Source organism: Scaptodrosophila lebanonensis, unplaced genomic scaffold, assembly GCF_003285725.1.
Source record: "Scaptodrosophila lebanonensis strain 11010-0011.00,11010-0021.00 unplaced genomic scaffold, SlebRS2 tig00000113-arrow-arrow-pilon, whole genome shotgun sequence".
Lineage (NCBI taxonomy): Eukaryota > Metazoa > Arthropoda > Insecta > Diptera > Drosophilidae > Scaptodrosophila > Scaptodrosophila lebanonensis.
The window spans coordinates 131,459-194,793 of record NW_022060575.1 but is presented as its reverse complement, the minus strand read 5'-3'; the positions used below and the strand labels follow the sequence as shown (position 1 = coordinate 194,793).

General features: G+C 37.4%; 5 protein-coding genes across 7 annotated transcripts; 4 read left to right on the top strand and 1 right to left on the bottom strand.

The window, feature by feature from the left end:
• Positions 1-3,052: 3,052 nt before the first annotated feature.
• On the top strand, positions 3,053-6,370 carry LOC115628406. Its single transcript, XM_030524495.1, has 3 exons — positions 3,053-3,082; positions 3,398-3,827; positions 5,832-6,370. The coding sequence occupies exons 1-3, from the start codon at positions 3,053-3,055 to the stop codon at positions 6,368-6,370; spliced, it is 999 nt and encodes a 332-aa protein (XP_030380355.1).
• A 7,759-nt stretch (positions 6,371-14,129) lies between these two features.
• LOC115628405 lies at positions 14,130-31,484 on the top strand. Its single transcript, XM_030524494.1, has 6 exons — positions 14,130-14,340; positions 27,316-27,447; positions 28,007-28,157; positions 28,227-28,987; positions 30,117-30,322; positions 31,272-31,484. Exons 1-6 carry the CDS (start codon positions 14,130-14,132, stop codon positions 31,482-31,484), a joined length of 1,674 nt encoding a protein of 557 aa, XP_030380354.1.
• Positions 31,485-37,614: 6,130 nt separating this feature from the next.
• Positions 37,615-38,567, top strand: LOC115628367. Of its 2 annotated transcripts, XR_003995792.1 has the most exons (4): positions 37,615-37,695; positions 37,788-38,140; positions 38,212-38,352; positions 38,416-38,567. XR_003995792.1 is itself a non-coding variant. In XM_030524443.1 (3 exons), the coding sequence occupies exons 1-3, from the start codon at positions 37,636-37,638 to the stop codon at positions 38,231-38,233; spliced, it is 435 nt and encodes a 144-aa protein (XP_030380303.1). In that variant the 5' UTR covers positions 37,615-37,635; the 3' UTR covers positions 38,234-38,567. The 2 variants fall into 2 exon arrangements, 1 of the variants encoding a protein (XP_030380303.1); XM_030524443.1 differs by having other exon boundaries at positions 38,212-38,567.
• A 4,339-nt stretch (positions 38,568-42,906) lies between these two features.
• On the top strand, positions 42,907-46,716 carry LOC115628404 (titin). Its single transcript, XM_030524492.1, has 5 exons — positions 42,907-42,975; positions 44,145-44,465; positions 44,524-44,688; positions 44,734-45,006; positions 45,043-46,716. Exons 1-5 carry the CDS (start codon positions 42,907-42,909, stop codon positions 46,714-46,716), a joined length of 2,502 nt encoding a protein of 833 aa, XP_030380352.1.
• Positions 46,717-48,895: 2,179 nt separating this feature from the next.
• On the bottom strand, positions 48,896-53,955 carry LOC115628344. 2 transcript variants are annotated; one of them, XM_030524409.1, is made up of 3 exons: positions 53,910-53,955; positions 50,131-50,314; positions 48,896-49,718 (listed from the first exon to the last, which is right to left on the bottom strand). In XM_030524409.1, the coding sequence occupies exons 2-3, from the start codon at positions 50,239-50,241 to the stop codon at positions 49,188-49,190; spliced, it is 642 nt and encodes a 213-aa protein (XP_030380269.1). In that variant the 5' UTR covers positions 50,242-50,314; positions 53,910-53,955; the 3' UTR covers positions 48,896-49,187. The 2 variants fall into 2 exon arrangements, with proteins under 2 accessions (XP_030380269.1, XP_030380270.1); XM_030524410.1 differs by lacking the exon at positions 53,910-53,955 and adding an exon at positions 50,397-50,550.
• Between the last annotated feature and the right edge of the window lie 9,380 nt (positions 53,956-63,335).

The following is a 63,335-nucleotide window of genomic DNA, read 5'->3' as shown; positions in this document are numbered from 1 at the left end:
CACTCACCTACAAAGATTAAAAAGAAAGACTGGGAAATTTATGGATCTGTAAATGGGGTGAGATTAAGGTTGGGCTTGGAAATATTAAACACTGGGTAATAAATTGCATTCGATCGATGCTTGCGACTTTTAGCCTCGATATTGCAGTAGGTAGATTATTATATTATAAAATTCGAAATTAGGGCGTCTCATGGCAGGGATACCAGGAGCTATAAAAAAGTGTACTCCGACTTCTTAATCATCAATAACTCTTCACAGTTGTTCTACTCGTCCTATTTGTTGTTTTCTTTGTTATATTATTTAAAATTTTAAAAACATATTGCGACTTTTTCTTCAGCGTTTTAGAAAAGTAAACATAACAGGAATTTATTTATATGTCCCTATATACGATTCTTCAATCCATTCATACATTTTTTGGGTGCGTATTAATTTTATTTTGTTTTATTAACACCTTAAAAAATATTCGAGCTTGACTTTTATTTGGAATGATTGTTCTTTTCTATTTTTTTTTACTTATTTTCATTCTGAATTGAAACTATACTTTTATTGACATCAGATTTAGAGGAATAAATGTTACATGTTACATTATTTAAAATTAAAACTGTTGGGATAATCAAGTAGTACGTTGAATGAGTTTCCGTAGTTTGCATGAGTCACATCAATTGGAATTTTATGATAATTGATAACCAATTACCAGCAAAAACTTAAATAGTTGTTTTTATTTTTATAAAGCAAAACAAATTAATTGTAATTGGAAAAATTCGTAATAGAGCACTTCATTTTAGAAAAACATAATGCTTTGTGGAATCATACATAGTGATATAAATGAGCAATGTTATTAAATGCCAACATTTTGTGCCCCAAAAAAAAAAAAACCCGAAACCCAACCCTAAAGGCAGTCGCATACGCAAACTGCCATAATTTAGCTAATTTGGCATAAACAGTCACAGTGATTAACACCAATTTGTTGAAAAGTTTCGGGCGAAATTTCAGCCTTGAGCCAACAAAAAGTGCAAATATTTAAACAAAACATATACATGCGTTGAAATTTCTCCACGTCTTCTGCTCAGAAGCTGACACGTCACAGACGGCTCTTGAAAGTGAAACAGCCGGTTTGATGTTTTAAATTGTTGGCCACAAATTAGTGTGCTTTAGTGCGTATTACGAAATAGCTGGTTGATCGTGGGCCAATCATCAAAGGTACAAATTAAATTATGCCAGAGATATTTATTTGAATTGAGCGTAAAACAGAAAAGTCAAATATCAAGCTCTGACAAACAGATGAGCTGCATGTCTAATGCGAAGTGAAACTAAGCGGGAAAAACTGAGTTCAGTCCATCAATCCGATCCAATCCGATCCGATCCGAACTATCTGTCCATAGCTCAATATTTAATTATGCAAATTGTTGTCAGAAAAGACGCCTATGCTGGTGCATTATTTAAATTTAACAGGCCTTTTTCTTTAATGTTTTACGACAATATTTATATATATAAATAAAAAACATGTTAACAGATAGTTTTCTATTCGCGTTGTTGCATCATCGTGAAAGACTTTCATTCATTGTTTCTATCGCAGAATGCAGTTGCTTCACAAATCGGAAGTTTTTAACAAAAGCAATGTAAAATGTCTAATTAATTTTGTTATTTAGTTGGCATTCAATCAAGGCCAACCGAACGATTTCCATTTACAGTTAAAGCCAAAATATAAACACTAGCCGCATAGCCGCAAATGTGACCCACAAAGTGCTTTGTGGCATGCGAAAAGCGCCAAAGAAAAGCAAAAACAAAGCTCAGTCAACAACAATACGGGGTATACAAGATTGTAGAAGAATGCGCTTCTCTTTATTAGATAATGCAAAACACCAACAAATTATGTCAAGTTGTTGCTTACATGCAAATATTCTGGCAACATTATTGGGTCAGTGTCCACCGTCTTTTGTTCAATAATTAAGATTTGCTGACCCCATGGCATTGTATCGTCAATTTATGAAATGGAACCAACCGTTAGGCCAAGCGTGAAGCTCTAGAAAATTGGCTAGACTTTGATTTGTTATTTATTTGTTCTCCTTGGCCAAGAAACTATCACTTGACCAATTGGATTGGTGCCTAAGTTTTTGGCTCGCCAAGTGAAATTTTCTCTTTGAATTTTGGGTCAGCAGTTAGCAATTAAAATAAAGTAAGTTCGAGTTCAGAATTCCATTTGTAAATTAAAATGAAAAGCGCACTTAAGATTACTTTCAATTTTTTGCATATTCTTGGGAATATTTTCCAGCTAAATTTATAAGCTACGCTTTGTTACCAAAAAAAATATCCAGGGCCAATTAAAAAAAAGTAATTTTCACTATTTTGCTTAGAATTCCATTTGTAAATGAAGATGACTTAAAATGACTTTCAATTTTTTGCATATTCTTGGAAATGTTTCTCAGCTAATTGTAAAATTATAAAATACGCTTTGTTACTAAAAAGTAGCATTTCACACAGCTGATGGAAATGAGGGGAGTGAGCAAATATATTCAGGCCAATGGAAAGAAATTTATTTTGAAGCAACTATTTTGTTTAGAATTTCATTTGTGAACTTAAATGGAAAGCGTGCTTCAGAAGGCTTTTAATTTTTTCTATATTCCTGGGAATATTTTTCAGATAAAAGATAACTGTTAGCTAATAAGCTACGCTTTGTTACCCAAAAGTGGCATCCCACACAGTCGGATAAAGATTGAACAAATATATATCTAATGCCTTATACAATATCCGTCTTAAAACAATAAACATTGGCAGATATATGTGCGTATTTTGTGTTTGTTTTATGTTTGGCAATTATTTACATAACTAAAACATTTAAATTTGCATCTAAATTGCCACAGACACATACAATTTTGCGAGTTCGCATCAAGTCAGAGTCTGCGGAAGTCAACGTTAAAAGCCGACAATGGCCAGTTAAGGTCTTGGTATGTATTTTGTGACAACCCGCTGTTGGGTTGCCCCTGTCTGAGTGGGATTGCATAAAAAAATAACAATAACAAAATATGAGTGATGTTATTTCATAAGCCACAAAATGGGAAATGCTTCCAAAAAGATGAGTAAAGTAAAGGCCATAAAATGTTTGATGGGTTTGCTGTAATGGCATGGCCTTCCGCATTACATTTTATGGATTCTTAAATACTTTACATCGTGCACTTAACGCACACATTCCAGCAAGTTCGTTGCCTAAGTCTTTTGTTCAGTTGACGCAATTTCCGTACTCCGAGTGATGAAATGCGTTTTAAGCGCATTGTCATGACTTTCAGGCCCACAAACACACACACACACACACACACACACACACACACACACACACACACACAGATAGACAAGCGCATACTCTATTACAATTTCTCCAACGGTTTTGCTGTACTTTCAGTTTCTCACAAAAAGATCAAGTGCGCCGCGCACTCTGCTCGTGTTGTTATTGGCGCTGTGCTGCCTGAGCAGCGCATTTGGCGCTAAGATAACCAAAAAGACCGAGAAGCAAACACAGAATAATAGCGAAGACAAAGCTCAGGTCGCTGCTGCCGTAGAAGAAGCAGAAGCTGAACAAGCTGCTGATGAAGATGATAATGATGGCGATGATGACGACGACGATGACGATGAGGAAGCAGACAAAGAGGCGGCAGCGGCAACGGCGACCACGACAACAACGAGTGCAACTGGTGACAAGAACGCCGTCCAACCGGCCGATCCCACAGATCTGAGCGTTTGGGGTATGGTTCGCACACTATGGAGCTGGCTGCGCAGCGACTTAAGTGAAAGCCTGTTTGGCGATGACGATGACAAGCCAACATCTGCAGTGGGTGAGTAATGGCAGCAGCAACTGCCTCCTATTTCGCAGCCAAAACCAAAAGGCGCTGCAATTAGTGCAGCTGTAGCATTATTTAGTTGCACCACAAAGTGATGTTGATTGAATTTTGGAAATCGCATCGATTCGTCGGCAATTGGCACCTCAAAAAGCTGATTGGGGGATTATTACGTGCACAGCGGCGCTTCTAATCAAAATTGAATTTCCAATGCGGCGGCGCTTGACTCACTTTCGTTTTCAATGAAACCTGGCGCGCTTCGTAGATTTAAAGAAAAAGAGTTATGCATGAAACAACAACAATAAAATAACAAGCCACAAAAACGCTTAAAGGTGTTAACACAAAACACAAAAATCTTTTTGTAGACACTCCACTGCGTGCTGACCTAAGGCGTACACTCAGAAAACGGTCTCCTAATTGTTGAATATGCATTTATTTAACATTAAAAATAAGATTGAAACATTAAGACATATATAAAGTTAAATAAAAAAACCTTAAAAACTGGGACCCTTATCGTAAAAAGTAAAATTAAATGAAAACTAGACAAACACAAATGGGGAAAATGTCCATTTTATATAAATAATAATGTTGCCACGATGAAATAATTGAATATTTTCAAAAATTCATTCGCTTAATTTGATAAAGAAGAGCCATAACCAGAGGAAAACTTTCAATATTTTCTTTCTTCAATAATATTCGCTTTAATGTGCACATTAATTTGTAACAAAAATTCTTTTATGGTTGTTTTATGTTTTACTTAAAGGCGTCAGGCTTTGGTTGCCTCGTGGGGCTTCAGTTGTTTAGCTATTATTATATTTATTTGCTTATCTAACAAAATGTCTATCCTTTAGGGATAGCGGCTTTAATATTTAGTGTAGAATAATCGAAAGATACTTGGGGAGTACGAGAGAAAGGTAGTTTCGCATGAACATCTATCTGTATGAGCTTTACTATGGCATGCAAATTGTTCGACTAATTAACATCAAGCGTTTTCGTTGGTTTTGCAAAGTTGTGCAGCGATGAAAAAAGAAATTAAAGAACACAGCACAAACTGAACTTCATTGAAATATGAATATTATTAGTTACAAATTGTAATTCTTGGTTCGTTCTGCAGTTAGTAACAAGAGGAAATGTTACAGTCGGGTGAGCCCCACAATGAAATATCTCTCATCCAAATAAGTTCTTCCACTGAAACAGAAGCAAATCGAAGAAGAAATAGAAGCATGTTGCTGTTACAGCGTGGGGCCATTGTTTTAACCAAACATTGGTTTCAGAATAAATATTCAGGCGATAATAATAATAATACTATATTATAATTTTTCAGTAGGGGAAGAAAATAAATATCGATCGATGGTGACTGCAATTCAATTTTTTGGCATGCCGGCGACGGTTGGGTTCCGAAATAAGGCGGCCTTGTAATCCGACCTAAGAACAAACAAAAAATTAGTTATAAAAAGTGACACACAACTTGTAGATGGCAATTTTTTCTGAGTGCACGTATTTATGTTTACTTGTTGATAGATGTGTGAGCACAGAGTGTTCGATGTCGCAGTTACTGCTCGTTTACTCTTGTATTTCTCCTTTCCAACACCTCGTTGTAATTTCACTTTCCGCATTTTTTCTAGGCCGCCTGGCCAAGTGCGCAAAATTATTAAGACATACGCACTACTCATACACACATACATACATAGATATGTATATGGGCCTGAGAAAATAACATTGCTGAATTTTCGTTTTTGTCTGTGGTCTCTTGGCTTTTATGGATTTCGCATAGCTAAGCGTTCAGCTCTGTTTATTGATGAAATTTTAGTAATAAGCAGATAAATAAAAATAATCATGGGTTGGTTTTTTTTGGGATCGACGTTTTTGATGGTTTTCAGACAATTAAATTCATTTGCGATAAATATCACTGACCACAACAAAAGACTTTAAACTTAAACTTGCCTAGTAATTGAGAGTGGATTTCTAATTTAATTCTTTGCTTTCCAATTTCTCACGCAGAGGGTCGCACATTTGGCAAAATTCGACGTCTGCAAATGGCGCTCATCCCAATTATCTTCAAGTTTGGCGTACTATCCGCCATGGTGGCCTTTTTAGTAGCCATAGGTATGAAGTCGCTGTTCCTGCTCAAGGTGCTCGTCGTCATGAATGCCGTTGCCATATTGGGGAAGTTCCTAACTTTGAAGACCACACTCTTCGGCCAGTATGAACACTCGGCGCCTACCTTCAGCTATCCGGGCTGGAATCCCCATGCCAAAGAATCGTGGGCCCCAACGGGTCCAGCGCAGCAGTCACCACATACGCCCAGCAAGGAAATACATCTGCACATCCATGGAAACACCAACGGACAGATTGCAGCCAACCAGGGCTACACCTATGACACACAGGGCTGGCAGAGTCGCTCCGATCCCTATGGAGCCTACATGCCTACCGGCAACACAGGCACCCAATATTTGGATGCTCAAAGCGAGCTTCCCAACAACACCGACCCGATGTCGCTGCTGCCCACAAAATATCCGGCGCGGCAGTTGATACGCTAGAAAGCTGGCGCAGTAACAACGACCACCTAGTACACTTTTAGTCAGCGTCCACTCAATGGCGCAGCTTTATTTAAACTAATTAATTAATTAAATTAATTTAACTTAAATTATTCTCCCTTCAATACCTTGTAAATAGATGTAATTTCAAAGATCTATACTGAGCTGGCAATTTAGTGTTTATTCTTTTCACCTAAACACAAAATATATATGGTGAAATCAATTATAAAATACTTTTATGTACTAAACATTCCATAAATTTATTTTGATAATTTGAAGTTCAAATAGGAACAGGCTTCGTCATAACTTTATTCATTCTACTTAGGTTTCATTTAATTTAAACTTTTTTCCTAATTCTTACAACATCTTTAAAGTCTTAAGTACAGTCTACTATTAATTTAAATCTGAATACTATTTATTATTATTTATTAAATTAAAAAAAAGAGAAAAAAATGACTTTTATTGCCGCGCTTTTTTGCTCTATTCGTTTGATTCGTTCGGTAATGAAACAATTAGCAACTCCCCCGAAGTCAAGTCGCCTGACAATCTTGATTGATGTCTGGGCTGCCGTTTCATGCGAAGAAAGTCGGCTTGGGTCTGTGATTAATTGGCCACTTGACATGTGCCTCTGGAAACGGCTTAGACTGCGGCATCGACTCCGGTACTGGGCGTTCACGTTTTGCTGTCTAATCATCGACATAATCGCCAACAATGGCCACAGACAGCATTGAATTGGAAGTCAAAGTCATGACATTAGATGTTAGTTTTGTTGTTTTCGTTGCTGTTGGTGCTGTTGCTGCTGCTGCTGCTTCGGTAGCATTTCGGATGGTGGTAAGAGCAATAAGGAAGCAATGAATGTGGCCACAAAATCATTTCCAATTTGGGCAATCATCGCCAACGTGCTCGTCAATAGTGGCGATAGGTTAAGTAGTCGCTTTTGTGAGGGTAACATTCATTAGCGGTACTAATGCGGGTGTGGTGCTCCGATTTCAAGCTGCAACTCCCTAATAGGAGTTTTCAATTTCATGCAAACATTTGTGGATTACGCGGGTAGTGTAGCCGAGAAGGAGATTGAGTTGAAAAGCGATCGCTAAGTGGATTAAGAGATCACGTTGTGGAGCAAATATGAGTTTGTTGAAGTTTAGTTTTGAGGTTGATTGATGGCCGTTTTGCTTTAATTTAATCGTCTGTTGTTGTTGCTTACTAAAGTTTGTCTTAATAATGGCGATGTGTTCGATACGGTCATATGTTGACATAAGCAGAAGTTGATCAATGATATGAGAACTAATAATCGATTAAATAATAAACAAATACAAAACTTTTTTTTAGATGTGATGCCTATGTCAATTGAGTAGCAATAGATATGTCGAGAAATCTATTTATGAAATGAAATGTTTAATTTAATTACATTTATTCTATTTATTATTCACTTTAGATTAAATTCCACTGGCAATATACGTGTATATGGCAACTGATTAGCTGATAAAAAGGCAAAAGTTACTGCTGCTATGGTTTTAGCCTTATTCATTATATACAAATAATAACATATAAACAAGCCCACTAATCGAAATACAAATCAATATTAATATGAGGTACTAAGATTTTAATACAAACCCGTTTCATACAACAAATTTGTGAATCCTTAAACCGTCAAGAAATGTGGAAATTCAAATGCATAGACTTTATTTAGGGTGCATTCATATTACTTTTTAGATAGATATAAATATAGTGAAAAGAATCACTGTGCATATAAATGATTCTATTACCTCAAAAGCTAAAGCTGTAGCCTAGTTTGTGGATAAATAAATGAAATTTCGTTTCAACATTCGCATATTTTCAAGCCTCTGTATGACATTTAAGAAACAAGTTTCCATTATATTTCAACATATTCCTGGGTAGGTGCACTTAATTGAAATAAGACTTCAATTCCTTTACTCCGCGTTTTTTATATTCTAAAGTTGTGCCTCTTGTCTAAGCCATCCAATGTTGTTTATGTACTGGTATTTTAGCACAAAGCTCGATAAACTAGCAAGAGCTCAAATATTTACTAGTTAAGTACCATGTATATTGTATATATTGTGTATTGTATATATTGTATATTGCTTTTACTTTCGTTTTATTTCAAGGTACTAATGAAAATTTTCTGAATGCCGACACGCACAATCCTATTGATAAACATATTCATAATTGCCGCTGCGTTGTGGTATTGGAGAGCAATGAAATATCTCCACTTACCGTGAAAAGAAAGAATTTGAAGCCACCGGCCTATTTTGTGCGTGTCACGCCCGTATAATTGGGCAAAAACAAGATTGCTGCTTATTTGCGTCAGAAAATAGATTTCAGACACGCGGCTTTCAAGTTGCGTCAAATACTATACGGGTGAGGAAAATCGATGCGGCATTATTAAGATGCCAATGCAATTACATGGTACCCAAATTTGATGCATTAAAATGATTAAAGTTGTTAATTAAGCCGGTACTTGGCAAGAGAATTTGTTGACTCAGCCTTCTTTCCATTATATTTATATTAAATGAACCACCGTAACCAAATTAGTATTTTAAGAAATATAAATCAATAGCTTGCCTATGAAAACGATTTAAAAAGTAAATTACAATTTTTTTTATATTTTTTAAAAATATGTTTCTAGTTATGGGAACATATTTATTCCAATTATATATAAGTTTAAAAAGAAAGCAAAAAATCGAAGGTTTTTTCGAAGCCGGCAAAAGCGAAATCGGCAGAGCTTTTAATTTTTGTTTTGAAAAAACTGATAACACTAAACAACGTTGGCAAAATTCAATGCCATGGAATAAAAATTAAAAGCATATTTGTAATATTTTTATAGTTTTAATATTTATTACTTTTAACCATATAACTGTTCAAATAGTTTTATTCGCTGTGTTTCCTACGATATTCGTTAATACTTGCACATGTTGCCATCTGTTTCGAAAAGCTTGATTTGAATCACGCATGAAGTATGTACGTGAAGACGTACAATGGCGCCCAAACAGTTCGGCTGCCTGCCTAAAAGTATGCACTAAAATTTTTTTTCGAAAGCCACCAATAAGTTTGTGTCTTAAGTCTTTTAATTAAAGTTAGTCATTATAATTGTCGCAAAGTAAAGAATGTGAGGGAACGTTTGGCTTCTGTTCTGTACATATCTGATTATATAATGTGTGCCTTCTCCCACCCATCACAATTTGTAATTAAAATTTTGAAAAGCCATTTCAAATGCATTGTTAGTGTGTGAAAAATAAAACTGTGAAAACGAGAAGCGATTGGCACTAAAAAGACTCGGCTGACAGCTGTAACAAATTAATAACAAATGGCACATATGTATCTAGTTTCGAGAAATATGTATCTTTTAACGCAACTTTAGTGGTAAGTGGCAGCCATGAAATGAGTTGGGCGCAGGCGCCTAGTTGAGTTGCCGACACACAAAGGCAGGTGGAAGCTGGACGTGCCATGTTTAAAGCTCGATTTATGCGCGCACAGCGTACTCGCACTTGTCAATGTCATAAGCAACTGTTTTTGCTGACGGTTTGGGAAGCGCGTACTTGGTCATCATTAGATTTGTGATGTCTTTGTACAAATGGCACAAGACCGCGAAGCTGTTGTCGTTTAATTAAAAATGAAAACGCTATACCCGCTCAGCTCGGCCTTTTATAGTTTACCACGAAATTAATTAATTGGAAGGCTAAAAAATAAAATCATCGACAAGGTGACGAACTATATTGTGTGTGTCGCCATTTGTATTTGTGGCTATATATTACAAGTTGTTGCTGCCAAATTCAACGATCTGTCCAACAATCGCTGTTGCAATTGAAGACGCAGTTAACGTCGCATTTAATAAATTTCACTGGTTTCTAGCACACCGGCCGTGCTTTTATTGAAATGCGGCAAAAGGTTTTCCTTTTTGCCAATTTTCATTTTGTTTTCTGCTGCAAATCATCAGCCTGCAGCTGCAATTCCAACAACTTCAGCAGATCCCGCCGCAGTAGCGGCTTGTGTCTTATAAAATGGGGATAATTGCAACTGACTGGAAAATGTCCAGTGTGGCGGCTGACAGCGACAGCGACACCGAAACCGACACCGACACCATCACTGGGACACTGGGCTCTCACTCTTTGTCTAACATGATAATTGGACGTTGTGCATGGACATGTCGCCAGTAAAGGATGCCTTTGATGCATTTCCCTTGGACAGCATATACGACATCTTTGGCATTGCTAATCAGCTGGCCATCAAACCCTCTAGCCCAATTAATAGCAAGCGCGTTTTCTTCTTCTTCTTCGTCCATCTAAAGACTCGCAGTCGGAGCAGCTCTGAAAGTGAAATTGATTTATGCTTCACGTATTCGGGTCTGTCTGTCTGTCTGTAAGGTTTGAGTGGTCATCGGATCGTGCGGAGCGTTTCAATTCTCACCACCAGTCCGCATTTCGTAATCAAAATGCGAGTCCAGTAAAATGTTAAGCCAAAATGGATTTTGATAACTTTGGGGTGCCGACGGCGATATTTAATTGAAAAGGCACACCCATATCGCTCAATTTAGGCAATTTGCAACTTTCATTTTGACACCTCATCAACAAAGCAGGTGACACTTGTAGAAATGCTTAGATGAATTGTTGATATTTTTTGTGGCACTAAGCTGACAATTGCTTGGGCCTCGTTAGAAAGGGGCCCTTTGGCAGGTGCTCCGCCTATTTGGCTTGTCCAATGAGGCCTGGGATGGATTCACAGCATACAGACAAATCGCATTAGGGTGCTAATTGTCAAAGCAAATAAAATAACAATCAAAACAATTAGTTCCCTTTCGACCTTTCATCATGCAAATAGATAGAAAACTTTCTATTTCCATTTGAGAAAAATGCAGATTGCAGAATGTGACAATGACGTAATTGTTTAGTTTAGGTTGTGTAAGGGCAGTGCTAATTAAATTTTCAAACTGTTAAGGCTGTTTGTGAGTTCATTAAATAGGTGTTAAGTGAAAGACTTTCAAGACATGGAAAAGAAGAAGGGCCGGGCCATTTCTGAAATAAGTAGTTGGCTAACATATAGTATTGATGCTAGTTAGCATTTAAAGTGTTAAAATTATGAAAGCTGTTGCCGGCAATAAATTATTTAGGATTAGCGCTTCCAGACATAAGACTATTTGTTTAAGATACTATTGCATCAATAAAAAATGCTTGTAGCTCGGAACTACTTATATTTGTCCATTTTCAGCGGCCTTGAAGATTAATAAACTACAGCAATAAGAACAAGAGCAGTAAAATAGGTATACATTTTTAACCTACAACACCTGGTGTCTCTTAGAAAACCATATATTTGCTCAAATTTTCCTCATTTTCTAACTTCTCCTTACTACAATGATGGAAAATTTATAGTTATGTTTTAGTGTCATATCATAAGGGTCTACAAAATAAACAAAATTATTTCTTTATTAGAGGTTTTTATCAAATTATTATAAATATATAAGCTAATAGGAACTTTAGAGGTTAGGGATCAATCCTGCTAAGTCAAAAATTAATTTCTAGTCCTTTTATTTAATCGACAAACAAGCTGTCGTTGTAAAAAAATCAAAACAATAGATAACTGAAACCATGTACATAAAACAAAAGAATAAAAAAGCCTATATAGAAATTATAAAGATATTTTATATGTAACTAACCCGACTTGGTGGGGGATTTTATTTGCCAAACAACCTGCTATGAACCGATTTATAGCAGAGAGTAGTCGACCTATTATTAGATCTATCTAAAAAAAATGTTTATAAGGAAATAGCAATAAAAAATAAAAAAAAATTTAATTAATGTAAATGAATTAAAATTAAAATATTTAAATAACAAAAAATATTATATAATTAAAAGCTAAAAGGAGGAGAATCACTGAGGGTGAATGTTCATAAGGCAGTTTGGCAATCTTTTTTTTATTTTTATTCATAGGTTATTAATTAATTAACTAATTAAATTAATAATTTAGGTTGAACGTTTAAGTAATTCCTGTAGCTATTAATATTAACTGTTGATCATAATCTCATTTAAAAAACCAAATATTTTGTAGGCAAATGTTGGGGTTTCCAAATATCCAAATAAAATGCTTCTCATATTTTAAATTTGAATTAACATTTATTCATTTGTCGACAAAAGTCTTAGCTAAAAGGTATTAAAGTAAAGTATAGTAATACTTTTTAATTCTAATATAATTTTATGAATTTTGCGTTAACAATTTGGAAGGTGAAACTGTACAGGTAGATGAAGTTAAGTCAAAATTGAGAAAGAGGTTGAGGCTGACAACGCTTAACAGCATTTTATGTACTTATAAGGTATTAATCAAATACAGCCAAAAATTGTTGTTTTACAAGTATGTTTACTAAAAAGTATGGCCTGTGAATTCCTTATGAATATTTACATATGATAACGTGCACGTCAAACGAAAGCAATTCAAGCGTTAATTTCGTAGAATAGGATGAAGATAAATATAGGTTTCTCAAATAAGTAGATCAAATTTGTTTACCGAAAAGATATACAAGCTTGAAAAATATGTATTCCAAAGTTTTCTTTTGTACCAATTCATCCATTTTCTAAAGCTTTTTTGTAAAATTGTATAGCTTTTTCACTCTGTCTGAAAATTTGGCATCACTGGCCCTGGTTAGGCTTTACTATTCCTGTATGTTTATCGCCGATATATCTAAGCCGGTATCTTTATTCTAATTGATTAATATTTGCATAAGTTAAACGCCATTTTATGTTAATTTACCTAAATAGTCTCATTTGCAAATTAAATTAAATATACGCTAAATCTAAAAAAAGTTGAATATTTAAAGCGTATCTAAGCAACGTACTGTTTGTTAAATTCTTAAGACCTCACTGTGCGGAAAGCCAATAAAAAGGCAACAATTTAAATATCAGTTAAATGTACATTTTCACATTTTCAGCCCAAATCAAAGTTCACAGGTGAATTTCAGCAGATTCTTCTAATTTCAGGTAATGTGACGTGCAGTATGCCGAAAGCGGACAACTTAATTGAGCGGCTATTGCCAATGCATGCCGCGCATGCGCAGAAATCCGACGGCGACAAGCGACGCGTTGTTTCGTACCAAAACAAACAACTCTCTTAGCCGCGGCTAAGGCCAACTCTTATGTAGCTGCTCACTTTCCATGCTCCGGAAGAGAGTGGAAGTCGCTTTCACAACCAATACCAAGCCAGCTGAATTGTTTGCGCTCTTAGCTGGAGTGTGGCGAAGACGGGCTATGGTATAAAACTTCTTACGTATGCGCGTCATGGCTTAATCTTACCTTGAACTTGGTCGTGTTGAGATCTGCGCTCATAGCCACAACTTCTAATGCGACAACTCGTGGCAAGATTGTGTGCGACCCGTTGAATTGTCGCGTGGTGTAGACAGAGGTGGACAGCTCATTAGCTTTATGCAAATGACACGGTGCCGCTACTTCTTCGAACACACTAGACCAACACCATAAATTAAACAAGTATTGTGTGGCTTAAAACAATCGGACACATAGCACAATCATCGATTCTGTGACGCGCGTAGTGAGTGAAATATCTGTTTTAAGAAATGGGCACAAGACGCCGTTGTTCTTTTGCGTGTCGATAAATGTGCCTAAACAAATCAATGCGACCATAAACTGTGGCATTTCGTCTAACGGTGCATGTGTGTGACATATCCGTAGAAATTTCCATCCATACTAGAGACAAAAAATAATTAAATAAAAATCAATCGGCATTTGTGTGCCTGCTATCCAACATGGACTGGCCACGTTGCATGGCAGCGTCCGGACTCGTAGTCTGTCTGCTGGCGTCTTTAACGCACGCCTGGAGTCTGCCATCATCATCATCATCATCATCATCCTTGACGGCCTCAAACGTCGTTGATGGCTCCAACTCAGCTTGGTCGCCGTTGAAGTCGCCGTCCAGCTCAAAAGTGACGTCTGCACCTGTGGGCCGACAACTAAATGGTAAGTTGCCAAGTCACTGACGAGGCCGAAACGCAAAGATTTGCCTTACACTTTACTGTGATGATGACTCAGCTGGCTCAAGACTTCGTTTCGCCTTGTGAAGTGTAACGAATATATCGTATTTAGCGGCTGCCTGGCCGTTTAATAAAAAGCGTTTTTACTCCAGTGAAATTTTCGCTCATTAAGTAGATGTGAGAGTGGAAAAGCAGTATCAGCAATTATATAATATATAGGTCTACTTTTTATATAAAAGCAAGTATTTTATCAGTTCGGCATACAAAGAAAGTTAGCCAAAAAACCAAACACGCTCTAAAAAAATTGCATTGGGTGACAAACAACGATGCTTTTGGATTGCTTTTCGTTACAAATGCATATAAAGATGGTCAAACAAATATAAGTCTACTTTTACAAAAAAATAAAAAAAAAAACAAGGAATATACAAAAACAAACAATAGTTTCCATTTGTGTTTTTGGTTATACAGCACGCAATTAAATGGAAGGTGAAAAATAGCGCCGGAGAAAACGTTTTACATGAGTTCGGCATTAAGTGTTTTGAGTGAAATTAGTTATAAATAACATGGCTATAATTATTTGTTTTAAAAAAATAATTTTTTAAAAAAAATAGAAGACCTGAAAAATGAAGGCAAAAAATTTTTTTGCGCTGTTTTATGCCTTTTGTTTGCTTAATTGGATTAAAAAGTTGTGAAGCAAATTTATGCATATATTTAATCTAAAAAGTGAGCTATACTATAAATAATGCTGAAGCCAGTAATAAAAGGAAAAAACATAAAGACTGTTGAACACAAAATTAAACAAAACAAGTTTGCTATAATCGATTATTTGCTACTTATTAAAAGTTGTCACATTTTTTGATATTATCAACAATTATTGCAAATATCACATCAACTACAAAAATGATTAAAATGTTTACTTTTTTTTGACAAATCATAAGACAAAGCATATATATCTGTTATCAAATCATTTGCAGAATGTGTGTTTCATGTCATGTCATTTTAGGATTGTGTTGTTTTTATTGATTTCCAACACATTCTTCAGCAACTGTGATAGTTATGTTGGGGATGGGTGCTGATAGGTATAGGCCAGATACTAGAAAGTTAGCCATATTAAAATTCAGTATCATGATGACTGCTTTAATTTCATCATCACTCAACTGGGGAAGTAAAGTAGTGCTTAATTACTTAATCGCCAGAATCAACTTTGTGGTCAACCGTTACCAAGAACAGTTAATCAAGTTTGATACAATAATACTCTAAGCCTTTCTTTAAGAAATTAAAAATTATAAATTCTTGGCAAAATTTAAGTATTTTAAAGAGCTAGTATGAGAAAGATTTGTTTTACACTGGCACTTTTCCAAAAATATGCAATATAAACAGCAGACATCAAAGCTAATTTGTTCAGAAATTTGTTTACTTTTAATTTAATTTAAACCTCAAAAATAAATGTACAAAAATGTTTATAAAAGCCTCTGACACATTGATGGAATTTTAGTTGCCATTCGGCAAACTAGGCCCTGATCCACAGCCAAATATAGTCAGAAACCATATTAAATAAAATCCATATTAACACCATATTAAGTAAAATAGAAAAACCTAATTCTAATTACAAGTAACAGCAATTAAATTACTTAAGGAATAAAAAGAGAAATATGAAGAATAAAATGCAACAAGACTTTGCTCCAAGTAGAAGCGATATATAGAATTTGTGTTTGTAAGTTGTCTATGTACTCAATATATAAAAAGGTGCATACTACAAATGTGTAGAATATGTAGAACTACAAGTATGTGCAGAAATGCATTTAAAATATCAGCTTTGTTGGAGTGACAAATAACAATTGGCTTACACAGGTCTACATGTTGTAATAGATTATTCAGATCTTATAACAATTTATATATGTATAAATAATTTACATGTTAAACAAAAACTGCTGATATTGTCAGCATTTGTTTATGTTGTTGAAAATTAGAGTTTAACAGTTGTAGGGCAGAAGCGCGTTCATCATTTGAGCACTTTAAGGCATGTCGCAATCGATTTGTGCAACTCCAACCACATAATTACACCCAACTTACATACTATACTTACTTAGCTAGTAGCCCGTCTAATTGTAGCATGACAGGTGCCACAAGTGCCGCCAAGTTGCTTGCAGCGACACAAATTCCCAGTGGCTTTCATGGGCAATGCAGCAGAACTGAACAGAACAGAACAGAGCTGAACTGAACCGAACCGAACAGAACTTAGCCGAATGGAATAGAGCAGAGCAGTAGTGTTTAAGCTGCTAATTTGGGGCTCAAGTGACAAGCCAACAATTCGCTGAGGAGCTTGTGCAGGCCGAGCAATTAGCAAGAAGCCTGCACTTGTGCGCGTTTGAGAATCATCAGTTGAGCGTAAGTGTGTAGTGGGCATGTAATATAGGTCATATATAACTAAACCAGAACTGTAAGACACACACATGTGCATTGACGGATGAGCACGCAGAATGTCGAGTCATTAAAGAACTCACAGCTTTAAGCATAACAAAAACAAAAGCAAAAACACAAATTACGGAGACTAAAACAAGGTGATGTCTTAGTTGTGATAGTGTCAGATTTAACTGGCCACGGTATTTAACTATATAGTGTGTACGAGTGTGTTTTTGTGCACTTAAAACTTGACCAGAAACAAGAAACAAGCCGAAGACAACGCACAGTGGGTTGATCTAAAGCAATATCTTCTACTAGTACACTTATTTAAGGCATGTATGTACATATATAGTATTCTTAATTTGTATAACAAGACGCAAAGCATTCAAAAAGTATAAGAGCTAGAAAGAAACAATCGAATATAACTTTTAAAAATAAGTAACATATCGTTAGATAGCAAAAGTAGTGAACAAAATGGCAGAAAAATGGAAGTCTAAGCAAAAAAGCACAGATATATACGAAAAATAATGAAGGCTTTTAGATCGTTACGGTATTTTAATTACGTATATTTTTAGTTTATTTCTTAAAAAGTCATTGTTTATAAAATAAATCATGAAACCGCGAGAACAAGTAGGAATTTTTATAAATAATTGAAGGATGCTAGTAACTTTGAAATAAGTCTCTTGTTTAAAGCAATTCAAAAATACACTGTGCGGATTTCTTACAAGGCTTAAAAAATAACTATATACATACAAGAAATGAAAAGTAGAACCACTTATGATAATTCATGCTAGAATGTTTACTTGTGTCCCTTCTCAGACAAAATGTCTTAATTTCTTATAAGAAACAAAACTCTGCCCTAGGAAGTATTTATAACACGGGCTTTTAATGTTTGGCTTAAGTTAATAGAAAAACATAATTAATTTTGTTTAGTGACAATATTTTTGGGATATTTTTATATACTATGATCCTTTTTAATCATTTTTTATAGCCTGTACCCAAAGGGTGTGCGCATGTATGTAACACACAGAAGGAGGCGTGGCAGACCCCACAAAGTATATATATTCTTGATCAGGATGAGAAGCCGAGTGGATATAGCCTTGTCCGTCCGTCCGTCTGTCCGTCCGTCCGTCTGTCCGTCTGTCTGTCCGTATGAACGCAAGGATCTCAGAAAGTATAAGAGCTAGAATAACCAAACTTGGTAGGTAGGTACATCCAGTTAGTACTAATGTGTCCGTCTGAAGAAAGTTATAGCCATAAGTAAAATCGCTGGTCATGCGCTGCTCATGCGCTGCCTGCAGCGCTACCCGCAGCCGTTGTTGTTGTTGCTGCTTTGGTTCAACTTTGTGCTGCATACATACACGCATATAAACACGCATAGGTACGTGATGTAAATGTATGCTGTTAAAACTGATTCTAATTTAATTTAATTAATTAATTAATTCATTCATTTTTTTAATAATTTAATTTTTTTAAAATTTTTATTTTTATTTTTTTTTTTTTAATTTTACAGGCTATTTTACTGTCGGGCTTGCTCGACTGTAGCGTTCTATCTTGTTTTAAATGTTCCGTAACACTTTCTTATGGCCAAAAGCAAATGTTTCTTTAGTATCGTAGTACCGGACTTGATTTGGGACCATTAAGATTCAAATATGTTTGGTTGAAATTTCTTTGATTATCTAAATAAAACATCGACTGAATTGGAACTTATTGTTGGAATAATAAATATATAGGCTAAGATCTAAATGTTATGTACAATTGGCAAATAAGCCATTTTTCCAAAACCAAACGATGGAAAAATATTTAATTGAATTAATTTAATTTATTGGGAAATAATGACTCCGGTATTAGCACATACATGCAAGTTAGCATATTGGGATGCCTACAGAAACCTTTCTTCAATTAACTTTTTTGCAAAAAAAGATTTTAAAACTCCACTCAATTTGTGGCTAAGATAAGGCCTAACAATTTCATTTATGTTTTATACATCATCGTCACAATGTGAGGCATTTCGAGTGGAGTCGAGGCGCGAACGACGCGACGTTTCAAGTCAATTTTTTTGGGCGCTGTACAAATTGTGCCAACAACACAAACAAGTTGAAAAAATGCTCGTAATTGGGTTATAACCGTCATATACTTATATATATATATATATATATATATATGTACATATGGCTATATGTGAGGTGCCTGTCAGTTATTTAAATGCGACGCACTGCCCAAGTGGAAGAAAAAACTGAAAACAAAATCACGTTCGTAATGTGAAAAGCGTCGGCGACATTTTTGCGCAAAAATGAAAGACAAGACAAAAAAAAAAAAAACAAAAACAAAATAACAAAAATGAAAAGTGCTGCCCGCGTACTCCACTGAAAAACAAATCTAATTTCATTTTTTAATTGTCGTGTTTGTTGTTGTTGTTGTTGTGGACAGACAGGCTAGCCAAGTGGCACGCAGGCATCTGTGATGCCGTCTGCCTAGTTTGGCAGGCTGGCTCAAGAGACGAAAACAAAAAAACATAAAAAAATAATCTGGCACCGGTTGTGCAGCAGGCTTACTTTATTGCCAAGATCCATTTGTGTGGATCAACTGCTATACTTTTAGGCCAAGTCCAAAAACTAGTAGCGTTCGGCAGACTGTCTTCGATTTGCTTATTTGCGGCTCTTCAATAAACTAAGCATTCCCATGTCTGACCAAAAAAATACAACGCGCCTCATTGTTGTCTTTTGTTGATGATCTTGTTGTTGATGTTGTTGTTGTTGTAGTTGCTTGCCGTGTCTTCAATTTAAATTCTACCGCATTTGTGAGTTGAGCTTTGATCGAAGCCAGTGAAAGTTTATTGAACAGCTCATATGGCATTTAACTTGGAAATGGTTGGTTAGCGTCTTTTTGTGTGAGCAGAGAAGCGCTTACTACTTGTATATACTTGTATGTTATTGTCAACATATTTATGGACTACACTGCGACAAATTTTAGGGCTCTACAGGCATTCTAACTGTTGTCAAATTATCCAACTATTGACTGTGTTTAAGCTCTGCTTAATAACTGTTTATATTCATCGTGTACATGTATTTGATGAGTTAGTGAACTAAAAGATTGCTTTTTAATAATTTATTAAATTACTGATGGACGATAAATATCTGTTTAGGCCTCTTTCAACCTAGTACACACTAGAAGAAGGCAGGTGAAATACAAAAAAATTCGAAATAATTAGCTGTATTTAAAATGTATAGCTAAATAGCAAAAATATTATCAATTAAAATTTTGTTTTCATCAGGGACCGCAAAAAATGATTATTATTTTTTTCTTACACGACAAAATCATTTACTTGTAGTAACTTTGAGAAAGCGAGGAATGTACCAATATGCTTTTTTTATGATTATCTATGCAGTTTCACCATTATTCAAATACAAGTATGTTAATTTTTATTAATTTTCTCAAAATTTTATGATTCATTTTATTTTGATCAAAAATAAAAATCAAACTTTAATTTTGCTTCAAAATATTTTGTTAGGTATTTTGTATAGCCCAAAACTGTACTATAGGGGTTTGTCTTGGGTTATTGTTTAAGGATGTACTTGTATATACATTTGTTCAATTATAAGAGGTTTTTATCAAAAGCCCGGGACAATTAAAACCTGAGGTATATTTTGGATCAAAAAAATGAAACTTAAAGAATAATAATTATTTTATGAGTTTTATTTACTTTGCTCAAAAAAAGATTATTAGTTAAGTTTTAAAGAAAAACTCAAATAAAATAAAATAAAAATAAAATTATAAAATAATCATAAGCTTGTCATTTTTATAAAAACGCATAATGATTACAGTCCCTGATTTTTATTTAGACATTTCAGGCATAGTTTTTGGTTTATTTAATTACTATAATTTTTGTATTATTTATGTGAAAGAGATTTCAATTATTTTTTTATTTAAATTAAATGCTAATATATTTCTTAGCGGAGCAAGAGCCTCTTCTATGGCCTTTAGCTATCTGTTGGATGTACAGGATAATGACTGTAATACGTGCAGTAATATTTAATCATAATTGCTAAAGGGTACCTATTTGTCTCTGAACGCGTTTGAAAGAATGTACATATGAGTGAGTGCTATGATAGGAGAGCTGTAATTAATGCAAAGTTCTGGGGCGTTTGCTGGGATAGGAGATGTAAGAATCGATATTACCAAAGGCTTATTTTGCTGATTGCTTGATGGCCTGTGCAATTGTTAGGAAAATGTTTGACTGGCTGCAGATCTGGCAGTTTCCGGGCAGTGATGAGTCACATTTGCACTATAAATGTTGAATTAGAGTGTTGTAGTCTTTTCTAGTGTATTTGATTTGGTTGTGCCTACAAAATTTCAGTTTAGTATGTCGGAAAATATCTTTGCAAGAAATCTAAACAAGATTTACAAGTTGCTGCTGTCACTCTTAAGTTTGGGAATAAACTATAATTCATTACCTTTTAGTATATTTTTTAATTTTACCTGTGTTCACGTTTTCTCTTTATATCCTTGGCAGCTTTATATGAGGTGTTAGAGAGCTTGTTAGCCTTAGGCCAATGAAGCGTAATAATATGAGTTGTTTATTTTACCAATCTATAGGAATTATGCATATGCAGAATACCTCCAGCAAGGGCATTTTTTTTGTGAACCATTTTCATATATGAGTGTCTAGTTCTTTTAGGTTTATCTCTGTATAAATTCAGTTACTTTAAATCAATATTCAAAACTTTAAATACTCCTTGGCAAACAAATTTAAAAAGTATTGCAAATAGAATCAGAATCAGAACAATATTTTATTTATTAATTAATATGAACGCCTGCATATTACATCTGTGCCGTGAGTTCTGATATTGCGGAATAAATTCGGAATTAAATGTTGATATTAATTAAAATGTTTCTAACATTGCGATAAAATTGCAACTATGCCGCTTATCGCAATTAACATTTTGTTGGTATTTTCGAATTGGAGGTTCGATGTGATATCATCATTTTACAAGTGTCCCAAGTTATCCCGATTAGATATTTTCTCTTCATCATATATATTTTTTTTAATTGTTATTTATTATATGTTTATTATTTGCTCCTAGTGCGACAAGAAAGATTCCTTTAAATTAATGCACTAGTCACAAAAAATTTATTGTTTTGATTATAGAAACTCCTAGAAGTGGAGGAAAAATGTGTGATAAATCGTAATAAAAAATATAATTCTAAGTTAAACCGGAACCTCAGGTAATTGTTGATAGTTATTGCTCTGTTGCAAAACTATGAAACACTAATATTGTAACTCAAAAGAATCCTTTATATACACACAAATACACAAATCATACTTTATGGAGCTTGGCAAAACCTTATTTTAGAATTCCAAAATGTACGAAAAGTGGGAAATGGCAAAGGGAACGTTATGTTCGTTCACAAAAAATAGCTATCAATTAATGTATTTGCGATTAGATAACTCAATTGCCAATTTCTGTAAATTAAATTTGGCTTTTAAGCCACCAAGTCATTTCAAAAGCAATTTAAAATTACATTTAAGTTTGATGTAAATCGATTTAATAATATAACCGCTCAAATAGAGTAGTCTTACATATGTAAGTACTTAATAGGACTAAAAAAGACCAATTATAATTGTTGACTTGTAGAAATAAACAGAAAGGGTTCGAATGAGCCCTTCGATTTGTACACTTATTTTAATGAGCTGTACTCGTGTTCGAAAAAAAAAATTTGTTACAGATGAAATTTTTTTATACGCTTGCTGAGTCAATGGTTTTTTCGTTGCTCTAAATTTTTCTACCAAGCCCTTCCATATTGAGTTAAACAGCCATTTAAAGGGACAGAAGATAAATGATTTTTAAAAGCATTCATTATGGTATTTGTGGTGCTTGGGAAATTTGAAAGTAGAAGTAATTGTTTGAAATATGTATTTGGAAATATTTTACCAGAGAAGTCGTCATCAGCTTTCGTCAGAAGATGTATTTAATTGTCATTGTTACATCCAGCAGCAATTTATGTGAAAAAATAAGTCTTGTGATTGGCAATTAAAATGATTTAAAGGGAGAGCGATTGGCACGCCAGCTAATAGAGTGTTGAAATAGAATCAGCCCTGAAGCTATTTTTCACTAACTTGCTGTTTTATTTTCTTTAATAAATCAACATATTCAAAAACTATGATTTATATTATAAAATAAAGTAAAGATATTTAATAATACAACGTTATAATTTCAACTTAAAAGATAAGAAAGCGTACGAAAAAACTATACAAAAACAAAAACATATACTACAACATTTACTATGACCTTTATTTTATTAAATATTACTAACAGAGTTGATTGATTTTTGAATTTACAAGCATATTTGATGTTTTGTTTCACTTTCAAATACATTGAAGATTGGCCCCACACGTCGACCAATTGGGTTTTATAACTCAATTGGGAAAAAAGTGTGCGGAATTCTCTCCGATTAGTGTCAGACTTAACGAGCTAATGAAATTGGCTCAGACAGTTAGGCAGAGACGTTGTCGAGGCTGCTGGCTATGGGTAACTGGGATTAGCGAGCGAGTATGCAACAAATTTATGGCCGTATTGGCAGTTAGCCCAGATGGCCTGCTGCTGCCGGCATTGTTTACAGTTACCCTGCTGCTAGCTGTTGGCTGCACTGGTAAGTGAAGCAATGCAGCAGTGGCACGCAAAGCGTGGCGCATGCGCGTGGTCATGGGTATGACTAATAAATTCAACGGTCAATAAACGCGCCACCCATCATCATCATCAACCGACTGCCCGACTGTACGTAGCAACAACAATAACAACAACAACTACTGCTCATTGTATGCAAAATAGCAGCAAGTGCGCTGGGCAGTCTTTAAATGAGTGAGTGTGTACTTAGAGGAGCTGCTCGCATCATTGTGCTTGGCTCTAAGTACGCAATAATTTGAACGCTCAGTGAAAGTTCAAGACATATCAAAAATTAGCCAGCTAGTCAACTGCATTGTGTTTGTCCATTGAAAATTGTGGGCTGGCGTTGGAGCTGGAGTTGAGTTTGTTCGTTTGCCGCCGCAGACGAAAGTGAAAAGACCAAGTTGGTAGGCAGCTATAACTTTTCAGACAACCAGCGCATAATGGCCACATTTATAAGACACCCAATGCCCATGTCCCATGTCGAAGATGCCAAAGAGCAGGCAGGCAGGCAGATAGCTTTCTTTGAACCACAGTTTAAGTTTCCCTTGCATTCTCGTGCAAGATTTTCGTAGCTCAGACATAGATGCTTCGATGCCGATAACGCCTGCGCCTTCGGTGACATTTTCGACTACCGAGCGCGACTCTCTTCATGTTGCAGAGGCGAGTTGTCATTGCGAATGCAAACAAACAATTTTTCACGGGCCATTGCTTGTGGCGCATCCTTGGTTTGCATTCTACAATACTTTCACTAAAGACAATCGGCATTGGATGGGACACAGAATGCCACTATTAGCAATGGAAAACCGTGCTTCAGGGTTCAAGTACCTCGGTACTGGTGGCGTTTCATTGAAAGTAAAATTAGCGGCAGCCAAGTCAGCCAAATAAAATGGAAAACCCTGCACGAACTAAACAAGATTTTCACTTATCACGATCTGCAGCTTCAGATCAACAGCTTACTTGGTAGTTTGTGGGGGCGGGCGTCATATTTTCTCCGTCAACTAAATGCCTGCCACGCGACAGCTTGTTTGTCATTACAAAATGTAGCTCCAATAACCTACTATATAGTGACAATTTTCGTCATACATATTGTGGCAGAAAAGTGAAAATAATTGCTTAATTTTCTCACATTCCAAACCTCGAGGCTGCACGAGTACACAGTGCCAGATCTTTCAGATAAATTGCCTTGTCGTTCATTAGCGCCTGGCCAAATGAGGTTTAGCCTTGGCTTCGTGCAACGATTGCTGGTGGCATGCCACAAGATGTGCTGCAACTAATGGATCTCTACGATAACTAGCCACTGTGTTGTGCAGTGTGCCTGCGGCTGCCCTGACCTTCGCATGTTCAGTGTCTTTAATAAAAATAGGCAATGGTGTGTGGGAATGGCGGGAGGCTGCAAAATGTAAAGAGCTGTCATAGCGTTGGCCAATTTGTGTGATAAATAAATGGAAAATGATATGCAATTGATCAGCTCTGAGGATTATATTCCTGGCATTATTATTTCTCCAGGAAGCAATTAAATTTTAGTTTATGTACACAATAAGCTTTTTTTAACTGAGTATTCGTTAGACAATGGAATGGAATATGATTTTTATGTAAATTTAAAGGATTCGTAATTTACTACAAGATACAAATAACATTACTGTCCCGACTTTTTGTAGCTTTAGCAATAAGAATTTAATTTAAAATATATAACCCACGGACCACTGTCCTGTTGATAGATAGATAAGTCATCCCTTTCAATGATTTCTGTAGCACGTGCAGAGATGAAGAGGAGAAGGAGCGCTGAACACTTTCTCAACTACTGTACAGCACTAGCAGGAGTAGGTTTTCTGGCTTAGGAAAACCTTTTTGAGATAAAAAATATCGAGATTTTCAACTAAATCAAATTTATTTATAATACCGGGTGGCTGAAGGCAGAGCAATAAATAAGAGATTATGCTGTTCTGTTTTTGTGTTTTCCTTTTTTATTTTTATTATTATGCTGCAGAAATATGAGGCCACTATCACAGAATTTTGAAAACTGCAAACTATTTTTAAATCGTGCTTTATGCGATGTCATATACTCAGAAACGAACTCACATTATGGGTTCCTGTTAGCTCGTTATGTGCTTGACTCTAGTAATAAGTATATTCTTGTCTTATAACTTATATCGGTTACTATTTGTAAAAAGACAAATAAATCTTTTGTATAAGCCTGTGGCTAATATTTTGGAAGCAAACTAAGCTAATAACGTCCGAATAAGGCATTTCTGGACACTGGGTGCAACTAATAAGGAAAATATTTGTATATTCACTTATTTATATGGTTGTTACCTAGAACTTAGTAAGGCTTCTGTTCTTCAGGCTTGTTTGTGTGTTTGGTTTAGAGATAAGGTAAAGAAATGCTCGGTTAGGAACGGGATTTATGATGTACTGGCATTGGTTAATAAAATGTTGCGCATACAGCTTTAAAGGGAAGATCTATTGTTGTATGGACCATGCGGCGATGGTGTGAGATTCAGTAGATAGTCTTGTGTAAGTTTTGTGTATCCTACTCTGACTCTTCTGTTTTTGAGCTTGAGTTGACAATGCTGTTCATGTCTTTGTTATTGAGTAGCAGGTTTTGGTATTTCTATACGCTGGCTCATTAACTTTAATTCCTGTGTGTCCATCTTAGCTTAAGCCTATTTCTCTTATTTCTATAATTAACAATCTTTTATGAGATAGATAGTAGATATACCGAATTAGAGATATAAGGCTTATTATTTCTTATTGCCTGAATCTTGAAGTACCTTTTCGAAATACTTCTACTATATTAAAACAGAAAATATAGTAAACCTAATTCTAAAAAAAAAAAAATCTTATATATTTATTTCATTTAGCACGATTCAAAATAACATATAATCAATGACTTTTTTACAAGGTTTTTATTTTACGCGACTTTTTCTGGAACCAATCTACCGTTTAAAAACAGAATTAGATGTACTTCGATTTGCACGGCTGTAAAGGAAAGTTAAATATAGATTTCTGTACAGCCTGGAAGCACAATTATTTATTGGCGTAGTTGGAATGCATAAGATGAGCACAATAGCGTTAATTCAATTAAGCATTGTTTGTATTTAATTAAATTGTAATTAAAGGCGACAAACTGCAATCATCATATTGATGTATCGGCGAAATAGTTGCACATTTTCACTTGATTGATGGGCACGCGTGCGCCAGAGTCGCCGACAGATAAACAAGTGCTGTCGAGAGTTAACAATTAGAAATGCGTGTGTGTCTGTGTGTGTTAACCACAGGCCATAGCCATAAATAAAACATGGTCTGCTTCGATCGTGGAAAAAACAACGGAATACGCCACATCTAAACAATGCACAAACAAAAGGCAGAGCTAGAGGAGGAGGCATAGGAGGGATGGGGCGTAGAAGTCCGTACGACGCATGCCTCAAGCCAAACAGCGCTGCGCCAGTCCAGTGGAGATACAGACTCGTCTATGCAACATGTGTGTGTAGTTAGTTAGCACCATCGCAAGTGTTGGCTGACCGGTGCCATGGCTGGCCAATTCCGCTGCGGTGCAAAGCATACTTTCACTCAAATATTGGCTTTGGAAAAGTTGGCGTCGAAGCCGCAGATACTGTGCGTTGGTCTTGACTTTTAGGCCAGCTGGTTGTCGCTTTGTTGACCAAATTAGATCGCATCCCAATGCGTGTGAGCTGCTCGAGGAAATGCCAATGGTTTATGGACAATAACGAAAGTCAGTGAAGATGTTAAGATCGCTTGTCAGCTTATTTGTCCAGCCTATTGGCAATAGGTTGCGATTTAGTGCAAACTATTTGACCAGTTAATACTCGTAGAATAAGAAACAGTGCCCAGGCTCTCATACTTTACCTTTATATGTATTATATTTTCAGAAGTCTCGCCATATATAGACCTAGTACTTTGTCCCATACGTGCCGAGCCATGGAGCTGTGCGCGTCAGCAGTCCGCGCGTATTCTGGACGCCTGGGACGGGGAGCTCGGCGTGCAGTGGCAGAAACTGAAAGGTGAGTCCAGGTTATAGTTGATATTCCCACATCATGTTCAGATTGTTCGTGTGATTTATGGGCTCGCTGCATGGCGAAGTCAAGTGAAATTTGCAACTTGCCCAGAGGTAGGAGTTGGGTTCAAAGAGCAAACAAATTTTTGACGCTTAGCCCCAAACATTTAAGAAATTTAAATGGTTGGAGAACTTAATTTTATTTTGCTGCCAAAGATTTGTTTGATTGTGAAATGCAGGTGTAATAAAAGGTTAAGACGAGGGCAGACGTTTTGGTAGTAACCCATCACATAGCAGGGAAATCGCTTTCCAGATTGTGACACACGCTTGTCCATATTTTAGGCTTACTATTTTCCAAAATTCGAGGGTCACGGGCAAGCAAATTAAATTGACGTTTATGCGGCGGCTGGTTTAGTTAGACTTGAACATGCTCGTAAATATGAAAAGTGAAATAATCGTGACGTCTACTGCTTATGGGGGTTCGACCACAACCGCAACATCTACAACATCAATAATTGAGTCATGCTTGCTAAACACACTTTTCTTCTAATCAAATATGCAAACAGTCGAAGCGGATCGACAACTGAATGCCACCATCGAGAAGCGAGGCTACAGCACCTCTGAATTGCCGATCAAAGAGAAGCCGTCGACGCTTCTAAAGAAAATCGAAATAGGCACCAATTATATGAAGGAATATCTGGCTGAGACCATGGATGGGTAAGTGAGTGCAACACGAAAAGTCCACTTGTATCTAATACTCTCTTTCTGCTTTGCTTGAAAAACCAGCTTCCTTGGTCGCGAGTACGAATATTTGCAAACATCGAAAGCGACTGACGAAAGTGAAAACGATCATAATGACAACACAGAGGACTACGACGATGGGGCAGATGCGAATGAGGCGGACGAGGAGGCAGACACCAACGAGACGGCGGAAGAGGAGGAGGATGCCTCAGAGAGTGCTGAGCCCGAGTCTGAGACCGAGGATGACGAGGCGGAAACAGAGGACGAGCCTGAAAACACAAATGCTGGTGCAGCTGCGAGTCACCAGGTTGTGGCAAATCCATTAAAGAATACAGCGCTTAGCGTTGGCGAGGACAACACATCCGGCAATGCAGAGTTCATCGAGATCGAAGACGGGAAAGATGGAAATAATGGTGGCGCGCTCAAGAAGCCCGGCGGCGGCGGCGGCGGCGGCAAGCGTAAGCAGAAGGGCAGGAAAAAGAAGAAGGGGCAGCAACAGCCTGCCACTTTAGTGGTAGTACAGGCGGCACCGGAGCAACATCATGGTGTAAGCTCAGTGCATGATAGCGCGCCAACGTCAGTCTCCAGCTCCGGGCATGGACATGGCAAGCCGTTCAAGCGGAAACAAAAGCGGGGCAAGCGCAAGAGGAAGGGTCAACAGGCATCTGTGGTTGTGGAGCACGAGTCAACCGATCATTTGGGTCTGGGACTGCTGGACGAGCTGGTCAGCGGCTCCGACGATTTACTGAGCAGCGGGGAAAAGCGCAAGCATAAAAATCCAACAAAATATGGTAGAAGTAACGGAGGTGTGTGTTGTTTGCTGCGTGTGGTTTTCCATGACTTTTGCGCACCATTTCCGAAGCACAATTTAGTGCCTCTTAGCCATTAGTTATAGTATTTAAATAGTTTACTTGGCCTATCACTTTAAATTTCCATTGCTTGCATGCGCTTGTAACGGATTGGTTCAAGCAGTGTCTGCACTGCTTTGCTTGGTGGTGGGAAAGCAGTCCTAGTCACCACACGCGTTATATAGCCATCAGCTACATATGCGTGCTGTGGTAACTTTGGCTTTAAATATTTGTCAGCATGTGTGTTTTTTTGTTGCCAAATTTAAATGGCAGATACATACATATATATTTCGATTCAATTAAAAAATACATACATATGGTGACTACTGTGTTGAGCTCAAGCAGGCAAATACTATACTCTTTACTCTTGCGCAACAAAACTGTTGAACAGACACACATAAATGAAATCTCAAAAAAAAATACAATTGAAAGAAGGCATTGTCTGCTTTCGTTTTAGAATTTGCTTAAGTAATACATATATTTATTTTTCAGACATTTTAAAGTTTTTTAAATGGTTAAAGTGTTTCTATATTTGAAATCTGTATGTTCTGTTAGTCGGTCTTTTTTGCCAAGTAAAAACTGCAGATATATATAAATCTCAAAGAAATACAATTGAAAGAATGAATTATCTGCTTTCGTTTTAGAATTTGCTTAAGTAATATATATATTTTTCAGACATTTTAAATGGTTAAAATTATTCTATATTTGAAATCTGTATGTTCTTCTAGTCAGTCTACAAGACTGCCTTTGTACACTTAACTTCATTTGAAAAGTAATACTATTTGCCTTCTTGAAGCTGCTATACATTTTTAAGTTTAAGTTAAGTTAGTGTTAATATTTTTTGTTGCATGCTGCCTGCTTTTTGCTTGCTCCATTAAATCGTTTTGTTACCGTTAACGCACCCAATGCGCACTGCAGTTCATACTAACAAACACCACCCTCCCAAGCGACAGTATCTATGATATGTTTTGTGTTCGATGCGTTACTTTTGCCTAGTGCCGTAAGTCCCATTGCCAGTCATTCCGAACTAATCAGACATTATCTCTCTTTCTCCAAACTTGACACCTTCCCCAAAACAATTTTATAGTGACACGTGGCAAAAAGAAGAAGAAGAAGAAGGCACTCATGAAGCTGATACTGCTGGGCCAGTTTTTGAAGGCAAAAATTGAGCTGCTGCTGAAGATTCTGGGCGCGCATTTGCAAATCAAATTCTTCGCCATTGCACTGATTGGTCTGCTCATCAATATAGCCCGTTTCTGGATAGATGTGAAGCGTGGCGGCACACCATCCAAGGTAAGATAAAGTCGGCGATGCCTTTAAAGCCCCTATTTGCGTTTTGTTCTCACTGGTTCTCCCACACGACTGGTTTCAAGACCAATACTACTTGTTTTTAACAGATTATTTGCACTTTTCAGTTTTGAAATTGTTTGTAAGTTTAAGTACAATCCACGATTTTCTGGCAAAGGTTTGTTGGCAGCCGTTGCTGCGCGTGTCTTCCCACTATTTCTCTCTATCTGTCTATTCTATTCTCTTACTACCTTCAACACTTTCCCCAAACAATTGTACAAATACTTATAAATATGTAATATGCGTTGATTTTTTTACTCCAACAACCGAGCGACGGTGATATTTATTCTTGACTTTTCCTTTGGGCCACTCCGCTACAGTTTCCGTTTCCGGTACCGATTTTAATTCACCAACAGTTCCAAAACAAAAAATGAAAAAAAAAGAAAAACACGCCAACACTATTACCGACTCCATCTGATCCGTATGCTAACATATTCAGACCTCTTTGGTTTCAGATATGGTAACATTTTGAAGAGCTACTCAAATGTTTTGGAATGTACCCGTACATATAAAATGTATAGACAAAACAAGACCCTAAAACAAAAACCAAAACCAAAACCAAACCAAACCAAAACTAAAACATAACTCAGTCTGAGTAGCGTTGACACAATTTTCCTCAAAAGTTTCCCAACTGTGTAAGTATTGGCGAGCGTGTTAGAGACGTTTTGGCGGCAGACTAAAAACAAGGCGACTCAAGCTTTTCCCTGATGATATGATAAACACAAATTCTGAATTGCAAATACAACTTATGGTCCCCTAATTGACACAACCACATATAGACTACGACAACTATAGCTTAAACCTTCACCAATTACACAGCTCTTTTGCTCTGGGCATCTTTGGTACTTCCTCTGGTGTTTCTCACTTCCGCCATATCTGCATACTTTCTAACTAGGTTGTCTATGTTGAACATGCCCATCATCAGCACCACTATGAGGACCATGGTGAGGACTGGAACGGGGAGCAGGGAAGCTACTGGAAGCGCTCCCTACAGACAGATCCATCGGTCGAGGACGCGGACTCGTCAACGGACAGCTATCAGCCGCGACCCCAGCAGACCCAGGATCCGCACTATCTGGCCTATCGCAATCAGTACCAATGGCACTAAAGAGAGATGACGCATTTCTTTGATCGATCATAATTATTATTATTTTATTTTATTTAAACGACGATGATTATTAAATAATCCCTGAGGTCCTAGTTCGAAATTATGTAATTTTTAGCACAAACGCCAGTAAACCAATTGTAGGTGCAACCCCGCCTTAGTAGAAAAGTTGTTTTTAGTACAATCAATGCCTTTAACTTAGCTAAATTATATCTTAAGTATCAGTTGAAAAAACTAGCATTAAGTTATTTATGCTATTTATTTACAAGTATTGTATTTATTGTATGTATATTGTTTGATGAATATTAAAAACTATTCAATAACTGTAACAGTGACTGACCAGCAATACTTCCTGTTGCCAAGCATTTCACCCACTTTGGCAATAAGAATGCGGCCAGTTCTTTGAGGGAATGTCGAATTTCACCAGCTCGTATGCGCGCCGTGCCTTTTATTCTAATGCTGGCCCAATTCTGGCCCCCGACACTGCTCTGCAATACCAAATGAGTAAAAACGTGTGCCGAAAATAGACAAGACGCCACACTGCGATCTACTCTTGGGTGTCAACAATTTGCGCATGCGCAGCTCTCGGACTCGCTTTGAATGCCAAATGTGCGTGTATTGTCGCGCAACAATTAATAAAATTATTATAATAAGCAATTAAATGTGGTGTGTGTCAGGGCAATTGTATCTTGAATTTATGGCTAATAAATTGTCGACACGATTGAAATGGAGCTGTACTTACGAGTATACTGATGGATGACGCCCAGCGCGAGTCCGAGTCGCAGCATTGGACAATCCAAAAAGAAAGTCTTTCACCTGCATTAGAGCGCGTTGCTCGTAAGTGTCCAAAAGTCGACTAGTTGGACTTCACACGCATTCTGACACGTCTGTTGTCACAATACACCAAATAGATATGCACGAGAGGTGGGCATAGGTCGTGTTTTTGACTAAAGCGTTGCTTGCACGCACGACAAAACACGATAATACCAGAAAGAACACATAAAAGAAAAGCCTCTACTTGCTTAAATTTTTATTGAATGTTGAGTTTTTTTTTTTAATTTTCAGGAGCACAATAATCGCCTGGGCTTTAATTAAATTATTCTTTACTAATAATAAGCTATAAGCGATATGAAGGGCATTGAATTACAAATAAAATCGTTCAAGACTGAAGAATCACTACTAAATGTATCGTTTTTAAAGAGAAATCATTCTATGAAGTTATTAACTTTGCATTGGAATAGTACATTTCATATACTATATTAGTCTTAGTAAATTCATTTATTTGGAAACAAATTCAAACGCTTACAGACGCAGTTTGTTTGTGGCTTCAAAAGTTTAATATATAAGCAGTAAAGCCTATTGTTGAAAAGTTTTAATTCATATTTAAACGCAATTTTTAGAAATTTATCACGTTAGAGAGGGAAAATGGATTAATAAATACATTACGATCTATTATTATTCTAAATTATAAAAACACAAGAGAGAATAAATTACTATGCACCCCAACAGCTTTTAAATTTATAAATTTATATGCTCCCATAGCAGAAGCAAAGGAAGAAGAACAAGAGCGAAACCTGCTGCAGTTTGTGGACGTAGAATTGGAAACTGAATTGAAGTTGAAATAATCTGCAATGTGGAGGGTATTGTATTCTGTTTCCTCTAGATTATTTATCACATTAATTTATTAGTTTACATTTTGAAAAATAGTCCTCGTTTTCAGTCACGATCTTGCAGTTTGTAAAGAGATCTTTGATCATTTAAAATTGTACTAATTTCAAGAAGGCTAAGCCTAATTACAAAACCATAGCAAGTCCAAAAAAAAAAGATAAAGAACTATTAAAAAATGTTTTTAAATTTAACTAATTAATTGAATTAAATCAAAAATATTCAATACATACATAAATGGAGACATATGTTTATAAAAATTTTCAACAGTATACATTTAAAGAATCGTCTCTGTGCGTCTAAGTGCGTGTACAGAGCTAAGTCAATGAAGTAACAAGCAGTGGGCAGAGCTTGGGCAGAGATTGCATTTATGGCTATATCTTTCTTCATAATTGACATATCATAATGAAACTTGGCATACGGAGACATAATCACTAACGGAATGTAAGTACCAAATTTGAAATTCAAAATTTCAACAATTACCGGAGTTATGAAAAATCACTGATAGGGGATAAGTAGGGGGTGTACCTGAATAAAAAAATGAACTGGACTAATGCATGGAGAACCTGCTAATTCTAACTCTTGTACTTGCTGAGATCCTTGCGCTCATACCGACTGTATCGACTAGGGTTGTCACCCTCCTACGCCTTCTTCTGTGTGTTACAGGGTATACAAATATTAGTGGGTGTCCTTTAGCTTTTTTTTGCAGATTTTATAAAACACGTTCTAACCGATGCTTCACGAAAATTCAATAGTGAATCCAAACAGCGTTTGCAGATTATTATTATCAGGGTCTTCTGATCAGAAAATAGCTTAGGTTTATGAATATGTATAGTATGTAATACTTATATATATTATGCATATGGATTATAGTATTTAAATAGATTATTTTTTTTACCCTGTTTCTAAAAGGTACAAAGGTACAAAATATATTAGGTTTGTGCAAAGTGAAAAATTTTGCAATATATACAATATGTATATACTTATACTACGACGAGTCGATTTAGCCTGGTCTATCCGTATGAACACCTAGATTTCAGAGACACACAATTTTGCACACAGATGCGTTATATGTCGCAGGGCAAGTATGTTTTAAAATTCTCCTCCTTTTCCTCTGTTACACCCGCTAGAATTCTTTCAATACTGTCCACACTCACAAAACAACATGAACTTAACTTTACGTACATAATTAATATCTAAGTTAGTTAAGTTAAGTTAGTTAGTTAGTAAACAATTTTACTGCACTACTACTTGTACGTCAAATTCGTTCTTCTTCTTGCTGCATGGTATATATTTTACTGTCGGTATCTACTGTATCTACTGTACTGTACTATACTGTTTAAAATGATTTCTTTCCATATGCGAAATGAGCAAATAATTGAGAATTAGAATATTCCCGCTTGTAAATGATAGGATGGTTTCTAAAAGTCGGGTCGTGTCTGTTAGGAAAATGCGGGGCGGCCATGTCCATCTCTAATATGTGCGTATTGATATTGACCTTGTTTAAATGCACAGACTTCGGACCCGCTGCCCACCGCTAGTAATTGAATGAAAAGCGCACTTAGCATTAAAGTTTAAGCACGCCTTTCATTACAAATGTGCCGGGCTGGCGGGCAAAAGGAAAAGCGAATTGACATGCCACAGCACGACTTATCATCGCCCGTCCGTCTGCTCGTCTGCCGGTTCGCCCGTCCGCGCTCTCGAGGTTCGTGCAAAGAAACGCTTATCATTAGCAAAATTAAAATCAATGAAATTGGCCATAAAAATTCAATGATGTGGCCTGCATAGCTCCATAGTTGTTGCTTGCTGTCGCGCCTGCGTGGGAGCTTCGCCGACTTTTGCCACTGATTGTCGATGGTAGATGGTTGTTGGTTGATGGTTGTTGGTTGATGGTTGATGGTTGTGCGGTGCTTAGTGCTTGGTGGTAAGTTTGTCTGGAAACGTGTGCCACATGATAAGAGAAATAGTTTAGTTTTTTCATCGCACAGACGCACTTTCTAAACTCAATTTTGCCATGTTGTGTCTGTCGATCAAGGAGGGGCGACAGCCATATGTCATGCAGATACGATCTGTTCTCGATATACTTATATATGTATATTTATATATAAACTATACTATGTACTTGTATGTATGTTTGTAAGTATTGCCAAAATGCTGAAAATCAATTGAAATTCCGGAGGCGGCGGAGCTGGGCGAATCTTTTGACTTGCTCTTTTGTTCGTAGGTACAAAGAATATCGGTGAACTAACGGTAAATGACAAGCGGACAGCCGACGTGCTGCGTTTGTAAAAACAAAGGAAGTGTCAAAGTCACGCCCAAGCTGCTCATCATGAAAAATATAAGTTTTAAAATAACTAACATTTGATTCCAATTAATTTTTATTTTCGCTGTTTTGAGCAAATTTTAGATTTTAGACTTTATTTTAGTTTAAGCAAAACAAACGCCCGCGCTATGAAAGCCTAAGTAGGGAAAAACGAATCATATTACAATAATATCTTATACACGCCTCCGACTCGATGGGGTAATTTTATTTCCCATCGGTCAGCAATGTCCTGATTTACAGCCAATTGTAGCAACAATTAGAATTGTTAAAATTTTCAATAAAAAACTATAAAGTAAGAAACATAAGCCAGTCATATGTTTGATGACATAAATAAATAAATAAAATAAAGTAATGATTAATTTATAGCTAATTAACCGAATAAAACTGAAAATAAAAATAAAAAGAGAATCTCTAGCCGGAGGGGCATCTATCCGGCATCTTTTAGAAGAGGAAGAAACGGTTCAGATGGAAATGTTCACTATAAAATAAGCATATGGTCCAAAGAGGATGTGCAATGCATTATCAGTTGAACATTTATTATGGATAACGAACGATAATTTCTTGTTGTTCTGATTAGAATTAAAAATATTTTTGCCAAAGTATTCAAACCATTTTAATAATAACAAAAATAAGCTGTCGAAGATGTGCTTATAAACTAGTTTCATTGATCTTAAGAAGCGCCAAATGTGGCAAATGGCATATAGAAGTATTTGTATTATTTTCTTCAAAACACTTTGTTAAAAGATTTGGTCATTCCCAGCAGTTTATCCATTAGAAGAATGGCGTTCGTGCTCGGATTAAATGGAAGAGTCTTTATTAGTTTCTCCATCGCCCTGTCTGTGATAGAGCGGGAAGGAAATGCGCAGATCATTCGGTTCCACCGGACTAACTACTTGTACGTATATAAAAAATTTTCCAATTGATAAAATTAGTGCAAATGTGATTTACCTCCGACATGAGCAAGAATGGAACCCACTCTTATAAGTATGATTGTGACATTCATTTGTTAATACTAAAATATTCCTAAGTATAAACATCAGGGAGAGAGGGGATAATAATCATTTTTGTATGCATATTAATATATAATTATTTTCGATCGAGAAAATAATAAAAAATATAATTTAACTACCCACAAGCGGGCTCTGTCCAAACAAGTTGTAGAGCCTTAATAAATTACTTTTTCATAGAAAATAAGCTAATATTAGGGGTAAAACAATTATAGAAGTTTTAAAACAATAAAGTTTATAATTTAAAATATATTTTCGTAGTTCTTTACGCAATATAAAGAACTCATAGCAGAAATGATTTTTATCTAAACTTTTAATTAAATTGCCTCATTTCATAGCAATTTTATGAATATTAAATATAACATATATCAAACGCTTTCGTGGCACATTACATACTTAATTTATTTATCACAATTATTACTTTAATCCTAGGACCAGAAAAGGCTAAGATATTATAAATAAATCAAAATGGAGATCAAATGCTTAAAGATATGAAAAGTACATATGATATAAAATTTAATTAAAACAAAACAAAATTTAAGAAAAAATACCGACAGACCAGAGATAGAAATCTGACAGAACATGAAAAAAGTTCGATGTATTTGGGCAAATATCAATTATTCGGCGATGCTTCGCCAGCAATAATCATCGATGTATCGTGTTAAATCATCGTCGATGCACGATGCATCAATGTTTTAAAAAATAAGAATATGCTTCTGCAAAATATTTGTAGATATAACCATACCTTTGGCGTCACTCGCAAATGGTTGCATTTATTAAATTTATGTAAAGAGGTGGTAGGCTTTGGAATATTATAGCCCTGTTGGGATATGGGTTTGCTGCATCAGCTGATTGTGTACCGAGAATAGTACTGTTTATCTCACAGTTCGAAACAGCTAATAGCCATAGGCCATGTGAACTTCTCCGCCTACAGACGAAAATAAGCTACTGCCGAAGGTGTAATACGAGTCTAGCTTCATAAGAATGTTAACTAAAGACTGTTCTAAGACTATTAATGCTTTTGTATTTGATCAATAAAAACAAGTCTGACTATCGAAAGCATCCTACATCTCTGTGGCTTGGAAATACTTTTCATATTCAAACTCTTTTGTCATTACATTGAAATTACTTATAACAGACGTACAATATTTACGAAAAAATGTCTCTACCCTATTGGCCTTACTTTATTCCAAGTACGGCAACTTTAGAGACGGTTAAGGTATGTTAGACTTCCCCACTTCGTATGTTCAGTTAATAATATGTAGTATCTGCGCATTGTACTACCACCTATGTATGTGTATGTGTGTCTAGGTTGGTGACCGCAGAATTTCGTTGGCTATTCGGGAAGTGCCGCGTAGGATTATTCTTGGCAACGGTAACTCAACTGGCCAGATTGGCTGGTTGACTGAGTCGCATTTAAATTGGATTTGTACCAAAATTAAGAATCTGTGTGGTGGCCTTAACGAATGGAACCATGATTCGCCCGAGCTTAAGACGACATTCGTAATTGAGGAAGCCAGTTTGAAGGTAGCTATGGAGCCTGACCTTGAGTCGCTGCAGATGGAGCAGGACCAGGAGGATTCAAATTCTGACAACATTCTACACATAGCCATATTGGTCGAAGGGTTGCCTCTGGGACGATTTCCACTAACCGAACTAATTGGGTATGTGGATAGCAAACAGTGGCTAACTTTTCTTATTGCTCACATTCGTTTATTACGTGTGTATCTTACAGGGACAACTGTATTAATCGATAAATATTGCAATTCAAAATGAAAATTATTCAATACCACGCAAAAGTAATTTGGCATTTAAAAATTGTTCAGTGCTCCAGCAGATGACAGCGCTGCGTGGCTGTCACTCAAACTGTCCATTGGTGGGTGACGAGCCAAATGAAGTGAAATAGTTTGAAAATGTAATTAATTTAGTTACCGCCTAGAAAGTAGCCGGCATATGCTCGCCCAGCCCATCACGTATACGCCGCGGTGCACGCGACTAGCTGATATGCAAAAGGGCATTTCACGCCCACGTGTCGATGGGGCTTTAAATTTTAATTTTCGATCAAACAAAAAATAAAAGTTAAAAAGCGCACATGATTTTTCCATTGCAGGCCATTTGCATTTTAGAAAGTTACATGTGTTTTTCATGCAGCAAACCAAATGAAACGGAATAGGGGAAACCTCGACTTCGACACCTCGCTGCAATTTCTACAAGTTGTGTTTCGACTTCAACTTTTTTCTTTTTGAATAGCTGCATGGTAAGTATTGGAGCTGGACTTTTGCTCACGCTTGGAGAAGAATGCCATAAACTATAGCAGTACAATGCAAGCGGAAATTTGGGGAAATGTTTAAATGCAATCATTAAAAAAAGTTTAATCTCTGTGACTACTTCTGTCATACAACATAGACATAGGTACATTTTCCTCAAGTTATACAAAAATAAGCTATTTCTAAGTAAGATCAAGCTTTTAAACATGATTTGTGGAGGTGTTTTGTGATTTGATGAAAAAAATCAGAATAGAGGAGTAATAAGGTTTGCCTAATCAATTAATTCCTTTGTTAATCGACAAGTAAAAATAATATAAGAATAATTATAATAAATTTAACATACATCCTCAACCATTTAAGTTCTTAACTATGAAATAATTGTAGACCACATATTATACTAGACTATAATCCCATCGTGATTTCCGCATCTCTATTTCCATCATTACAATATGTCCAGATAAATTATGTCAGCTCATTAAACGATTTGATTTAAAAACAGTTTTGCTTATAATGTATGAATGTTTTCTTACCTGATGGTGCTGCATCAATCAAGGGTCGCGATTGATGACCATTGGTTACCAAATACAATGTTAAGCTTCGGAACAGTAATCATATAGTTCGTTAATTCATAAGTAATCAAAATAATAAATCTTTATTTTTTATTGTCCAATTGTTTATCCAGAGAACAAACATTCCCATTATTTATGGAAGTCGAATTTATTCACATGGCTGCCTTGAGTAGCTTCGTAATAGCACAGCCTGCTGACTCTATCTCACGAATGGCTTGCTTAATATTCGCCTTATGGGTCTGCATCGAAAAAGATGATTGGCATTGCATTTTTCCAGTACCCCCCAAAAGAGTCTCAAATGACAAATTATAGATCAGAGGTGGCAAATTGTCACCCAACTTGGCGCGCAAGAGATCGACATGGCGCGCCATTCTTCTCATAAAAAACAGACCACCAAATAAATATTGTTCTTAATTTAATTAAATTTAATTACATATACAGCTTTGGGCAAGACCCATTTCATTTTCGCCCACGTCCATCTCTAGCAAGTACCTGTACATGGCCGCCCGTTGTCATGGCTGTTGCCTGCCTGCCTGCCTGCTTGTCTGACTGCCATTCCAGTCTATTAATAATTTAAAAATTTCATAATTCCAGTCATGTTTTTGCCAGCCAGCTGAAGAGTCGCAGAATTTTAGCCCAACACGTCGCATTCTTGTTGCTGTCAAGGCGTTGTTATCTTTCCACATTGTCGCTCTGCCCTTTAGCCGGCAAATATTGTTGGTAATATGTTGCATTAAGTTAACTTTGTTGCTAAGCGCGCATGCGCCAATTGCATGCAGGCATTTGTATAAGTACTTTAGATTCAGGTTGCCACTGGAAAAATGGCGATGGCAATCGAGTTGGTGTTAGTGCATAAATAGCCAATAACACAGCTACTCAGAAATTGATTATCTAAGACTGCGTATTGGGCATGCGTCAGCATTGGGTGCCACTTGGAGCGGCAGATTATACTCAAAAGATTGCCCGAAGACGCACAGAATCGAGGAGACTGAGAACAATAGCAGAGAAATGATGATGATGATGGCGATGGCGATGACAACGACGTGAGATTGCGATTTTATGTGTACCAAGTGTGGCTTAAGACAGGCGAGAGATTCCCATTGCCATTCGGCAGCACAGACCCGAAATTTGTCAGGGTTCATTGGCTTGCCAAGTGGTTACAACAAGAGCCATGAAACTCATGGGATTATGCAACAAATGAAATATCATTGCGCGCCGCGACTCTGACTTTCACACACAGCTAACCAAACGCCCAAAACAAACGACGTCTATTAGGGCGCATTAGTAATTTAGAATGGTTTGCTACTGTTTCGTATACGATACGTGGACAATAGCACGGCAATTATGAATTTCTAATTTCATGTGCAATCCCCGCCCCTGGCCCAACCGTGTCTGTTCTCTCCAACTCACGTACAACGACGCCCAACTAAAAGCGAAAGCTGGCGGGGCCATTGGCATCGGAAGTGGCGAGAAACAATAAAAAATCAATTGGGATTTCTTATTAATTATGTATTAACAAGTGATATGTGTTGTACCTACAAGTATTACGCTGGCGCTACTCACACTTGCAGCTGGTCGTGGTTCTAGTTGGCGGCTTCTCAAAGCTCGCTGTCCCATCTATTTGTGCCTATCTAGTGTTGTTGATCTTGTAACATCGGCGGAGCCTGTGGCATAGCAATGAGAAGTGCTAGCTGCAACCTAATGAAGAAGTAGCTGTAAGCAAGCTGTGAGATGACGAGCCTGAATGCAGATGGGGCCAATAATGAGAGGGCAATCATTTGCCAACTCTCAGACATTTATCTACACACATTTGTAGACCCCGTTTCACAGCTCTAAATGATTTGTTTAAGAACAAGGATGTGTAGTAGAGTAAGATGCTCAAGTCATGAACTAATTGTTTAGCTGCTATTCTATGTAGAAGACATTAACTGATATAGATTTAAATGTTCCTTGTTTTTGTTGTAAGCCTCTAAAAATTATTCCATACTTGTAGATGGCCGAGTCACAGTTTCTTCTTTAAAGATCATTTATGATTATTAGTAAATAGTAAGCAAACTTTAATATAAGATTATCATCTTAGTCATCTTGTCATCTTAGTCGTATAGCTATGTTGTTTTCAATCTTTGCGTTACAAAAACACGCGTTTCATCCGGATTCAAACAAAATTTACCCTTTAACTTGAGATCAACTATTTATAATGGCTTAGTATCGTTATAGACAGTACATTACTAGCATTCTTTTGATAACTTTTTAGCCCATGTGGCATATGACTTATTCTAAATCTTTCCTCTTTTCCTTCTCACATCCATTTAGTCCAAATGGATTATATAGTAGTTGATGTATGGCGTACTTATAAATTAATTATTCCTTTTGTTGCTGTTGAAACTCAAGTGGTTTTTGTGTGATGTCGTGCTGCTATGTTTCATAATATCGTATGTCTCTTGGGAGCTAAATTATACTTGTAGTTTTGGTTACACGTTTTCCACATATTTAAAATGTTAAATAAATATACTTTATTAAGTGAATTACTCAACTGTTTTTGATAAACTTTTCCCCCGCTTTTGTTACATTTTAGAAACTGTCCGTTCACTCATAAAATGTTAAGCCATACTTTATAACTGATTAAGCAGAAAATGTCTTATAACCTGAATTCCTTGTTGTTAAGTTATAACAGAAATAACCACACTTTAGCGCCAATTTGTTGTGAATAAATGAAATTAAAAATTGCACAAAATATTATGGCACTTGAAATCCTTTAATGTTTTTGCTTTTATTGTCGTGTTAGGAAGCCCCCTTCCTAGAGTAGCTTCTTCGCTAATCTTGGGCACTCGGTGCTATGGCATAGGTTCCATCAAATGCGTTCCACATACCCTCACACATGGTCAAAGAGTTTCCACTACTACTGCCAACGGCACACTTTAAGCGCATGCGCGCCAAACTCTGAGTGGACAAGAAAGGCACACGCACACACACACACACACACACACATACCATCATACAGACGAAAGACAGACAAGACTGGCACGTCTGCGCAGAAGCGACGACAATGAGCGCTGTAATTGTTGTCGCTGTTGTTGTCGCCTACACTTCTTTGGCTTTGATTGTGTGCGCACGCGCACCTGTGAGTGTTGTTGGCCAAGTGTCTGGGTATGTGTGAGTGGCAAAGCTCGTTGGGTTTCTCTGCTTTTGCATTCTTAATAAATCAAAGCGAAGAATATATAAATTGGGCGTCGCATAGCCTCGTCGGTCGCAGTTAGTATTTTTCAACCAACGGTGCCTCACAGGTGTGCCGAACAGGGAGCAGCAGCAAACGCAAACGCAAACGTAAAAGCAAAAGCCGCAGCAACAGTGCGAGTGCAAGCCTTGGTTTAAGATACGCACTATAATTGGATTAACACACTCACTCACACAGCTCACACTCATCAAGGATTAATATGTGAATTTATTAAATGTAGACCTAAGCTAGTGCCAAAAAAAATATAGAAAAAACTCGGTAGTTTGCGGTTTAAGGATCGCAGCAAGTGATACGAAAAGTGATAAGCAACTTAACTCGAACCATAACTCAAACTCTGCGTGAACTTCAAGAACTCCAGAATGTGGAAATACATGTGTATGATGCTGTGCCTCAGCGCCTGCTGTAGCGCGGGACCGGCGGCCTATCAGGTGGGTAGAGTCTCATCATTGTCAAGTCTCAGTTACAAGGAAATGGCCGGACAAGCAAGCATCGACAAACCGAGCTGTCCATTTCCGCTGTCCATGCTCGCCCGCAACGGAAGTCGCTCCATGCACAAAACTGGCATGCTAAACTGTTAATGAAATGTTTGCCTTGCTTGACTCAATATGAAATTTTAATGGGTCTCGCCGGGCATATTCGTAGCTGCAATGCCCAAAGCATTTGCATAAGCGACGCACTCCCGGTACTTGGTATGCCAAGTGTTTAGCCTTTTAAGAACTTCTCATAAGTGGCTTGGGTATTTATAGACAGCTATAGCCAACCGACCACAGTGCACATATCATTCCATGAGTCTATAGGACTTATCGAAACTTTACTCAACTTTGCACTAGAGAGACCGGAACGAAGTTCGCTCAAAATAATTTTCCAAAATATCCTCAATTTTGAATATTTGACAAAAAATTTTCCCTTCTTCATTTACTGGAGAGTGCTTAGTGTACTTTGTGTGTGAAGTATGGCTGGTGTGCTGATTTGAAACATACTTGTAGTACATGCCCTATAGACCATATGAATCAGTTGAAAGACAGATATGCGAGTTAAATTGATTTGGCAATTTATTTGCCATAACTGACTGATCGGCGAACAGGTCTCCAAAATGGATAGCAGCAATCGAGGCGTGATTGAAAGTTGGTTAGGGAGTTCATTAAAATGCAATGCTCACAATGAAGAAATATGAATAACAAATATTCATATGGTCAAAAGTATTATGTGATAATATTTGCCCGTTTATTCGAAAGTGACTTCAATTACAGTGCACACCAAAAATGGGGTGGCAGGTGCGAAGTGCACATGAGCAAGGGCTGTGCCAGGCGTGGTCATTCAATTTTCACTCTGCCTATAGTTCGGGCGCTTGCAAGTCACAGTATAGTAGTGCCGGCGGCTATACGAAAACTAGAACACAAGTGAAATTTCGACTGTCTAACCATTCCGCCATTCAGCCATCCATCGACGACCAGTCGCAGTGCAATGCGTCACGTGCGCTGGCTTCATGGCGCGGATCGTGTTGCGCATGCGCAGCACGTTCGGCGTTAGTTGAATAGCGCCAATCGCTTAAGCTATTAATTTCCCAACAAATGTCTCTTTGTCTTTGCTCATGCAGAAGAGGAATATGCCCATAATGGCGCGCGAGGATACGCCGTTGGTGGCGGAACAAGAGGAAATGCCTGAGGAGCCTGAGGCGGTGGCCGCAGCGGATGTTGCGCCCATGGTTGGCACTTTAACGCTGCCCAGCAATGCCACCTCCATTCGAGCCGACATTACCGACAACTTCTCGTGCGCCAACAAGTCTTATGGCTATTATGCAGATGTTGAGAACGACTGTCAGATTTTCCATGTGTGTCTGCCTGTGACTTATGCTGATGGCAAAGAAAACACCTTTAGGTGGAGCTTCATTTGCCCCGAGGAAACAGTTTTCAGTCAGGTATAGCTATGAGCAATGCAATTGATTATCAATTATCTCACCATCTGCTTACTCACAGGAATCCTTTACCTGTATGCGTCGCGAGGACATGACCATTGAATGTGAGGACTCTTCTAGATACTACGATCTAAACGGAAACTTTGGTTTGCCAACAGAGGAGGAAAATATTAAGCAGCCTGCCAGCAGTATGGTCGACAATGAGGAACCACAAATGCAGAATTCGGTTGCTCAGGAAGCCGTCGAAAACCCAAAACCACTGCAGGCCCAGAAACCCATGCAATCCCATAGGCCCATGGAGAGCACAATGCCCATTGCTGCTGAGCCCACCATGGATCAGGCTAAGCCAGTGAAGGCCCAGAAACCAAAGCCCAAACCTAATCGCCGCAAGCCAGCTCTCAGCTATAACAAGCCACAGCCGCAGCGCAAGGCACCTCCAGCTACCGCCATGCCCAGTGAACCGGTGGAAGAGCCTATTGCCATTATCGCCAATCCAACTCCCTTAGAGCTAGAGTCAAAGCCACAGAAGCCACAGCGTTTTAGCGTACGTCCGAGCATGACAGCCAATACTATTAACAAGGAACAGCCGCACAAGGAGAAGCCTCAAGTAATCAAGGTAGCCGTCACTCCCACACGCACTGAACTCTTCAATTCCAATCGCAAGCGCCCTGCCATCTTTAATAAGAACAGCGCCCCAATCGCCCCTAAGCCTGTGGAGGAAAGTGAAACAGTGACCGAAGCTATTGTGCAAGCGGAGCTCGGTGAGCCACAGCCCACGCTAAAGTTACAGACCATGTTTATTCAGCCTGTTGTGGAGGCAACGGAGGCGGATGTCGCAGCACAGGCCTCGGAGGCTGCTGAGGTCATAACCTCACCTGAACAGACAGAGGAAGCACTTAAAGTGGATGAGGCTAGGCCCACAAAGGATGAAATTACCACCGATGTCGAGCAGGTGGCACCAGTCGAGGCTATAGAAGAGATACCAGCAGTCATAGTTGAGACTTTGGAGGAAAAACCAAAAGAGACTGAGAAGGTAGTGGAATCTGAAAGCAGCAACAGTGAACAGCAGCCAGAGAAGGAACTGATTACTGTGGCCAAAGCTCCCGCCGAACCATCAATAATAGAGCCCAGTAGTTCTGGCGAGGACGCTTCAAATAACATTGAGGCAATGGAGGCGGCCAAGCCCGCTGATGCGCCAGAGAGTATGCAAGCCACGCCTGAGATGGAACATCATAGTCCCTTAGTTGAGGAGGTGCTGGAGAGCAGCAGCAGCCATGAGGTACAGAAGGAGTCCATCGGTGGCTTCAAGCCTGTCGATCCTGTCATGGCTGCCGAGGCGGAGCAGCTGATCACCGATTTTCTGAACACATTACGAAAGAATGAAGAGAAGACTGAGACCGAACTGGTCAATAATGGCATGCATATGGCTGAAACGATTAATGGAGAGACTGAAAAAGAAGAAGAGCTACCGGTAAACGCATTGAAACACTCAAGTGAGCTCCAAACTGCAGACGAAGCTATTTCTATTGAAGAAGCCAAACTGCCAGAGCCTGAAATAATCGAGAAGGAGGCTTCGGTGGAGGAGCAGCTACTGGAATCCGAACAGCCCAAGCAAGAGCAGCAACTGAAAAAGGATTCGCCCATCACCAACATTTTGATGTTGAATAGTTTGCCCTCAGACTCGTATCAAATACCAGTGCAGGTCATTGACACGACCAAGGTCGAGGAAGCACCTGAAGATAAACAGCCCGAGACTGAAGAGAGCATTGCTACAGCTGCCTATATGCCACCGATCAGCATTGACGATATTGTGGAGCTTGTCAAGGAACGTCTTGACCAAGCGCCCAAGGGCGAGCAGATGTCACCAATGGAATTGGTTCTTACGCCTGGTGCGGCTGCTCCCATGACGCTAATCCAAAGCACAAACGAACCGGCTCAAGAGCAGCCCATAGAACCAGATCAGAAACCGGAGGCGAATGCGGAGCTGCCGGCTACACAAGAGGCTGAACAGCAGCCAGAAGAGGAGGTTATTTTACCCATCTACAAGCGTGTTTTCTCAGCGGAACCGAGCATGGCCGTAGTACAGACAGCCCCGGTCACCGCTACCAAGGTGGAGACTGTCGAGCAGGCAGTCCAAACCGAGCCAGAGGAAGTGCGACAGCCCAAATCGGCACGGGCACACCAAACCTCAACCGCTGGCAGTAAAATGGATGCCCGCAAGCGACGTTTCCTTTTCCGTGCCGATGCCAGCTAAATGCAGGGCCCACTAACTATCCAAAAAGCAACACCCGCCCACAAAGAAACTTTAAGTCAAAGCGAGACGGAGCAGTCTCAGTTCCAGCCGCTGTCCCACTCATTTGAATCTAGGCAATTTTTAATCCTATGCTCCCGACTATATTTGATTTTCTAGTTTTATGGCCATTCCAAAAAAGAGAAAAAACAAAACCCGAGGTGAAATTTAATCTTAGAATTGTTGTTCCATTGATTGAGTTAGTAAACGTAAACTAAAATTAAATAAAAGATTTATACAAGTAAATACATTTTTGAATATGGTATGTGTTTCTTCCTTAGATGGGGAGGGAAATAGACAGACCTTGGGTATGTATTTCTTCCTTAGATGGGGAGGGGGATGGACAGACCTTGGCCCAGTTGGCAAGCTCCATCGTGCACTGGTTTGAGTGTCTAGGCTTTTCTATTGACATTCAGCCTCTGAACGATAGAGATGGCGAACTACCAACGACCTAAATGGACCAAAATATAGCAGGACTCTTGTAATTTTACGAATTTCACGTATTTCTAGTATTAATAATATGAATGTACGACGATCGTAAAGCTAGACAAGAAATTGTCGAACCTATCGGACACACTAAGTAGCTAAGTACCTACGTATTGCCTTTGAATAGTTTGTACAAAATTATTTTAGGCATCAGCAAATATCCGAAGGAATTATCAGGAAATAAAAAGGTAAAGCTGAAAAAGGTTAGTAGCAGTGCGATATCTTCAAAGAAAACAGGGCTTTGAAAATAAACTATTGATGCCTAATTACAGAGTTTTACTGCACATAGAAGAAACTTGTTTGAACTAAAATATTTGAAATAGTTATACTTGTATACTTGAAATAATTGCTTTTAACATTTATTAATCAAATCTCTCGAGCTATGATGTTGTGCCTGCTGATTCAACATCTACTATAAAAGCAACAAATAAATAAACATTATATAAATAAATATATGTACATAAATACAGGGTGCGCCACCTTTTATGTCGGTATGTAAATGTTGAATAACTTTGTCATTAGTGAACCGATTGACTTGAGTGAGACCAGTGTTGAAAACCTCAGTTCAAGAAATTGTACAGAACCAAATTAAATAAAAATATCTCATACCTACATAAAAGATGGCGCACCCTGTATATACATACAAAAATTTTTAATTTATTTAATTTTATTTAATTGTATTTATTTAATTTTATATGAATAATTTTTTTCATATACGCTTTTGCATATTTTATACAAGTAGGAATAAATTCATATCATTCGATGATGAGTTCTTAATCGGTTAAAAGTTTACTCGTATTTGTAAATACAAAATCCAATCGGTTGTTGGGACCAATATAAATAAGTATAAATCCTACTAGTGTATGCTTTTGAAATTTTTATAAATTGGATTTCACTACCGATACTCGATGGCGAGGTACATCCTTTACCGACTTTCAGTAAAATCTGAAGTGAGAGCATGTTTGTATCATGGAAAATAAGCATTGAACAAAAAGCAAAACTTAAATTCGATTTTAAACTCCACAACACTTTTTCCAAACATTTTAATTGTAGAAACATTTTTATGGTGATAACGAGTAATACACGCGATTAATTAATGGGCGTCCAACATCCGTGATTATAAAAGTTGCAGGCACACGAAAAAAAAAAATAAAAAAAAATGCTGTAAATTGAATGGAAATGGAATAAAATATCTGTAATCAATGATTCGTCGACTATTTGGATCTGGCTCTGGTTTTGAAACAAACATCAAATACTTCCCAAAAATTATTTTGTCACAAAAAATGCCTGTGCCTATGAATGGAATGCGTTATGTGGACGTTAAAGCCATCTAAAAGCCTGGTACCGACATCCTAAAGGCCATCCCGGCCAATGAGCCAACACATTTGGTCGACAGGTTTTTCGACCCTGAAACTCACTGTAATGAGCTCGAAAAAGATGATTTTGAATAAAATAAATTGATTTTGCACAAGTGATTGTATTATTATTTCTTCTTCTTCTTCTTGTTAAAAAGACCTGGAACGCACCTCGTAGAAAAAATATATACGTTTTTATTTTCTCTTTAGCTAGCTATAGTACATATACTATTAGTATTTAACCTTTTAAAGATGCACGTTAAAATTCAATAAATGTAACGATAATATTTTGGAAACATTAGTTTACCGTGAGCTAAAAATTGTGCTGCTTTATTACAATATTTGCGGAAACAAACAAACATTCATGTTACAATTTGTTTAATTCTTATGCTTTGGGTAATTAGCTGCATGACGATCATACAAATAAATACTAGCGGGTGAGGAAACTACAGTTAGGTCGGATGAGAGACAAACATATAAGTCACTATTACATCACATGGGGCATGCCCACTAGCTTCGAATAATACCAATAGAATTACACACATACATACAAGTACATACATTTAGTTTACAAATGTTGGCGGCGGGAAAAGTCTAGGCCTCCGTCTCCTGCTCCTCGCCCGCCAATATCTCCTCGGGCGTGCGCAGATCAATGGCGAACTTTTGCCGCGTGGGCGTTATTGTGTCCGTAGGCGTTGCCGTGGACGATGCATGGCCCTCATCGCCCGTCGTCTCCTTCACCCGTCGCGAATAATCCTGAAAGGCAGCGGCCAGGGAGAAGGTCAGTCTGCGTGCCATAGCGCGGCTGTCACAGACGAAGGCGTGCACTTCAAAGGGATGCGGACTGGTCTCATCCTTAACCACGATCATGGCGAAGACACGCGTATAGACCAAGTCCTGCACTCCATATGAAATTGTATCGATGGGATAGCTCCAGTTGTTGATGCTTGCCTTGGGCGCTATGATTTCCAGGTTGACGCCCGATGTGGACACTTTGAGGTCGCAGTTGGGGAGCACCTTGTTCGGTGGCAAGTTTTTGGCCACGCCCACCATAATATCCACAGGCCGACGGGTGTACTTAATGCCCCACAGACCACGTGCCACTTCCGAGCCGATGTATTTAACCTGCGTTGGAGAAAGAGAGGGAGGAATAGTGAGAGAGAGAGAGAGAGAGAGAGAGTTAGTAACTTCCTGTCATGTCCCGCCATCAGTCGATGCAAGTGTCGCAGCACTCGTGGTTCATTTGCATCCGCAGCGCCCAAAACGCGGACCGGATGTCGGGGCCCAGAGACCCGCTGCAAACGGCCAACAGAGTCATGCGACTACCTAGCCAAGCGTAACGTGTGCGTGGGGCCTCGACGTCGGCCACGGCGGCCACGGCGGCCCTGCCATTTCACGCTTAGCCAAGGTGCTGCTAAACTTGCGCTTCACAACATTTTAAATTCATTTGATTTGGACATTTTTTCGACAATAAATTTTAGGGGAAATGACGCGGTCTGTTTGCGGTTGAAGCAACCGGCAATCGTTGCCAACTTACCCTGAAGGTTATGGGCAAATCCTCGACGTTCACTTGAGCATCCAGATCGGTTGTAGCTATTCCATTTTCATGCTTGTTGTTGTGGTGGTTGTTGTTGGTACTTGTTGCCATATTGATGACTGAGCGTTCGAATCAGCAGCTATGTGTGTAGTTGGGGCCGGAGATCCAAGAGGCGAGCATGGAACTGAAACATATACATACGAGTGCGATTATGTGATTACGGTTATGTAGATTGGTGGGTTGGGTTCGGTTCAGTAGACGCGTACATTGCAAGTTTACGACATGACCCAATACTTTCTGTTTACTGCCTTTACTTCACTTGTAATTAGTTTTTCACATGCTCGCTGCTTTTTGCTCTGTTTTGCGTCGCGTAAAGCGTTTTTATCAGCTTCTCGTAGGTAAAATGGAGCTAATCGCTGTCGTTGTTGTTGCTGCCCCGTTGATTGCCGGCTACAGCTACGCGATCGCGCCGAACCGCTCACGAATGTGGACAACGTCTAAGTGGCTGGCGCGGCGGCGCTCGAATGTGAAGCGCAACAACAGCCAACAAACAAAACACATGACAAAACAAAGGCGACAATCGCTCGCGCTCGCGCTCTCGCTCTTGCTCTCGCTCCCTCATGCGCTCTGCTCCCTCTCTGGTTGCCAACAGCAACAATAGCAGTAGCAGCAACAACTACTACGAAAACAGTTACCTGCGAGTCTACGGGTCTGTGTGGAGCAGCGGAGCAGCGGAGTCGCGGGAGTAACAAATCGTGGCCCCTGTTGCGCCTGTTGTTTGTATTTATTAAAATTTCATTATTAATATTTCCGCACGCAGCGCCGTCGCATGTGAAAGGTGTGAGTGGCGGCACAGTAGCAGCGATAGTGGCAGCAGCAGCAGCAACAACAACAACAACAATAGCAACACTACAACAATGCATGAGTTGCACGCCAACAGTGCACGACAGTGGGTCAAAACCGCTTATTATCAGCTGACTATTGTATATACATATATATTTATATTCCATTTTGGATATACATATGTATGTAGTTCATTTCAGTTTATAATTTAATTCTCTGGATGCCAATTTTTTACCCTGTGTCTAACCAGGAACTTCTGATCAGCAATAGCTGACTACCATATCTGAGCAAAGTCCTATAAAAATCCATACATTTATACAACTACAATATGTTTATGTTAATTAAAAGGCTGGAGCGAAAGCGTTGGTATAGGGTATTTAACAGTCGAGCTGGCACAGCTTACGCCAACGGAAAAAATTTGGTAATCAGAATTTAATGAAATCATTACAATAAGAATATTCTTCAGCAAATACTAATTTTATGCATACTACGAATTTCTCAAATAAAGCAATATTTAAGAAAAAAAATTCCTACAAGTATAAATGAATTTGAAAACAAATGCATCATAATATAGATTTCACTTAAAAGTGGTATGAGTAAATGCATTTTGTATATCACGCGGACAATGCTATTTAGGATTGCTCCGTTTGAACCGTCCATAGCCTGCCTTGTTTTGAAGTGCATGGTTCGTTCAATAGATTCGGATATATGTATCCATTAAAGTGCGATATAATGAAGAAAAATATTATTTCGTCAAAACCACTCTTTGTGGTTTTTATCAAAATATGTAACACCACTGTTAACGCAGAAGTAATTAGAAAATTAGTTTATACCAGGCCTGCATAGGACAAGGGTTTGGTTCTATGTTCTGAACTGTATCAGAGAGGTGAAAGTGTTATGAAATTGCTTTGTTTTGGTAACCACCAGAATATGCAAGGGCGTAGGCAGCTTTTATCAAAGGGGGCCCAAAAAATTAAAATTTTTGTTAAATAATATTTAATAATTTTTGTTAAAAAATGTGATCAATGAAAAAACTTCAACAAATCCAACTCAGATCCATTTTATGGCGAAATAGTGCATCATAATAATGAACATGTGGTCGACTTTATATGGCAGAATTTTATGTACGGCCTTGAGACTATGTATATATGTACATATGTATATTCTGGATTGGCTTGGTTCGGAAAGTCTAAAAGTTGAAGTCCCTAATCTTGGAATCAATACATATGCCATACATACATACGTTCTTTTAATAATTACATACATAAGTACATATTTGCACGTTAAATTATTTAAAATATCACAAGACTTAAATAAAGAACGTTACAAGATTTTTTATCCGATTTTTTATCACAGTACTCATTTGATTTTCAATTTTGATTTATGGTTGTACAAGTAGAACAAACAAACTTATATGGTGGGGAATTACAATCAAATAATGATTACTTTAGTCAAATTTCAAGGTATATACGTATATTTCAACATATGAAAACACATTTTTAGCCACTGTGCACCGGGCCTTTTACAAGTTAATGACCACAAACCAAACTGAAACGAAACAATTTCATTTCAGTTGATTTGCTGCATGCGTGACGTCATTTTCGTTGTGCACCTCGTACAGCCGACAAAAAATGTTGATTACGAGAGTGGCAGATTTGTTGAGCACATATCGAGGCATCAAAAGCATGGCATGTCACTAGAGTGCCGTTCCATTTTAGGGGTCAGGCAAGACGCATAAAAAAGGCAGCCAAGTGTCGCTTAATTGCTGTTCAAGCGGTTACACTCTGCGTTTGTAATTGTAGCGCTATTTATTTCTTTAACCATTTTTCTCTCCCTGACCCTTCGCGTAAACCGGCCAGAAATATACGTGTAGTACAAGTATATATGGGGCACTTGGGCAGATAACAACAGGTATTTCACACTAAACAGCTTCGTAGAGTAAATATTTTGTAGATAATTTTTAATTTCGAGACTGCTTTTATGACCATTTGCTTCGCTTTTTATTTGCAACACAGTTCAGTTCAGCAATTAAGCCGCAAAGTGCTGAGCAAGAGCAGCCTGTATACCCGTAGTGTATGCATGTAATTGCTTCCGATTTTTATTTGGTTTTGTGTGTGCAATTTAATGTGCTTGTTGTGTTATTGTTATTGTTGTTGCGCTTCGATTCCGCAAGCCAAATGGTTGTGTTCAAATATTTTCTTCGCGCCGTTGGTTACGCTTTTGAACCCCAATGGCTAGCAAATAGTTGATAGAGATTTGAAATATTTGTTTATAAATACTACTCGTATGCATGACAAAAACAGTTCAGATCACAAACTAATTCGTATCCACAGTTTAAGTGACGTGTATTATAGTTAATTTACATTCAGTTGGTGGGGTATTTTTTCGTTGAATTGGCGCCGAAGCGGAAGCTGCTCATATAACCATATCTCCTGCAAAACTTATCATATTTTTAATGTAGTACAGATTACGCATTGTTGTTGTTGTCACAGTCCCGTGTCGCGTTTGTCGCACTGTTGTCTCTACTCCTATTCGTTGTTGTTGTTGTTGTTGCCACTGCTGTGGAAGCGAATGCAACAACGCTGTTTATTCAACTTGTCATTCTATCCTACGAGTATTTGCAATTCGACTCGCTTAAGGTTTAAGCTGTATTTGCTATCTTATTCATTTCAACTGTTATCACAACTGGCGCACTGACGCGTTGCCGCTATCTTATCATTAAACGCGACGCTGGTTAATTATTGTTTTTTTCTTTTCATTTAAATTTGCTTTTTATTCGTCGTTTTCGCTCCGCTCCCTTTTTGTGGGTCCCATATTTTTAGACACTTTTATTGGTATATTTGATCGGCACAAAGTTTATTTTTGAATATCCATATAATGAGTCATGTTGCAATTCCCCATTGATAAGAAGCGGCGTTGTCATATCTTATAATTACCGGTGTGTACTGCGACGTTTATGTGTGATCCCTATACGGCCGATCGCGCGACTAAACTCAAAAAGATTGTTTTAGTTGTGGCTGCGACCACCCCAACAACGGTGGGGACAACAGCGCCCCCTGACGGCAACAATCGCAGATACCTATTTGCACGCTTTGCATACTTTTAGGCGTCAAAGTGATTTGAACAATCTTGGATACCCGTGTTTATCAGAAGTGCCACAGAGATCTACAGAGATTTCGGGTTGGCTTGTTTCTGAAATCTCTCAAAAAATCAGTCGGTGCCAAAGAACCTAGGGAGTTTTCATTTCATTCATGGGTTGTGACTTTACCCAAAGGGTACAAGAAACAACATTCTTGATCAGCATGACAAGCAGAGTCGATATAGCCATGTCCGTCTGTCCGTCTGTCTGTCTGTATGAAAGCAAGGATCTCAGAAAGTATAAGAGCTAGAATAACCAAACTTGGTATACAGATTCTCCTGAGCCCGAGAAAGGACGAGTTTGTTCATTTTTCCCGATGCACCCCCGCACTATCCCTATTAATATTATAATTAATTAAATTAATTAATTAATTAAATTAATTAATTAATTAAATTAATTTAATTTCTTTTTTTTTTTTGGGTGGTACAGGGTATTTAAGAGTTGAGCCTGGTCGACTTTAGCATTCCTTTCTTGTTTTTATATTAAAATATTTTGCTTTTTAGTGTGCTCTGGCTATAACCTTGGCCGATTTATCCTACTAAGTGCAACAACATGTAGTAGAGCCTTTTATTTTTATAAAAACCTATTTGCAATTTATTAAACTAGTATTCTACTTGTACAAGTACTACCAATTTGGCATCTTAAGCTAGTTGCAAATTAATATGGAATACAAATATTGTCCATAGGTATACATCTATAGAGAACACTTAAATCTATGTAAATATCCAATGCAATAATTACAATATATTTAAATATGAAATATATTTTATGAAATTCTATATTTTACACAAGGGATCCTGTAGGGAGATTCTTCGGATGGCACTTCTTAAAGTAGTAGAGTCAGGCGTTAGTCTTACGAGACATAAAAAGTATTAAAATTAAAACATAGCCAAAGCTCTGTCTACATATTACTAACTTAGCGGTACAGGAAATTGCATTATTCGAACGAATTGCATTAATTAACTTCTTACTCATTTTTCAACACTGGTCTACTCAAGTCAATCGGTTCACTAATGACAAAGTTATTCAATATTTACATACCGACAAAAAGATGGCACACCCTGTAGATGTTCCCATTAATAAAAAAAAATTACCATTAAGCTGAAGATGATTATTATTAATTTGTTTAATTTATAGAGAAACTGGAAACCTCATGCCATAGACAACATAGACCAGAACAAAAGCAATTGGAATCCTCATGGCAATCAGGTTGTCTGTCGTTTTCCAACTAAAAAACTGAACTCAGAAAAAAGTCGTGTTACATGCATGTGAGTTTCGTCAATTAGTAATACTAAATTGGATTGGTTACACGTTAGAGGCTCTATTAACTTCATAACTTTACCAAGCCCAGTAAAAGTGTTCGTTTTTTCACGCGCCAGCTTCTGCAATGAGGAGAATAAATTTCATAAGAACTATCTTCGAATAAAATGCTGTTTAACACCCCATATCGACTTCAACAACATAACAGTATCTTTTTTTCGAAATGTATGGAGAGCTAACAGGCACATAAAATGAATCCAAAATAAAAGAGCTAGTTTTTGCAGACCCGCGAGGCATATATAAATAGTATATATTAGATGCCGGGACGACTCGGTGGAGCCATTTCCTTTCTATGTCCATCGTATAACCGATGACTTGTTTCTCTCAGTATGATATCTATTTGGTGCATATACTTTAAACTTACTATTAATGTACGTACTTTATACTACACGCCCTGTTCCTAACACATTCCTCCATCAGAGGTCGATTTTTACACCCAAAGGGAATCGAATGTTCATGTAATTTTACCAGAATAATGAAAAAAAGTTACAATAAAGCAATTCATTGTGCCATTATTTGTATTAACCAATAAAAGTTTTTAAGATCATATATATTTTGCCGGTAACTATTTATTTCTTGGCTACAATGCAGCTGCTTTGCCTCGGCACGGTCCTGCTGCTCTCTATTCCTTTAGCTTTTGTAGTGAAGTCAATGGATGGTAGACTCCTGCTTCCACGAAGCTCATGCCCAAGACAGCAGTCAAAACAAAAGCAATTTGAATCCTCATGGCAATCAGGTTGTTTGTCGTTTTCAAACTAAAAACCTGAACTCAGATAAAGCACGTGTTACTTTCATGTGAGTTCCGTCAATTATGAATACTAAATTGGATTGGTCGCGCGTTATACGTTCTATTAATTTCATAACTCTATGTAGCCCAGTAAAGTTGATCGGTTTTCACGCTTTAGCTTTTGTAATAAGGATTACACACTTACAGAGAACATTTATGATGGAATCATATTCTTTGGAGTAAAACGACCAGAGAGTAAGAGAAAAATCCATGATTCCGCCCCTCAATAGGTCTTAACAAAGCCTGGGAATTTAAAAATGAGTTTTATCATGGGTGTACACCAAAGTAATATTATTACATATATTTCAAAATATTAACACTATTAAAACTATACAGATAACATATTAATCATTTTTTCATTTGTATAATGGAGAATAAGGAAAAGGGAGATCCGTCTCCGAAAGAAAGTCCTAAGTTTAAAATTACGCGATAATCCAAATGGCTATATTGACCAATCAAAAAATGTAGCATTATAGATAATTGAGATTTTTCAAAAGCCAATATAGACAGCTCTATAAGAAGTGCAAAGAGTGTGTTTGTGTGTTTGATGTGACATACCCTTCCAATTGGAGTGTAAAGCATTACTAATAGCCCCAATTGCACAATTATATCAGTCCTTTAGCAAATCTTATAAATATATTCTTTGTTGTTGCTATATAAGATGACATTTTTGGCCATCAATGTTTAGGACTAAGGAAGCACCATCATAATTTTTAAAAAGTTATATCTTTGCTAAAAACTCTGTTAGTGATTAGTTAAAGTTTTTATATTCGTTCAAAAGGAATTGTCATATGCCAGCAGTGTTGAAAAATGTTGAAGGGCTGCGGTAGAAAACCATAATAGTATAGTTTTGTATTTGGAACCATATTGATATTTGGTTCCGAATTTCATTAAATCACACAGAACAGATGATGGATGATAAAAGAAATACCGCTCAATACTATTGCGATTTTCTAGGGCCTAACCTTATTAAATAGCATCATTTTATTCAAGTACTTTTTTGTGTTGGTTAGTGTAAGTAATACTGCATATAAGTATTGTATTTCGATATTACTGACAATCGATTGTTCATGAGCAACAAATTTTCAATAATTTCGCTTGATTGCAAGCAAATCTCAAACGTCAGGTGAAAAAATTTCTTGTGTTTTCTAAAAAGCTGCAATGATTGGGTATGTCTGAAAGGATAAACAAATCGTCTTAAGTAACATATAGGAACTGTCGAATAACAGTCCATTTGGAGGACGGCCCCCGTCGAATTCTGGTTTCAACTGGTAGAATTCGATATGGCTTAAAAGCCGACTCGCGTCACATTCCTCTCACGAAATTGTAGGTGGCTCGACCAATGGAGTAATGTTTGTCTAATTAGAAGGCTTAAAACAGGATTGTAGGACAATACCGGACAAGAATGAATGTCTTGCGATGCCGGGTAAGTATTGTTGTCAGCTTGAGGAATCAATCATGAACTTCACCGCCCTCTTGGTCACTATCGACCAGCCTTTAGGTGAGCATTGGACTTCTCGCCAAAATCCATATCTTTTTGACAATTTTAACAAGAAAACAGAGGCCCTGGTAAGTACAATAGCATGCAGGACTCGAGGCTGACAAGTATGTGCATTCAGTATTTTAGGTCTCAGCCAGATGGACTTTAGACTGTACTTCCACGCTTTAGTCTAAAAGATTCCTAGAATACTTTGACAATCTCTTATTATCTTTGGAAAGCACACAAAAGTCTTCTTGTTGATGAAGCCAACTGCACGAATATATTCCTTGGACTGATAAATGAATAACAGACCAATTTTAAACCAATTAAGACTTTTTCTCCGCGATATTGAAAATGCTTGGACCACAAAAACTTGAAAATCTTACGGAAGGTCAGCCATCGACTATTGTTTGATTCTTTATAATTAAATGGAATGAAAGTAGTAATGAAAGTCTTAGCCGCAAAATTTACTATCTATTTTGAACTAAATAATCACTCTGTATTTGTTACAGGACCTTAATATGGCTTGGGTCCTTATTGGAGTCCCTCCCTGGCGCGTACGCCACTGTCCCCAGACTCAGATGACTGGATCGAAGTGTACAGAATTCAACGTGTGGCCGTCCTCCACGTGCATTGTTCGACATTTCATATATATTCCTTAAGATGATTTGTTTATTCTTTTCAATTCTTTCCAATCTTTTTGTGATTGTATTATTACGAAGGACTACTTTTTGAATATGATGATTCAAGAAATGTTTACTTTTGTGATAAAATATAAAATTAAAAGTAATGTCATAAATGGCTTCTCGTTCAAACCCGTATTCTGATAAATAAAATCATGAAAAAAATTCAAACTGCTAAGTGCCAAATTATTATTATTTTGTATATTTTCTGATAAATAAAATGATGGAAAATATTAAAAAAATTCGAACTGCCTAAGTGCCAAATTATTATTATTTTGTATATTTTCTGATAAATAAAATGATAAAAAAAATTTAAAAAATTCAAATTGCTTTAGTACCAAATTATTATTATTTTGTATATTTTCTGATAAATAAAATGATAAAAAAAATTTAAAAAATTCAAATTGCTTTAGTGCCAAATTATTATTATTTTATATATTTTCTGGTAAATAAAATGATGAAAAAAATTCAAACTGCTTAAGTGCCAAATTATTATTATTTTGTATATTTTCTGATAAATAAAATGATGAAAAAAATTCAAACTGCTTAAGTGCCAAATTATTATTATTTTGTATATTTTCTGATAAATAAAATGATGAATAAAATTCAAACTGCTTAAGTGCCAAATTATTATTATTTTATATACATATGTTCTGGTGTATTCAGCATTGTATTTGCTTAAATTTGATTTAAAAGAGCGACTGGTTTTTGCTCAGCCTCACATGAGGTCGTGTGCGGACATTGAGGTTATGTTTTCTCCAACACACATTCACACATATGTATGTTTGAACATAAGTATCAGTGATGGACTTTGGACCCAAGACAGAGCACAAATCCAGCGCCGCCGGCAGAGAGCGAGCGCAGCGTCAAACGAATTAGTTTTAAGGCAGCGATCGCGCCGGTAAATCGCTGAACGCGTTTCGGTCCGCGTCTCCAAAATAAATCTTAGTTCTTAGTTTTAAAAAAATGTGGTTAGTTTAGCAAAATGTAGCTAAGCGTGCTAATTTGTTTATTTTTAAATATTTAATTATTAAATTATTTATTTGTTTAATCTCCTCTTTTATCCTCCTCTACAATGCGATGGCAGTGGTGAAGTGTGATTTTTTTTTTTGTGTACGTTTTGTTTATGTGTGAATTTATTGAAAAGGCATATATGTACATAAATGCTAAATTTTCAGCCCCAGCCGCATTTATGGAAGCGCTTTCTCGTCGGCAAAAGTGGGTAAGTTTTCACATTTATTTATTATGTTTTGTTGCGTTTGGCAAACAAGAAGCGATTACGTGAAAAATATTAAATAACGGCATATTGCCACTCTTTCCTGAGTTGCCTTATTGCGCATTGGAAGAGCAGCTAAGAGAGAGAGAGAGAGAGGGAGAGAGAGAGAGAGAGAGAGAGCGAGAGAGAGAGGAGGAAGGAAGGAGACTTCCAAAAGTCCATATAATCTGTATGAGCGCCAGAATCTCAGAAATTATAATAGATAAACTAATTTTGGAAATTATTTTATTTTTTCAGATTCGGCAATAACATCTGGTTAGTACTAATGTGTCTTCATGTTAAGATCAATGTTAAACGAAGTTATAGCTACAAATGCAATCTCTGCCCCAGCTCTGCCAGTAGCAGTGCTAAGGTAGCGAAAGTCTTTTCGAAATCTATAATCACCTGGTATTGGGGAAACCTCCACTTGACGCTTTGTAACACGATTATACATACGTAGGCTGCTTACACGATTTATTTGGACGAAACCCGGCGTTTGCTTATAATACTTGTATATGTATTATTAACCTATGATCAGCGTACTCCCGTGCCAATTCTTTCGTTCAGACAAAACGCATTTTTTGAAATCTTAACAACTATACCCTCTGCTGTTTCATCTGGTTACAAGGCGTTTGAGATAATTGTTTAAAAAGCTCTGCACGCGAGGTGCGTTCGTCAGGCAGACATTCTGGAGCCATGTTATTAATTTCAGACGCCTTGTTCTTGTCTTTTATGTAATTGGATGCAATCAATGTATTTTTGTGAACATTTTTGCATTATTTACATATTTTTTGTCAATTTCATTTTCATTACTCTTTCTGGTTATTCACAATTTTTTTCTGTCTCATCCTGTTGTGTCGCCAACACATTCCTTTTACATTCTGTTAAAAAATGCAGCTGTTAAACAGTTTAACTTGAATAAAGTTCGAAAAATGTAAAAACAAGCAGCTGTTATACTGTTTAATTTGTATTAAAGCTATAAAAATGTAAATGGAGCTATAATTATAATTCTTAGATTTTACTATAATTTGCAAACATTTTATAAGCAGTTTTTCACCACCAGCGCCATAAAAAAACCAAGTTTCGGCGCATGGGCTGGCTTGAGTCCTCGCTAAAGGCCTCTTAAGCTCTGCAATCATTAACACTAACAGCCAGCCCCACACATACATACTTACAAATAAATACTTACATACATTCTTACATCGAGGATTGCAGGCTGTTGCTTCCTTGCTAAGCTTTCTGGGTGATTAATGAATTGACCGCAAGTTGGCCCATTGGGTGCGTTCGTGTCCATGGCCTATGGGAACAGGTGGGTCTGGGACTCCATCTGGCTTGGTGCGGGTTAAATGGAGTTCACTTCAAATCGAAACTGTTGTAGTTGAGTTGATTTTGGATTTGCCTGCGCAACGGTTGATTAATTTCCCTGCCTGGAATCGCAATTAATTTTACATTTACATACGCGAAAGGGGCGTCAAGGACTATAATCGTCCATCGTCCAACGTTGGGCGGCCGATATTTCTGTAAGCTATCAGCAGAACATTGTTCGCTGAAAGGCTTGTTCCGATCTGATCTCCAAACAGTGATAACACCCTGGTTTATTAAAAAATGTAATACTCGTGGACTGTAATGTATCCTAAATGCACCGTCAAAGAAGGAGTTATGTAATAGTTATTATTTCATGCTAAAACACATCCTGGATTTCTCGTTTTCGCATACACTATACGTCCATCCATATACGAGTTATTGTATTTTATGTACAAATGCCTTTTTTATGCCTTAAGAACATATGTATATATTGTATATATCTATGAAGTATGGTCCGTTCGTTAAGAAATTTTTAGGGCGTTTTATTAATGAAAGAGAAAAAGATTCTTCAAATATCAGAAATATAGTTCCTTTTACATTCCAAAGTACATGTATTTTTTAAATTTATTCTTCTACTTGTACTCATGCTGCTTCAATTTAATTTATTCTTCTACTTGTACTCCTGCTGCTTCAATCGGAACACTATGATATAGTATGTTAGTACGAAAATGTTGGCATATTAATTAAAATCGTTAAATGTTTCAGATAGTTTCCATTGAAAATAGTAAATGAAATGTCAACATAATCTTGAAAATCGGAACACTTTATCTCAGAGCTGCCATTTATGTACCATTTGTCATTTGTTTGACTGCGAAAATCCAGAAAAGCAGTGTTTAAGTTTAAAATTAAATGAAAATTCCTTTTTTTTCCCCGTTTACGAGTGCAAATATATGTATTTACAGACAGGGCTTCGATGCTTATGCAACATTTTTAGTATCAGAAATAAATGCCATAACAATTATAGTAGCGATAATTTGGTTGTGGTTATGTCTCAACCATTGACCATGAGGGGCGAAAAGGTAACAAGGGTCCATCAAAGGCTTGTAGCCACATAGCCCGATATCCATTTGTGGTCTATGTTTTGCAATAACTCTAAAAAATAAACCCAAATGGAAGAAGACATCCATAAACTATAGCTTTCATCTTCTGAGAATGGCGAGCATCCGATAAAATATTTGCCCTTGAGTAGAAAGGGTGCGCTGCTTGTAGCTGGAAAGAACTGCCCTGGACTCACTTAAAAGTTGATGTTTATAATTATGGTTGAGCTGTATATATATTTTGTAATCGATGCAATTTTTCACTCACACCGAAATAATATTCAATCTTAAAGTTGCATTAGTTGAGACAAAATATAAGAAGAGGGAATACTATAGTCGAACAGAGAAAGTCTCTGCAGCAGGACCAAAGAGAAGAAAAACTGTGTGGGCGTAGTACTGGAGTGTAATTGTTTAGCTAATAATATCTTAGAATTAACAAAATTGGTCAATAAGTGCACAGCTGTCTCCGAAATCGAACAGCCAGACATGGCTATATCGGTTTCTCTTGTCAGTAAAAATATATGAATGGGTTGAAAGACGCTTCCTCCCCCCTGTTACATACTTTGCACAAATCTTCTTACCCTTCTTGTTTGTTTGCATTAAATCGAAGCTTGGCATATTTTCCGCCATCTGCAATTTCTATTTTTCTCTGGACTTAGGTCGAGTTTTTGTATCATTTGCACGACTCCGTGAGGAGCGAAGATATCGTTTGTCTTGGCAAGGACGCACAGCAAATTGCGTTGCCCGCGTATCAAGGATCCAAATAGCTTTATTCGAATGTCATGGGTTAAATAGAGTTAATTTGAAGTGAAGTGGTAGTTGAGCTGATTATGAATGGCTCTGCGCTTCGGTTGATTAATTTTGCTGCATGGAACACAATTAATTTCGCATCTGCACCTGCTGAGCAGCGTTGGGGCCCAAAGGATCTGTTGGCGCTACCGTCATCCAACAGTTGAGGTATGACGCGCGACGTCAGTCGCCCGACATACGATGCTCCGGAAGTCATTAGCTAAATTGTTGAAAATTTTCGGGTGACAGGTGCTGTCACAATGTGTGAGCGACGGCTGTCTGGATACTGGGTACTGGGTACTAGGTAGGTGGCTGAGGTGGTGGAGCTTAAGGCGCCGCCTGCTTACCCTCGTCCGGCGGATTGTTTGCAGCAAATCTCTTGTTTGGCCAGCACACTTTTTGCCACTTGATGCCTGCTGTCTGCCTCCGCGCTGCACCCCCACTGGGTCATTTAAATTCATTACACCAAAACGAACTTGAGGCATAAAAACGTCCGTTAATTGACCA

Coding starts and splice junctions, on each gene's coding strand:
- LOC115628344 (XM_030524409.1), bottom strand. CDS start 50,241: ATGGCAACAAGTACCAACAACAACCACCACAACAACAAGCATGAAAAT. Junction 49,719..50,130: donor ATTTGCCCATAACCTTCAGG/GTAAGTTGGCAA, acceptor TCTCCAACGCAG/GTTAAATACATCGGCTCGGA.
- LOC115628404 (XM_030524492.1), top strand. CDS start 42,907: ATGTGGAAATACATGTGTATGATGCTGTGCCTCAGCGCCTGCTGTAGC. Junction 42,976..44,144: donor CGGGACCGGCGGCCTATCAG/GTGGGTAGAGTC, acceptor TTGCTCATGCAG/AAGAGGAATATGCCCATAAT. Junction 44,689..44,733: donor AACCACAAATGCAGAATTCG/GTTGCTCAGGAA, acceptor CTGCAGGCCCAG/AAACCCATGCAATCCCATAG.
- LOC115628406 (XM_030524495.1), top strand. CDS start 3,053: ATGGGAAATGCTTCCAAAAAGATGAGTAAA. Junction 3,083..3,397: donor CTTCCAAAAAGATGAGTAAA/GTAAAGGCCATA, acceptor CTGTACTTTCAG/TTTCTCACAAAAAGATCAAG. Junction 3,828..5,831: donor CAAGCCAACATCTGCAGTGG/GTGAGTAATGGC, acceptor TTTCTCACGCAG/AGGGTCGCACATTTGGCAAA.
- LOC115628405 (XM_030524494.1), top strand. CDS start 14,130: ATGGACTGGCCACGTTGCATGGCAGCGTCCGGACTCGTAGTCTGTCTG. Junction 14,341..27,315: donor TGTGGGCCGACAACTAAATG/GTAAGTTGCCAA, acceptor TTATATTTTCAG/AAGTCTCGCCATATATAGAC. Junction 27,448..28,006: donor GCAGTGGCAGAAACTGAAAG/GTGAGTCCAGGT, acceptor ATATGCAAACAG/TCGAAGCGGATCGACAACTG.
- LOC115628367 (XM_030524443.1), top strand. CDS start 37,636: ATGTCTCTACCCTATTGGCCTTACTTTATTCCAAGTACGGCAACTTTA. Junction 37,696..37,787: donor CAACTTTAGAGACGGTTAAG/GTATGTTAGACT, acceptor ATGTGTGTCTAG/GTTGGTGACCGCAGAATTTC. Junction 38,141..38,211: donor CCACTAACCGAACTAATTGG/GTATGTGGATAG, acceptor TGTATCTTACAG/GGACAACTGTATTAATCGAT.